The sequence below is a fragment of the Melanerpes formicivorus genome, unplaced genomic scaffold (genome assembly GCF_026170545.1).
Source record: "Melanerpes formicivorus ecotype bairdi unplaced genomic scaffold, bMelFor1.0.p_v2 SCAF_7, whole genome shotgun sequence".
NCBI classification, from domain to species: Eukaryota; Metazoa; Chordata; class Aves; order Piciformes; family Picidae; genus Melanerpes; species Melanerpes formicivorus.
Genome location: NW_027142359.1, coordinates 14,015,670 through 14,087,758, shown reverse-complemented (window position 1 = coordinate 14,087,758; position 72,089 = coordinate 14,015,670). Strand labels below are relative to the sequence as shown.

At 37.8% G+C, this 72,089-nt stretch overlaps 1 long non-coding RNA gene across 1 annotated transcript; it reads right to left on the bottom strand.

Annotated features, from left to right (window-relative positions):
• Positions 1-16,552: 16,552 nt before the first annotated feature.
• Positions 16,553-61,647, bottom strand: LOC137442163 (uncharacterized). Its single transcript, XR_010987596.1, has 3 exons — positions 61,545-61,647; positions 19,718-19,754; positions 16,553-16,640 (listed from the first exon to the last, which is right to left on the bottom strand). It is a non-coding gene; the product is annotated as an uncharacterized lncRNA (long non-coding RNA).
• Between the last annotated feature and the right edge of the window lie 10,442 nt (positions 61,648-72,089).

Genomic DNA, 72,089 nt, shown 5'->3' with positions numbered 1-72,089 from the left:
TAACATAGATGTACGTTACATAAAACTAGGACAATTGCTGAACACCAAGTCACTTCCACTTGTATGAAATCCCGTCTGGCAAGACTGCAGCTATGAGCTTTGGAGAAGACTCATGTTTTTCTCAATAAAGACTATCACATATGAATCTTGGTGAGACTCTTAGCTAGAACTGAAGGTATGTCTAGGAATGCAGACATATATAAATCTGAGGATGCTCTAGATGGGGCTGACATCTCTTTCCTTGGTCCACACAAGGTGAGGCTGTAATTATACTCGAGTGCATGGCTCTTAAAATATTTACCTTTCAGATGGTCATATTTTCTCTTTTACTACTTCTGCAAACTACCAGTTACTTGCTTTTGAAATACACTTTCTTGCCTTATTTATTCTCCCTCCTTGCTCCTTTAGAAACTCAGCAAGGATCAGTTTCATTAGGGTATACATATCTTAGAAACTTGAATCATTGATTGTGCAACATGGGTATTATATCAAATCACTGCTGTGAGAACAGATCACAATGCCGTAGATATCCTCAGAAATGTAAGCAACAGAATGAGTCTGTGTAAGGGAATAGAGGAATCCAACCCTTTTACAAGACCTGTACAACTCACTGTGTGCTGCCTCAAGTGATGGTTATATTCTCACTCCCCATAGAATCTTTCTGCCAAATAAGCATTCATTAACATGGAGAGAGTAATTCTATTCACTTTTCTATATTGTCTCCAGAGTTCTGTAATTAGCAATAAGGATTATTTGTCTGGAGACTAAATATATAAAATGTATAAAATACCATTATTTTGAAAAATATCTTTCCCAGGAAGCATATTAAGCTTTATCTCATATTCCCTTTCTATCAGCTTCCCAAAGTTTGGGTCTGAGACTGGAATCTTGGGGGTGAAATTCATGCTCATGTAGGAAAAAAAAAAAAAAAAAAGAACAAACAAAAGAGATACAATAAAAGAATCTCAGTTCTTGCTTTGAAAAAATGAACCATCCACTGATCCTGCTTTAGAAGATTTGCTGCACCATAACTCTGCACTTGTCACTGCATGATCAAAGTGCATGCAAGCAAATTGGAGACTGACTGCTTTGAATGCACTTCAGATCAGGCCATTAGTTTGTCTCCAGTATGACTACTCTCTGCATTAGCAAAAGCAGAGTGTAAGGTGGGCATTATCTGACATTTATCATTCCCTGTGTTGACAGGAAATTGCCAGTCAAGGATCTCTGTTCATTGCATATTCTGTGTCAAATATTCTAGTAGATTTTGGGAAGACAGATAAACTGAACACATGTGATGTAGGTTTACATGCATTCCTCTCTCCCCCCCCCCCCCAAATAAAATTTATAAAACATTCTGTAATTCTGAATGGGAAAATGTTATAGAATAATGAAGTAGAATACTATGTTTTGCTTAGGTGGGGTTTGTGAGCTTGTGCACTTACAGTTAAGGTGTCAGCAGTTCATTTCTTCTCTGTGAAGACAACATTCTAAGAAGTTTTGATATGCAGGTGTTTGACATTCAGTGTACATTTCTTCTTTGTTCAGAGAAGAATCTCTCTTAGTTTCCCACTTCAGCCTTTCTAAAAGTTTAGGTTACTACAATATCTCCAATGTCCCTCTAAAGGAGATAAAGAAGTATCTGTCTCCAGGGTAGCCTCATGGTCATCTGAAAATATAACTGACTGTTGGTTTAGTCTAAGTTTTATATATATATAAAAACCCTTATCTCCAAAGAGTTTTTAATTTAAGCATAAAATATAATTTACAGTATCAATAAATACAGGAGAATAAGATGCCATACTATAAATTGGAGATACATGGATTTGACAGAGGGACCATTCAGTAAATAAGGACTTAGTTGGAGGGTTGCATCCACATACTTGTAGTCAACATTTTGATATGCATATGGAGAACAGTGACAAGTGTCATTCCTCAGGGGTCAGTATTGGAATCAGAACTGTTTAACACATTTGTCAAGAACATCATCAATGTGATTTGCTGCATCCTCAGCAAGTTTGCTGAAGATACCAAGCTATGTGATGCAGTTGATGTGCTGGAGAGAAGGGATGTCATTGCGAGAGACCTTGGCAGGTTTGAGAATTGGGTCCAGGCAAACCTCAGAAAGGTCAACAAAGCCAAGTGCAAGGTCCTGCTCATGGGTCAAGACAACATCAAGCTAGGCAATGAGTGGATTAAGAGCAGTCCTGAGAAGGAGGGCTTGGGAGTATTAGTGGATGAAAAAAATTAGTATAAGAGAGAACTGTGTGCTTCTAAGCCAGAAAACTCATTGCATCCTGGGCTTCACCAAATGAAATGTGTCTAGCAGGTCCAAGATGGTGGTTCTCAACCTCAACTCCACTCTTGTGACTTCCCATCCAGAGTACTGCATTCAGCTCTGAGGTCCCCAACATAAGAACATGAACCTCTTGGATTAGGTCCAGAGGAGGGACATGAAGATGATCAGAAGGTTGTAACACCTCTCTTAAGAGATCAGGCTGAGAGAATTGAAGTTCTTCAGCATGGAAAGAAGGAGACACCAGGGAGATCCTATATATGCCTTGCAGTAATTAAAAGGGAAAGGAAAGATGAAGGGGGACTCTATCAAGGAGCATAGTGATAGAACAAGGAGTAATGGTTTCAAACTGAAAGAGGGTACATTTAGATTAGGAATAAGGAAGAAATTTCTTACTCTAGGATGGGCAAGACACTGAAACTTGTTGCCAAGAGAAGTGGACCCCCTCCCAGGATGCCACCTCACTGGAAGTATTCAAGGCCAGGTTAGGTGAGGCTTTGAGCAACTTGGTCTATTAGAAACTGGTTTTGCCTATAACAGTGGGGCTGGAATAAGATGATCTTTAAGGTTCCTTCCAATCAAAACCATTCCATGACTGCCATAAGATCTACACTAGCTTGAGGATTAAGCTAGTTCTAGTGAAGTAGAAGCCACTAGAACCCACTGCAAGCGTTAGTTTGCAGATATTTCCAAAGATTTCTTGATTTTCAAAGATTTCTTGATTTTCAAAGATTTTGTCATTTTGTTGGTTGGTTAGTTTTTTGGTTTTGTTGGGTTTTTGCTTGTGCTTGGTGGTGGTTTTGTGGGTTTTTGTTTCTTTCTTTTTGTTTTGCCCCCCCCCCCCTTTTTTTTTTTTTAATTAGAAATTGATATCTTACAGATCTGAATCTCATAAAACAACCTCAGATTATTCTGCTGTGGTTTATTTCCAAGAGTTTCTACCATGGCATACAACCAGGATACATTTACTTTGGCACAAACAGGCAAGAAGTAAAAGTATGGTATCTGAGATGGAATACAAAATTGCATTCTTAAAATGTCAGCAAACTAGATTTATACTGTGATATTTAGTAGTGTCATAATAATATTGGCACTTCATTATAATTAATAGTTATAATAACGGTGCACTTCATTGTTCTCCTTATGACTTTAATCTTCAGAATGAGACACCACAGTTAGAGCTGGAAATTGTGAACAGTGCAGCCCCAAGCAACAGTATTAATTTTGAGCATACAAAGTAGGCCTAAAAGGTCCCCCCCCAACACTTCTTTTTTTTTTTTGCCTTTTTTTTTTTTTTTTTTAATTTAAAAATTATAACTGTCCATTGATTACCTTACAGGTTATAAGGGTTACATAAACATGAAATATTGAGTGGAGTCATAGATAGGGAATGACTTAGCTCGAAGAGGTTTCTGGAAGTCAGAGCAGTAGCTGACCATCTCAAGGACACTCATTTCCTGAAGGGTATGAGTGCCAGTATAGCTTGCTGTTATTTTCCTCAGAATACTTGATGCATAAAAATTCTCATATTGGTTTTCACCAAAAAATAGATAAATATAGATAAATAGTGTCATTGTCATATGAGTAAAGGTCCCAAATACTTGGACTTATTAATTACTGTAACAGTAATATGTGATCCAACAATGCAATCTCATATGCTGAGAAGTGAAATGAAGCAGTGATCACTAAACCCAAGCAGGCTAGGTGTTTGGGGTTTTTTTTGAAAGAGAGCACTTTGAAAGTCAAAAGTCAGCACAACTTATGGTCATATAGCATTTTTCACTTAGATAAATTGAAATGGAGACTCCTTATGATCAGGTATAGCTTTCTAAGAAGTAGGACCTATAATTCAATATGTTTATTTAACATAAAATGTAATGTTAGAACCGATTATATATGTGCAAGAAAATTTACTACTAAAAGTACCTCAGCCAACATTGCTTTCAGATATTACTTTTTCAAATCTTCCTGGTGCTGCAGATTTCAGGCTCGTCACAGTTACCAAGGATGCTTTTCAGAACACGAAGGAAGTTAAAACCTTTTCAAATTCTATATTCACAAAGGGTTTATTGTATTACTGTAATTTTAGTGAAAAAGTTAAAAATGCAGATCTTTATAGACCCTTTTTGCCTCTTCCTCATCTGGAAGCATTTAAGTTCTGTAGGCTGAACCTTACATGGGAAAGCTGGGTCTGTTTAGCCTGAAGAAGTGGAGACTGAGAGGGGATATCATTAATGCTTATAAATATCTAAAGGGCAAGTGTCACGAGGATGCAGCCAAACTCTTCTCAGTGCTGCCCAGAGACAAGGGGCAATGGACACAAACTGGAATAGGGGAGGTTCCAAGTTAACATAATGAGAAAATTCACTTTGAGGGTGACAGAGCACTAGAACAGGCTGCTCCGAGAAGTTGTGGAGTGTCTGTCTCTGGAGGCATCCAAAGCCCACATGGATGTGTCCTTGGGCGATTTACTCAGATGATCCTACTCTGACAGGATGGTTGAATTAGATGCTCTTCAGAGGTCCCTTCCAACCCCTACCATTCCATGATTCTGTGAAGTGCTCTAACAAATCTAACTTAGAAATTTATGCATAATTTATAAAGTGTTGTGGTGGTTTTAGGCTATGCCTTTAAAATTTAGTTACAGATTTTGAGCAGAAAAGTAGAGAAATATAAATAAATCACTATTGGGTGTAAAAAGGGAAACAAAAGATTATTCTAAACAAATTCATTGGATAAATATCTGCCATAAAACAGGCTGTACCTAAACAATTCTTCTTTTCTGATCTCTCTGCTTGCTTTGCTCAGGAGAGACTAATCTTCTTCTGGCTGACCTTGTTTTGGCTGCGTTGTTTAGTTAAGTCTAACCCATTCCTTTTTCTCTCTGCTCTTCTTCTCTCTTGGGACAGGGGAGTGGGGGGGTGGAGGGGTGGGGTGGGAGGGCAGTGGAACAGCTTCCCTGGTCTTTGACCAGGGGGGATATTTGTGTTGCTTGCTAATTGCAAATATCTGTATAATATTGTAAATGCTGTAGATCTTGTACATATTCTTTGCATTCCTTTGTAGAGTTTAGTTTTTGCTTGTAAATACAGCTTCCATTTTGCTTCTAATTGAGTTGGTCTGGCAAGTTTAATGCTGGGGGGGAAATTTCAACCCACCACAAATGTGTGGAAAGCAAACTTTCTGCTTGTCAGGCTGTCATTAGTTAAACTCACTCAAGCATGTTTGCTCTTTCAATGCATTCTGGTCAAAGTACCACATAATCACTAAAATCCTGATGGTGAGAAAACGTTCTATACCACAACTACAGTGAAAGCAAACAAGAAACAAAACATATTGCACACCACACCCCCCATTCCCCCTCACCACCACCCTTCCCCCAACATAAGCATTTCTTTGGTTATCTTAGCTACAGGAACATCTTCCAACATAACTCAATAATAATCTTAAAGTACAGCTGCTACCAAATAAAAAAGTAGAAAAGCCCTTCACTCCAATATCTTAATAGATGTTAAGAGTAGGTAGCTTCTGTGTACTGAGTTCGTAAGACCCCCTGCTTCAGTCTGACAAAGGGATTTAAGTCCAGTCTGTCACCCTCCTGAGAGCCTTCTGTAACCATTAGGCTATAGCACAGTCCAAGGTAAATCTTTCACTCCCTCCAGCTGACACTATTCCATTTGGTATAAATAATTAAATGAAGAAGAATGCAAATATGACTTTCCCACAAGATTGCCCTAACCACCAGGCTATAGAGTCAATCTCTTTTCCCTTCTTTTTCTCCCAGCTTAATTAATATTTAATTGTTTACACAAAGTGAAACAGTTTTAATAGGAGATAAATTCTGAGGCAGAATTCCCAGTAAGCCAATCCTTGGGACACTTTCCTGAGAAACAGGAGATACAGCGCCCAGTTTTGAATTAGGGAATCAAGCCTTCCTTGGGGGGTGGGGGGTTGAAAAGTGAGACACTACTCCTAAATACTAAATACTCCTAAATTTTTTTTGAGAGAAACCTATAGTGTGGTTTAGGCACTAGACTGCAGGAGGTGACCCTCAGTTGCAAATTCTAGATGGAAGAGAGGGGGTTGCAGGTTCATGGCTGAGCATCCTGTATATTTTTAACACTTCCTGTCACTTACCATTCCTGGTTTGCCATTCCTCTCTTTGTCTTCTTAAGGTACTCAATGCAGCACGTGCTCACACAGCATTTAGACACCGAAGCCAGCATCCAACAGTGTAAGATGGGGCAATGTTTGTGAGGCACAGAAACAAGTCAGCTAAAACCATATGTGATTTATAAATCAGTCTTCAATATATTTGCACTGAAAACTCCTATGAATTTTCATTCCTCAGAGTGTTCCTCAAATTAGGTTTGAATTCTGGGGCAAATGGCAATACTATTGGGAGTAAAGCTGTTTTAGGGGATATTTTACAATTCAGATTGATTGTTCTGTGGGACGCTTAAGTAGAGCGGCTACTGTCAGCTGTTCAGGAGTGAATGTTTTTAATATGTGGAAAACAAACCCCTGCAAGCTTGCAAACACTTTGTTGTTTGCCCCTTAGGCACATCTGGCAGAGAGACTGCTGTCGCTGACATGAACTCTCAGGTCTGATCTCACTGCTCCCAGGATGAAACAGTTAGGTAAATCTGATGTGAGGGATCAGGAGTCAGCTTGAAGCACAAGGAGAAATTGTCTTTTTCTGTGAAATATTTCTATGAAGTGAGACCAGAAAAAGTAACCACAGAAGGACTGGATGTGTTTTGTTTTGCCTTTTTTTTTTTTTTTACAGTAGGGACCAGTGAGCTGTCTTCCACCTTCCACTACTTTCATCCTTTCTTTTCCTCTTTGACAAGGTCAGTAAATATGTCAACTAATTTCAGGAAGTAGTGAACAGAAGATTAATTCAAAAAAGTCAAAAGGTCCACATAAGTCTTTTGCTTTAGTATTACTCTTAGGTTTAATTTTCTTCAAACTATTTCCAAAATCCTGCTTTGAATGTTCCCATTTCTCTCTCTTTTTATTTTTTTCCCCTAAGCCAAAAGGTACACAATAACTCAGGTTTTTAAAATACATGAAAAAAATTGCATATATAATTTGCACAATTTGGAAGGACTAGTGGCCCTGTGAAGAGACTTACAATGTAGTGAGTGCTGGAAAAAAGAAAGAAAAGAGGACCTAGATTGCAAGACTTAATGTAATTGATACTTTTTTCTTTAGTTCATGTTTGGTAATTAATTAGTTCATAGATACACATGCTCTGCAGTGAATGACCTTAGTTGAGTTTCACACAGTCTCCCTTGAATTTTCATATATTTTTGACCCTGCAAAAAAACCAACTCAAACTCAAATTCCTCCCCCCCCCCACAATAACCCAACATAAAAGAGAATATTCCTTCTATATAAAGCATTCCTGCTCAATCCTTTCAGGCTTTCTCTACTGAAAGAGCCCAGTCCACTTTTCACTTAATTCCATCAGACTGTGGCAATAAAACGTCATTATCTTCTTGCAAGGTCTTCCTCTAAACTCAGATCACTCTGTCCTTGTCCAATAAACCATTCTCCATTTCAGATGTTTTGAGGCCATATCCCCAAAATTGGCCTCAACCTATTCTGTAATTTTGCCTACAAATACCAGCCAGAACTACCTTGCTCAAATCTTTGACTCTCATGAACAAGATAGTCAGGAATTATTTTAAATTAAGCTGTGTATGAATAATTTTCTGACAGCTCCTTAATTTTCTAGAGACTTCCACTCAATAAAAAACATCCCATTAATTTCATTTTCAAAGAACCTTACTGGCAAACAAGGGAGCAGGAGGCCCAAATTTTCTTCTTTAGCAAATGCCCAATGTCTCAGTGCATTTTTTTTTCCTAAAAACTCACGTTTAAGAAGAGAATTTGGCCTCCATTGAAGCAGAATGATGCATCAATTGACATGTCCACTGACCCAAAAACTGGAGGAAGATTCCTGCATCTCTTGTAGATTTGCCAGATTTAGCTGTATGTTTTCTGTACAAGCCTGTTTCACCTCAGTTACTTTGTTTTCTCTACAAAACAGAGGACTTTAGGAAGAACATATAAAAATCTATAAGCCATACTTCTTGTATCTCTTTCTTAAATACCACCTTACTTTCTGTCTCCCTTTTTTAACTGTGAGTGAGATGGCAGAAGTGTCCCTGCACATTTTCATCATATCTGTTTGCTTCTGGCACAACACCACAAGGCCGCTGGTGGTAGGTCTAAAATACAGCCAGTACTAAATTAGCTGTTTATAATGCTTTTAGATAGCTTTCTCCCTGATCTTTTCCAGGATCAGCCTCTCTACAGGAATGTTTGACTAAGACCTCAATTTCTTTGTTTAGTTTAGTTACCTTCAGGAAGAAGACCTGACTTACTCCTCTAAACAGTACTAGTCTGCTGAACAATACTTTCTACATTTACCTCAATGGTATGCAATGTTTCAACAATCACAGGTAAGGCTAATTGTACCTACTCAGCCTATGCTACATAGCCTATGCCTACACAGCTATAAGTAATTTTTCCTACATAACCCATCAGATCTTCCCTGATAGATTGCATAGATACAGAAATTATTGCATACAATTGCAGAAATATTGGATTAAAATATTGTTTAAGAAACTTCATCAAATTTAGAAAAATAAAAGCATTTAATTATATGGTTTCTGAATAAAAATTAAAGGAAAAAAAGACAAATGATGGAGTTAGCAACAGGGGGGAAAAGAGGTAAAAAAAAAGGTAAATAACTAGTAATCCTCCACCAGCATAGAGGAAACAAGAAATAACCGATTTTACAGTGTGTCTTCCCTCTCACACTTTCCTGTATCTTCCTCTTCTCACCTCAGCCCTCACATCAATCTCTTGCCTTTGAGCACTCCACACACACACGCACGCACACTATACATTCCTTCAGGGCAGCACACAATTCCCTTACCTGTTTTGACAAGAAATGCACGTTGAGTCACATGCCAGAGGCCATGGTTACACGAAAGTCACAGGTCAATAAAGATCACTTACATTTCCTATGAGTTTTTTCATCCTCTTTTCCCCCTCCGGGAGCCAGGGCCTCAGAAAGGAAAGAAAGAAATGTCAAGGGCCCCTTTGTCGAGTGTTTAAAAAAAAATAATTCCCAAAACTCACCACTGGATGCCCCCTTCAACCTCTTGTTACCTTGCCTTAAGGAAAGTGTCCTTTTTCTCTTGGCCTCCCTCACCTTGAAAGGGTTCTTCATCCCTTCAAGAAGTTGGCCACTGACTTATCTCTCTCCCTTGATGATGTACAAGAAAGTAGAAGGGATTAGTCAGTATTCTTTTAAAACTGTCTTTTACAAGGAAGCCAATAAAATGATCTTCATTGTATCACAGTTCAACATAGCTGACATCTGTTCTGTAATAAAATTCACTTCATACATATGCTTCTTCAAGCTCATACATATGCTCCCCACAAGCAACCCCCAGCTGCTCTTCTGAGACATTTTGGTAACATATCTATGGTATTATAGTAGAGGTATTTAAGCAGGTATTCTACATTTTCTGTTTAGTCTGGTAGATACTTAGGGGAACTCTGCTTGGTAAAGATCATACTGTAAACTATGCTTGCTTGACTATCTCAAGAATTTGCTCATTTTCTCTAGTAGTGAATCTCCGAGACTGTGTTCATTGTTTCATTCCAGAGTTGGTTTTCTCAAACTTGTAAGAAATTGTTTTATGATTTCTCAAGGCTCATATAAGAGGAATTACTGCTTAACACACTGAGTGTATGATTCACAGAGTCTTTAATAGAATAAAACAACACTAAAAACTGAAATGAGTGAAAAATGACAGTTTCACCAAACCTTTCACTGTGAGGGCCTTACATTCTGAGTCACAGATATCAGGAATGAAAATAACCAGAAAACATGGGCAGCACACTATGCATCCTAACATCCATTTTGTGAACACAAAAGGTGCATTCTTATTTTTGTCTTGAACTGGATTAGCAGTAAATTTTTGAGGCAATCTTTCTAGGTTTCTCCAGCTTGTGTTGCTGTTTGCTCTTCTGAAGGCATTTCAGAGAACATGACCTGGATTTCTCCAAGAAACTGCATTAGAAGATTCACTGCAGTAATATTCCCAATGTATTCCAGCTGTTAATGAACATAGACAAAGTCCAATGTAAAGATACTGAAGTGCATATAGTGCAAATGCCCACATTAGCAGTTTTGGTCTATAGATCTGCTATTAGTTTATGATATCTGTTAACAGAAACATTATTTTCATTTGCTTTTATATATACCTTTTGGTCTCATTCTCTTGCCAGCACAGAACATACATGCAAATACATCTGTGACAGCTCAGTTGAACCAGGCATATGAATGATTTCCCCAATATTTTTAGAGTAAATTATTACTTTGTTCATTAGACCTTAATTTCATTGTTCCTTAGTTTCATAACTATAATAGCAAAGATGCTAGTGTGTTTCACAGAAATATTTTCATTTTTATGTTAATCTACCGGAAGCACAGTCTGCATAAGTATCTCTCAGAAGCAAAGTACACCCTGGACTGGAAGCCTGAATTTCTGTACTGCTTTTTCTACAGCTTCATTACATTTGTTTTATGAAAGAAAATTAACCTCACAAAATAAATGCCCTTTCTGTTGTTCGGGTTTTTTTTTTTCTCTCTTTATTCTGATATTTAATATTCAGCAGTCCTTGTTGATGATTTTTAAAAACCCACCAAAACAAACCCACAACAAAGTCCAAACTATTATATGGCAATTTTGGTAGGCATATTAGGTGCCCAAAATCAGTACTGCCAGCAGAGTAGCTATGTATCACCCATATGAATAGTTGGAGAATAAAGATAGCAAGGACCAACATAGACTGCTTATCCCCATACACACATCAAACCCTCAGTATGAAATAAAACCACTAAAAAAGTAAACTTGATTTTTTTCACAGTGTATTGCAGCATAAAACATTTAACATAGCTGCTGCATAAAAGAATTTTCCTAGAGTTTGGCAGTGATATTTTAGATCAGACTTTCCATCTCCATGAGAATAGAAATATGTGATACAATTATGCTATACCTGTCAGCATGCGTCTCTTTATTAGCTGCCAACTTTTCAGGGCAATTCACAAGAATTTAATTTTTTCAATACCTGAATTAATCCACATTAAATATCAAACAATTGTCTGAGTCTAGAAGAACAGTCTTCTCCTGTTGGGAGTCTGAATAACATGAAGACAAAGAAATCTATGATACTTCACAATGGGTCTTGACAGGTTCAGTAGTGCTAGCAGGCAACAGTTGCCTGAGGAGACCCCACTTGAGAAGCCTGCTGAAGCATTCATCCAGAAAAATATTCATTCTAGGAAAAATATATTTTATTTTGACTATGTGTATTTTATTGTCACTTCAGCCGTTGGTCTGATAATTCAACTAAACCAGTGAACAATATACCATTCTTTTATAAAGGAGTATTCAAAATGAAAAAAAGAAAAAAACAAAAACAAGAGCATGAAACTGCTATCCAGCATTGCTGTGTACCATCAGCATAGTCAGAAATAAATAAGTTTCAGTAAGTCAGAACATATATCTTGAGCACACTGGATATTTTATACTGGCCCAGGAGAACATCCGTAAGAGAGAAAGATTATTTTAATTTAATCAGTCATAATCACTCTTTGGAAAGCTGCCTTGACTTATGGGTCCTATGATAGTTTACCGAATACAATACCATCTCCTAAATACTGAAATGCATTGTTATCCCATGTCTCTTAACTGCATTGCAAATTTCCTTAGGTACATGGAGTCTTGATTATGCAGAAGACAGACTGTCCTATCAATTTTTGGCTCTGTTACAGATACTAAGACTTGAACAAAGAAAAGAAAACTGATTGTGCTTTGGGAAAGGTTCGAATTAAGATTTCTCTTGATTAGAAGCCAGTGTCTCTCTATTAAGACTGGGTTCAGCAGGGAAGTATATCCAAGACTCCATCACATCCAGCTCTGCAAACTGCTGTCTTCAATATTATGCATAGACACAGAACAAGATGAGAACAGGAGCATGTACTATAAAGGTACAAGGTCAAAACAGTATGGAAATATTTACACACCTTACTTTCACTAGCTTTGTGGATTTATTAAAGACTACTGTAATTCTCCCTCATTTAAGATGCTTATGTCATTATTTTAAAGGAAAAGAAAAAATGAACAGAAAAAAAAAAATAGAGACACTGAAGATGTTTTCTTCAAGGCTGTAGGAGCAGGCAGTTAAAAGCTAGGCTCTAATTTCAAGGACCTAGGCAACTATGTCTGTTTCTCTAAATATATTCCCTCTTGTTCTACAATAAATCCAGAGTAACACAATCAATTGCAGTTGTAAACTAATGTAAGTGAGATCAGATGTGTGACCAATAGGTCTCTAAACAATCCTTCACTTGGAAGGTAATGAAGCAATTTCATCAATTGTTCCCATTCAATTCTGGATCAATTGAACAAAACCACTTAAGCATTGTTTATGAATTTTTTGATCAGGGAAGAGGAAACTGAAATAAGATAAACTGTTTGGAGGTTGCTGTTCCTAAATAATTTTGTAAGCATCATCCTTATTAATCCCCATACAATAAAAATCTCTGGAGTCAGTCTTCACACAAACTCAGTTTTGATTTATTGTACTATGATAATTATACCTTGTTAGAAGGATCTTTATAAGGAAAATATTTTCAAGACCTCCTATCATTGACCAATAAGCCACATTAGCTCACAAAGTTTGTGATTAGTCTGTTTCAAGAGATATATGACGGGTTCCAAGGAAGCTGAGAGTGGTACAGGGTATTTTTATTTACTTATTTATTATTTAAGAGTTGCCATTGACGGACTACCATATTAAATATCATTCTTAAAGATACAGGTTACATAGTTAAAGCTGTAAGCAGTAGTTGCTATGTCTTTTAATTCATGTGGCATAAACTTTAATGGAAATACTTAGCTGTGCATATACTTTATCAGGATCTAGATATGGAACTGAATTACATAAAATTGACCAGTCTAATTGCCCTTGAGAGATTCACCTTAGAAGTTGCTCAGTAGTAAGTAATTACTGCGATTAGTGTTGTCTTCAAGGGCTTTTGATTTTAGACTGATTGGAATAGACAAAAATGCATTTAAGAACCCAAAAGTGTGATTTAAATCAGAAATGTGTCCAACACTTGCAAACCCTTGATCCTATCATTTTGTACTTCATAAGGGATTCCTTTTGAGGAGGAGTTACATGTCCCAGCATATTTGGAAACATTCATTGACAGAACAAATTCTGAGGACATAAATCAAAACGATATCTGCTCCCCTAAAATCTGTCAGAAAATGAATTAAATACGTCCTGTTGAGAGACTGTGTGCCCACTTTTACATTCAAAACACAAACAAATTATCAGACAAACCTTTATTCCAAGAGTGCCAAACAGACAACAGGAAAGTTTAACAACACTTCTCAGCATACTACCCAGCTCAGGAGCTTTCCAGAGCAGAACTCCTCTTGCTTTGTGTAGACCTGACAGTGCTGCTTTGAATAATGTAAGCATATTTTTCTAAGGATAGGACAAACATACTCATCTGCTCCAAACCCAGTAATCTGTGATAAGGCCACAAAAGAGAAAGAATTTTACACAAAAGTGTAACTTTTACACAAGATATGTAACTTGAAATTTCCAGGTGACAGCTTGTTTTGACTCCCTCCTAGTGTATGGTTTGGCCTGGGTTTTTGCTTTTCAGAAAAGGATTGAAAGGTTGTGGCAGTGTTTTACATTTCTTTACATTGAAGCCTAAACAGACAATGCTAAACTAAGGCTAAATTTATTCTCCTCAATTTCACAGTAAAGCTCACTACTACCTTAGTTTCAGTATGAATTAATTTTTCAGCTATTTCTCATTACTGCTGTCAACTATGCCACCACTACCATAGTGGTGTTACACCAACATACACTTGGCCATTATCCAGAAGTTTCATTTTCCTTTTAACTTTGTATGAGCCTATTTAAATGAGAAGCAAATGGGTTTTGAGAAATAATTCTGCTCTGATTTACATGAATATGGGATATCATGAGGAGCTTATTTATACCATAGGGGAATGTAGCAATACATATTTCTATTTACTTTGCCAGAGTATTATAGACATAATGGACAATTAAATAGATTATTATCATGAACATTTTAGCAGGCAAAAAAACTGACTGTCAACCATAGCTAAGCAATACAGGACCTGTGATATCTGTGCTGTGCTTATGACAAGTAGGTTCATAGGATATGCTTGGTTTTCTGCTCACACAGCACCCTAAGAAGAGTTGGATGTGCTGCACATGGATCAAGCAGCTGATTTAAATCTGTATCTAAAGTGCAAAGTGAATTTTCTCCATGTCCCTACAATGATTGGCCTCAATATGCCACATTGCTGTTATTACGGAGCTCCATTGTGAGAGCGCTGTATGAATGAGGCAGCTAAGCTCTTTAGTCACCTCTCTATCACTATCCCCTTCAGTTAGCAGTGGGTAGCAAAATACCCATATCCACATCACTCACTAGAGCAGCTGCTACAGCCCTTTCTCCCATCCTCTCCTCTCACAGCAGAAAGCTGCTGGGAAGTATTCATACCTAAGGCTGATTGCCTTTGCACTAGAAGTAGTTTTGCTCCTTTTAAAGAACCTGCTTTACTTTTCTAAGATAAAAAGCAAGCATGGAACATACATTTGCAGAAAACATCCATGATCTGTATAATATTTATAGCACAAACAACTTAGTTGTAAATTTCAGGATTAACAAAATAAATAAATAAAATTTACAGATAAAAGTATCCTTTACAACTTTATTTGTTTAATATTTATCAGAATATATGAAACCAGGAGGATGAAACAGATTGTTATCCTTAGCTATGATGTTTGCTGTAGGCTTAGAATTGGCAAGTTGATAAAACAGTTATTTTTGAATGCACAGACTGTTTGAATTCTACCTCATATCTTCAGGGTCACAAACTAAATGTTCATTTGTTACCCAAATGGAGATTCATTATGCTGACTGAATCAAATAGGATTACTTGTTTATCAGTTCAAAAGTAATTTTTTTTTTTAATATATCTACCGCTATATTACACTGCTAAACAAAGAATTATCTTCCCATTGCATGTATGACTCACCATTTAAGAGGATAATTATTGTAGAATAATCATCTTGCTTTAATTACCAAGTGGAGAACCACATGATTTTATTAATTTTAGGATTTATGCCAAGTTGGAAACAGAATGGAGAACCCTGATTCAGTCAGTAGTTGACAGCATCTTTGTTAACACTTCTAAAAAGTCTTTATTGGGGAAAACCCACCAACCAAACAAAAAGAACCACCAAACTAGGGGCAGACGCTAAGTACATACAGATATAGATGCCTATTCTTTTAAAAACACTAACTCAAGGAGTCTCAGCAAGCAATACAAACACATACTCTTGTACTGTACCTACCTGAAGCACACAATACATACACATCTCTCTTGATTATTAAGAAACCAAAATGACAAAATATTTCAAAGAATAAGTGACAAGGGGTAGTGCTGCCGACTGCATTGCCCAGAGCAGAAGGCATGAGCACAGCCAGCCCACCCACAGTGATTGAGTCAATCTTTGGCAGTGTCAGACTCCAAAAGGCACAAACCACCTTCAGCAGCCCTCAAGAAAAAAAAAAAAAAAAAAAAAAAAAAAGAAAAGAAAAAGAATTATGAAGTTAATGCCGATTGTGAGCACCTGCCAAAGCAGCTAAGCAAGTAGTCTTGTTTTACTAATCTCCAACTTGTTTTTGTCAGGTAGTAGTGGTTGTGGTAGCTTGGAAATGTGGGTATGCTCATCCTGCTCCTGATTCAGATCAAGAGACCACCTTCTCCTAAGGTGCGTTCAAATCAGTGTGGTGCTCTGTTTGATACATCTGTTTCCCTAGTTACAGGATCAACAGTGACCAAAAGCAAACTCTAAACATCAGGGACTACAGTTAATATGCATATTTATTCAACTATTAACCAATAAGACTCTATTATTACTGCTTTTAAAAGGAATGAATAGTACTATCTGTAAGCAGAAATCAGGATCCTAACTCAAATGACAGCATCTTATTATAACTGCTTAAAAAATATAAAATGTAGTGGGCATAAAAACTCAGAACTTTGAACAAAAAATTCCCCCCCCCCCCCATTATTCTTTCTTGATCTGGTTGTTTTATCTGTCTTCCTCAATCATCGGGAGTTTGAAAAGGCATGTAGAATTCAGGGCTGATGTTTGTACTTCTCTTTCATAAAATATTGTAGACAACCTGCAAAAGACAGCATTTTAGTGGTTTACTACATCCTAGCATCTTCATATCTGCTGGCTGACTCTGAGGAACTGATGCAAGTGCATCTAGCTTCCAAACGAAAGGCAATTAAAAATGGTAATTTTTAATGCCTCTTTAGAGTCACTGTCTGAATATTTTCTCCTGTTTTATTATATACACATAGAAAGGATCTTTTAAGATATACTTTTCTTTTTATTTTTTTTAATGTTTGGATTCAACTCAAACCCTATCAGCCTCAAGAAGTCCATCCAGCAGGGCCATTAAAAGGCAAAGACTTCAAAGAGATGGGCAGGCCTTCCTTTTAAAGCTATTTACACCCTTCCTAAAACTGCAATTCTCTTTCAACATTCACAAAACATTAATTCAATTACACAGTCAAATTCCATAACAATTTCCAAAACACTGAGTCTTCTGTTTCTTTTTCTGAAGCTACACAACGTGTGCTGTAGTATTTGAAAATGCTATTGAAATTTTTACCTTACACTCAGAAAATTTATAATTAAAAAGGATTTTTATTTAACCATATTAGAAGGTTTCTAATTCCCTGCTACTGTTTACTGTCATTAACTAAAAGTTAAAACTGAAGTTTTTTTTATTGAGACATTTTCAACTATTGTTTGCAGTCATTAGTTTGTTACTTATAGTGTTGTCTGATTGCTGACTCCTGACAATGATTTACATATGTGATATGCTAAGAGAAAGAAAAAATAAACATCTTTTTCTGATTAAAAATAGAAATGTAGTATATGATCTTTGCAAAGAGGTAGAGGATAAGAATTCTAAATTGGTTTGCATAAGAGATTACCTTTTTAGTCAGTTCTTGAAAGCATCATGTTTTTGGGAAAGTCTCTGTAGTATCAATCAAGTAAACCATGGGTATAATGAAGAGAGCTGAACAAATAATTCATATAAATAACTTACTCAACCCACTTTTTGAATTCTGGAGTGTCAGTGAGTGTATTCCCTGAATTTTATTAATTTAGAAAATACTCAGCACATATTGTTTCTAAATTGTATACATCAAGATTTTACTAAATGTGCCTGGTTTTAAAAATTAAAGTAATAAACTACAGTTAATTGCATAAACTCTGTGTATTTGTTTCTGATTCTCCAATAAATCAAGAAGACAGTGGATCATCCATCATCAAAAGCAGAGTTAAAAAGTTGTGCAAGATATTGAACCTTCTATCTAGTATGTAAAAGCTAGAAGTTTGAAAAAACCTGAGTGTTGTCTATTTTTCAGCCAATGCTACCCTTAGTTGAGAAAATCATCCTTGAAGAAACAGGAACAGGCAGGTACAACTTACAAGCTTTTAATTAGCTCCTCTCCTGCCACAGCTCACATTGTGCAGGTGTCCATTTACTTTCTGCAAAAGGTGTATTTGCATTTTCCTTTGAATTACTTAGAATAGAATATTTAGAATAGAGTAGAATATTTCAATTTGAAAGAGACATTCAGTGTTCGTCTAGTCCATTTGTACTTAAAAACACTTCTTCTATAACAGGAACAGAGTTCTCCTGCCATGTACAAGGCAGCTAGTATTGCAGCTCTTTAAAGTAAATATGTCCTTTTACAAGCTTCACTGATATGGTTTTGACTGGAAGTTTTATTGTGATACACAGTTGCGTAGTGTACAATAATCAGTTGCTTATTTGATTGTGTAGCATCTAAGACCAAGGTTTTTTTAATAAAAAGGTCTTACAGCTAAATCCATCAAGACACCATAACATTTTTCTCCTACAGAAAATTTTATGGGTCATTTAACTCCACAGAGAGGCAACACTGTGTTAAAATTGATTCATCTTTCCTATATGTGTCAAACTGATATCCTATGACAAGATATTAAGCTATGAATCAAAATTTAACATTCATTGTCCAAAATTCTACAGGTAAGGCCCAAATTTCCTTATGGTTAAAGGCAACCCTCTTCGTCCCCTCCTTCTGCTTATTAAATTATAAATAAATGGTTTCACTAGAGAAGTATTAAATGAAAATACCAACAAATTAGGTGGCACCAATACACATTTCTAAACACATGAAAATGGAGTCTGTTTTAAGATGACTGTCCTGTTAAATTTACAAAATGATGAAACAAATGGATATTAGCATTCAACTGTTCAAAATATTGGTCTCTACTCAGTACAGAAACCCAAAAGTTAAAGGTTTCCATAGTCCACACTAAGGCTTTAAAACCCTAGCAGGATGTCCTAAGTAATGCAGAAATACTACCAGGTAGAGAAAACTTTACAGTCATAATGGATTGTATTTAGGTTAATAATTTATGTCTTTAGCCTTTTTTTATGCTTGGAAATACAGAAATTAAAATTTCATAGTGAAAAAAAATCCATACATTGTATCCTTTTGTTTTCCCCATTTTTTCTTTTCTGTGCTTTTTTCAAACCTGCATATGTTTTGTTTGGTTTAGCATTATTGGACTCATTATCTAAGTAGACAAGCAGATTAATTCTTAAAAATAAGTTTTAAATTTCTCTTTGGAGATAAGATTGAATTCTGCTCTGAAAATTCACCTTATGATATTTCACCTTAGTTCTGTTGTCTCTGTTGAAAGACTAGTTTTATTTAAAAGTACAGGACTAATAATTGTGTGATCTGGGACCTATTTCCCATCCTGTCTCAGATTTTCTGGACACTCTTCTGTATCCAGTCATGTTCAATCTGATGAAAGAAGATATTGAACACTTCCTGTGGGACCCAATCAGCACAGCATTTTACTGGCAGATATAAAATGGGCAAAACAAGCACTACCTCTCAGGTAAGTTACAAGCATTCATTAAATATTTTAAATTGTTCCAAGATTCTCAAAACATGAAATATTATAGGTTTGATTTTAATATTTAATGTGCAACATAGTTTTGGGGCTGTTTTCCTCTTTCTCAATCACTTAATGGATAAAAAATCCCTTCAGCTATTTGTGAAGGGGATTGTAAAGCCACATGACAAAAATAAATAGTTGAATTTGTGGTGAAAGTTGAAAACATTACTGGTGCTGCCTTCTCTATAATCCTTTTCTCTAATACAAGAAAAATGTACAAACCTCGTTAAGCCTGCAGGGACAGTATGTCTCATCTTTTCTAGAGAAGCAAGAAAAATAATAATTACTCATGCAATGGTTTCTAAGGAAAGGTTTTATTTCTTTTAATTCAGAGAAAAAATATTTCTGTTTCATAAAAATCAGTATTTTTTTAAATTAAAAATATTTTTATCCCACTATATGCACAGCTCTATTTGCCAAAGTCATCATGGAAAAGAATGGTTTTCAACTGGTTTGTCTACCAAGACACAGCATGATTTTCCCTTGAGTAAAGAGTGGCAGTGAAAAATAAGAAACTTTATGCAACAAACACACATTTTCCTCTTTTTTTTTCCATATTCAGCTTTGAAAACCAAACTAGCCAGAAATACATTTGATGATGACAAACTTTATCACATATAATTCATCTATCTCCCAAAGAATTAGGCTACCAATAAAAAGACACAGAAATGTACTGTAATGAGATTTTAAGATGTTTTTAATATTCAGACTACAAGGTGGTCATAAAATGAGCCACAGTGTTATGGGAAATTTTGCAGTCCTTTAATTTTTGTCTTTACTTTTGTTCATCCCATATTTGCTCAATTCTGCATGCTTTTGAAAGGTATTTCTACTGAGCTAATTTTGGTTTGGGAGGTAAAGTAGTAGCTGGTTTGTTTTGGTTTATATTGTTTTTTCTTTCTTTGTTAAATAAAGCTGACAGGTCTCTAGGCAAAGCAGTTTGAGGCTGATTTCTGCACTACAGTACTGTAACTTCTCAAGGGTTACTAAGGCTTGCACTGTATTCATGCATCCATGGAAAAGCTGACCTAAACAAAACATCGCTTTAGGTTGTATAAAACCAAAAAGTGTTGCCTGAAATTTCATTGCTGCAATATGCTCCATGAGAAATACTTAGAAAATACTACAGTGCTTTGCCAGATTAGCTTTAGTGAGTGCAAACAATTGAGATGTGGGCCACAGTGACTGCACTATGTAGGGGAAAAGACGTTTTAGCAGTTCAAAATCTGAAAATTAGTTCTTGGAAATTCAGGGAACTACCCTCTGCTCTGTTGGTTTGCTCTTGTGCTAGTGTAACTGCAGGGAAGTCAAAAGATCCACATAAAATAGATAGTGTGGAAATCACCGCATTGTCAAAGACCTTTGCAACTTGATGTCAATTGTGGTTTCCTCATTACTTGAACCTGCAGCCATCAAAGTCAGTTCAGCCATGTTTTTAATTCCCAGAAGTGAGGGAGAAAACATTGTCTGACCCGGTACTGAGTTGCTGCATTTGATGTTTGGCACTGTTAATGATGGTCATGGTAATGAGACAAAAGAATAAAGCCTCCCATTCTGAGAGAAACATTTGCGGTGCTTGTCTGATCAATGCCTCGACTGATTCTGCTAAAAGAGCCGAAGCCCTCTGAGAAGACTCAGATGTGGTGTGATATCATTGTGCTTGAGAAATTAAGGAGGCGTCTTCTGTTTTCATTACAGAACACAAGAAAAGGAATTTGAAGAAGCGCTCTAACAATAGTATGCGTGTTGCTTTTCCATCATAAAAATTTGTTTTTATCATTTTGTTTTCAGATAGCAGAGAAAAGCCCAGCTAGAAGATAGACAAGGAGTCAAACAGAGGAAAAGGGATCCCTGGGGAGTTAGTGATGTTCAAGCAGATGGGGGAGGAGGGAAGAGAGCAGGAGCAGATGGGAGGGGTAAAGAGACCAGAAGCAGAGCAGATGTGAAGGTGGGAGGGGGCTAATTTTGGTTAGAGACAAAGGAGGAAAATATGAATTAAAATTGAAATTTACATTTAGAATTTTCTTTTCCCATAATTACTTTTTATGCCTTACACTAGGGGAAAGTTTGAATACCCTGCAAAACATAAAAGGTAAAGTAAAATAACTTCAATGTCACTTGAGCAAGCCCTAGAAAGCTAAAGGATCTGGAAAAGCTTCTCAACCCTGAGGATTTTGTCTCTAAAAAACTATCAACTGAAGGTTTCCACCTGTGCTGTATTCCACTGCATGAAGTGCATGTTCAGAAAAATATGCGGTAGCAAAACAATAAAGAGGAGACTTTCGTATGTAGATAATGAACGGATGTTGGAATTTCCTGAATTAAAGAAGACTAACAAAAAAATTTGAGTTAGCAAGAGAATTACACACTAGTCTTTCCAAAATAAATAATGAAAAGCTTTAACTCATGTTCACATGCAGATCATTTTCATTTCCTATGGAACCACCTTCTATATTCCTTTTAGTTCTGTATTTTAAAACTGCATTTCATTGATGTGCTTCCTGGCAGGGTGTACAGGTTGTGAGTGAAGTCTGACTGAGAATGCTGCAGCTGAAAGTTAATTAGCGTGTTGGCAAGCTGTCAGCTAGACTTTTGTCTGTTTGCTTTTCGTTCAGAAATGAATGAGAGTGGATTCCAGAGGTGTCTGAGTACAATTAAGTATCTCACTCTCTAAAATAAATATTTTATATTACTGCATGCTTTTAGGAATCAGCCAGAGCTTATCTGTTGACATTGTTTTCCACTGATATCCTTAAGTGTAAATATATGTAAGTAGGTAGTAAAGATGTACTGTGATTGCATCTGTTTGGTGGAGTACAAAGGGCCAGATTCTGAGTTTCATTTAAACACAGAGCAATTCTGTGTAATCCTCAAACCTGCTCCAGGTTTGTAGAGGAAAACTGGAGATCACATAGTAGGCCAGATTTATTTGGCCTGATTCTGTTGCTGGCTATACAGCAGCCACGGCTGTGTAAGTTGTTATAAGAAAAACTGGTAGAAATCTTGGGATATGAAGCTATCTATACCCAGCAATAAACCTTAATACACAGTAATTACTAGGTATGTGAGAATATGTTGGCTAGATTTCACAACCCTAAATTAAAGTAAGCCCATAGTGGATGCAGCAGGGGAAAAGGCAGGGTAAAAGGGTAGCAGAGAATGCCAACTTTTATTTAGACTGGAAGCCACTTCCACAGAGCCCATGCCTAGATGTAAGTTTCATCTGACCATGGACAAAGACCAATTTCTTCATTTGCACAAAATAAGGTGTTCCATATAGCTCAGTTCTCCTGAAAGGATGGCAGACACCAGCCCAAGACAATACAAAGTCAGTGTGCTTCAAGTCTCTTCCCTGATCCTGACTCCTTCATAGACTTTTTGCTCTTCTATAATAACTTTTCTTTACTAAAAAGTCTTTGCAGCTCCCCACAGGTTCCTGACAGAGCACAAACTTCATCTTATGGCTGCAGCAATTCCTGTGGACAGCAGCGTCACAGGGTCAGCAGTGAATATATTATTTCCTAGTGCTTTCACAGACCCTGGCCACTTATACTGGTGGACCCTCACAGGTGTCGGGATGTTTCCTTGAGCTTTCTATGGAAGCTGCCTTTGTGGTCCAGACTCTCTATGGATGACTACAGAAAGATCTCAGGGTAGATTTTAGGTTTTTCTTTGTAGTGTATATTATTTCTTTTTGCATATTTTCACATATTTTCCAGGCTGCAGAGTTACACTTCCAGGACTACTGTTCATATCCTCCAACTGGGCTCTGCGTGGCTCTTTTTTCATAATTAGCTCATTCTGAGGGAAATGATCTGATTCTTCCCTCTCCCTTGTTGCTGCAGCAGCCATACCGAGGACATGATTATATCCAAACACTCATGTCAGCTTCCATGTCCATGGGCTTCCTATAGGAATCATCGTCAGCTCCAGAAATCACAAAACAAAATCATTTCTGTCTTTCATTGTCTCTGAGAATATATTCAGTTTGTCTGTTCAGTTATGTTTCAAGTATGCCACAAGAGTGAACAAACAACCCCTGTTGAATGGGAATTTACTTCATATCACAATCTAGGGCTCCATAATCTAATGTGTCACATCTGAGGCCCTAGAAATCCATGTGTTCCTACTGCTGAACCACGAAGAGAGGCTGGCCTCCAAAGATCAGGCTGAGTATCACAGAATCATAGAATTGTTAGGGTTGGAAGGGACCTCAAGGATCATCTAGTTCCAACCCCCCTGCCATGGGTAGGGACACCTCACACTAGATCAAGTTGCCCAGATCCACATCCAGCCTGGCCTTCAAAACCTCCAGGGATGGGGCTTCTATCACCTCCCCAGGGAACTTGTTCCAGTGTCTCACCTCCCTCACAGGGAAGAATTTCTTCCTAACATCCAATCTGAATCTACCCATTTCTAGTTTTGTACCATTTTCCCTAGTCCTATCACTATCTGACACCCTAAAAAGTCCCTCACCAGCTTTCTTATAGACCCCCTTAAGATACTGGAAGGTGACAATTAGGTCTCTTTGGAGCCTTCTCCAGACTGAACAGCCTCAACACCCTCAGTCTGTCCTCATAGGAGAAGTGCTCCAGATCTCTGACATTCCTCGTGGTCCTTCTCTGGACATGTTCCAGCACCTCTAGATCCTTCCTGTAATAGGGGCTCCACAACTGGACGCAGTACTCCAGATGGCGTCTCACCAGAGCAGAGCACCTCCCTCAACCTGCTGGCTATGCGTCTCTTGATGCAGCCCAGGGTGTGATAGGCTTTCTGGGCTGCAAGTGCACATTGTTGGCTCAAGTTGAGCTTCTCATCCACCAAGTAGCATCAGAGTATCTCTGTGAGTAGAATTTGATTGTCCTGAACTAGTTTCATAGCCCCCTGGAGGAGCAAGCTGAGATGATAGAGGTGAGGAAAATCTGCTGCAGAGTGGAAGATAATAGGAAAGCATCACAGGATACATTTCCTAACAAATTTGAGTATCCGTTGTACACATTTGCATTGCAAGGGGCCCGGCTGCTGCAAGGCAGACTAGAGAGGTGATTGTCCCGCTTTTCTCAGCATTGGTGAGACCACACCTTAAATGCTATGTTCAGTTTTGGGCCCCTCATGACAAGAAAGACATTGAGGTGCTGGAAGGGGTCCAGAGAAGCACAAAAAAAGGCTGGTAAAGGGTCTAGAGAAGTCCAGCCTGGAAGAAAAGGGAGGCTGAGGGGATACCTTATTGCTCTCTACAACTACCTGAAGGAAGAGATTGTAGACAGGTGGGTATTGCTCTGTTCTCCTTAGTAGGATAAAAGGAAATGGCCTGAAGTAGAAGTAGGGGAGGTTTAGGTTGGACATTAGAAAAATTTCTTCACTGAAAGGTTTATCAAGCACTGGAACAAGCTGCCCAAAGGAGTAGCTGAATCATCATACCTAGAGGTAATTCTACACATAGGACCTCAAAACAGGAACTTACAAAATCTTTTAAATGACCAGTAGTATTCGTTGGGTTTTGGTTGGTTGGTTGGTTTTGGTTTTGGCTTTTTTGGCTGTTTTTTTAATGTTGTAAGTTAATTTTATATGATAAAATTGGCAAACATTTTGAAATTTTGCAGCAGAGAAAATCACTGAAACACTGAGGTACAAGGAACTCAGATTAGTTTTGGGTACAGATGTGTTCTGTTACTGTATGTTTAGCTGTTTTGCACACTAATACAGTGACCAGGCTTGATGCCTTTTTGCATCCCATTTTATCCTATGTTTTGAAGTTCAGTGAGAAAGTGACAGCTCAGAGCCATCCCAGGTTGTTTCTAACTTTTACCTGAAGAAGGAAGGCTCCCTTGTGCCCTCCTCAGTATACACATGTGTGAAGTTTATAATATTAGTTTATATATTTTAGAAAGGATATAAACTATTTGGAATAGAAATGATTCCTGAGAGTTTACATATAACCCCCTCAAGGATTCATATTCTTCCCTAAATCACTAATCCTGCTGTTTTGATGGCTTAAAAATCTACTGCTTTAGAATTCTTTGCGTCTGTATCCCCAGCTGGTCCCTAATTGTTTCTCTTCTACATTTATGCATACGCCAGATCATGTGTTGATATACAACATCTTTATCACAAATTGATTTAAATCTGTCTGGCTCCATTTCTCAGAATCCATCAGCATAAAGCAAAGCATTTATTTCCTGTCCATCACAAGATAGTCTGAAGTAGTCATGACTTCCAAACTCCAAAACACAATAGCACATAAATTAGTAAATGCAATTTATGAGAACAGATTTATAACAAGTACATTTCTAGCAGCATTGTATTAAACAGGAATGTTTAAGTCAGGGCAGCTTGTCCCTCCAGATTGCCAGTCATTTTCAATCACTGTAAGAAGTGAAAGCAATTTAAGTAAATATAGGAATTTCTTTGAGCTTTTGTTTTAACAAACTTTGCCAAGGTAGAATTTATGTCAGCTGAGAACTGGTTGGGGTTTGCCAGTTTGCCTCAGCTGACCCCAAGCCCCAAGCTTCTGAGAACATGGAAATAAAGAACAAAACTGTTGTTAACATTGCTGAGCTTTCCAGGAGATCCTAAAGAGACCTCTGTTATCTTTTATAAACACCAGGAAGATCTAATCCAAGGCAGGCTTTCTTCGTTGCAGGGATGAAGAAGTGCACATGTAATAACCTATAGGATTAATACTGCTCCAGGTAAAAATTACAGCATACCTTTTGGTATAATCACCCTGTTAGAACATGTTTTGCCTCAAGTTTAAAGACTATTAATCTTGTGAAGAGCAGGAAATCTGCAATCCATGTCATCTAGTTGGCATGAAGCACAAACCGCTCAGCAAAGCTGCTGAAATTCTGGTCTAGAATAAACTTGTGAATGAGACATGAACAACCTTATCAGCTTGTTGCTTCTGGTAGCTGCCATCACCAACTACTCTCCCCTTTTTTCTTCCCTAGTCATTGATTTGGCAGCATGCAGTGTATTTTTCCTCTATTTGCAAAGGTAGAGATGTCACATGAAATAGTATAGCACAAGCTAAATACAAGGTGTTTGCCCTCTAAGAAAGAAACCCTACCAAATAATCAAGCTACTTCATCAACATGCAGGCTTGGAGGCAGCTAAAATCCACTCTTCAGGGCTTTTTTGATCTTATCCCTGGCTGTGCATTCCAGTTTGCTAGTACCTGGGAGATGCAACCTGAAGCTGTTGTGGGCAGCTTACACCCTGGGATCCCTACTCTCAATCATGTTGAATACCACGTTCAGAACATTTCACATGCAAGAAAAATAAGAAAGGTCAGAAAGTATCTGATGCACAAAGGCACACAAATATCTTTCAAATCTCTATCAGTCTTCAGGTGAGGCCAGCTCAGCTCTTGTATATGATTCCTGCTATGTCCATGTGCCAGAATCATTTCTACCTCTCCCTACCTGCCCCTAGGGCCAATGATTTCTGTTCTATCTGGAGAAATCTCTAGACACCCTCATCCACAGCCCCAAATAGAACAGCAAATATGGCAGAGGCTACTTACCAGCCTGACCAGGCTCTCACCTAAAATTCAGTAACGCATTGAACCCAGGTCCAAACAAGAACACTGGCAACTTGACAGGAAGGGTTAGAAAGGATCAAATACTAGCCTTTCTAGGACTAACTATTTAATGTCCCCTCTATGCAGGAACACTTCTTCCAGAGACTGATGTGCTGTGCAAAGGGAAGTCAAGTACAACAACAGCTCAATTCACCCCATTTCTACTTGAAACACTTCTCTGCTCTCAGTTTCCTGGGGTGGTTAGCTACACTTTGAGAATGATGATGAGAACAAGGTGCATATTAAAAGTTTGACTTTTAATATATTATTGCTCAGATAGTCTTAAAATAATTTAGATGGTAGATAGCTTACTATATCTAGAAAATACATTAGCATGCCAGTTTTCTCATATCCTTAGTAAGCTCCTACTTGTCAGAATTTGTTTGCATGTTGCTATAGGCCATGAACAGCACACATTGCTGTGTTTTGAGCTCTGGAAAATGAGACAACTTGAAGTGCAGCCTTCCAGACACTCTGAGAAAAGCAAACAAAACAATTCACATCAAGACAAACTCAAAAAAAGGAAGACAGAAAAGGAGGTGGAAAACAGTAAATGCTCCTAAAACTCACAAATAAAATGTGCAATAGCTTCACCCAGGTGACCAGGTAGACTGTTTTAACAACTTTTTTCCCTTCTCCAGTCACCTTTACACAGATTATGTAGGAAGAGAAAGGACCATGGGTAGATTATGACAAGTTATTTAATTTCATGCATGTAGTCACAAATCACCATATACAATCTCTTTATTTCTTGGTTTTGGTAAAATCTCTATATTTTAAGAATATAGTGAGTTTGATTTTTGGTATTTTCCCTTATGTTGTTATTCTAATGCCAAGGACCACTGTTTTTAGACCACTCCTTTCTATCAATTACAGGTGAAACCACAGCTTGAGTTAGAAAAGGCCAAACCACTAGATTATCAAAAGGTAAATGTTCTCTACCACAAGAATGTATTACCTAGCACATCTAGCTTTCAGAAAATCCATTTATGCATGCTGTTTGCAGGAGCTTACCTTCCTGTTAGAAAAAAATCAATAGCTTCAATCTCAAAAACTCAACCCTAATAAGTGAAAAAAAAAAAAAAAAAAAGAAGTGGTAGAGGCCATTTTTCAAAGAGCCTTTGTCCTGCAGTAACAGGTGAGGACTGTTGGTTTTACTGTGCTGTTCACAAATAAGATATGATTGAGCATTTAAAAGAAATATATTCACATTTTCAAATGCAAAGATTTATTGAAGTAAGATGTATTGAGACATTGCCAAGTAGATGACTGCTTGCTCAGGTTCATATTTCAGCTTGTGAATGCTCATGAATGAACCTTAGTTGTTTCTCATAAAGATAATTACATTCCCTTTTTCTGGAAATATCTCTCAAACTTTATATGTTATGGTTCTACGCAAAAGCTTGAGTTAACTGAAAACAACTTGAACTCAGAATCTAGGTATTTGCAAGGAGGTAAACATAATATTGAATCTGATATTTGAGGTAAAATTTTGAAAAGTCTCTGAAATTCTTATGTACATATCACATTTCCAGATTTTTTCTCCTATGCATTTGCTCTTCTGAGCTCTGTTGCTCAGAGCCACATCCAGCCTGGCCTTCAAAACCTCTAGGGATGGGGCTTCTATCACTTCCCTGGGGAACTTGTTCCAGTGTCTCACCACCCTCATGGGGAAGAATTTCTTTCTAACATCCAATCTGAATCTACCCATTTCTGGTTTTGCTCTATCCCCCTAGTCCTATCACTACCTGACACCCTAAAAAGTCCCTTACCAGCTTTCTTGAAGGCCCCTTTCAGATACTGGAAGGCCACAATAAGGTCTCCTCGGAGCCCTCTCTTCTCCAGACTGAACAGCCCTAACTCTCTCAGTCTGATTCCATCAGAGAGAAGCTCCAGCCCTCTGATCATCCTTGTGGCCCTTCTCTGGATGCATTCCAGCACCTCCAAATCATTCTAGTAATAGGGGCACCTCCCTTGACCTGCTGGCCACACTTCTCTTGATGTGATTTATTACCAAGAAAAACACATGCATACACTCTCAAACCAGAAAAATAGGGCCGGCAGTGCATCAGACACTCAGGAAAGATAAACTGTCTCAATTTTTTCTGAATGGGATGGTCACATGAGGGAAGAGAGGATTGCATGTGGAAGGGTGAAGGGGAATTGGGTGAGCTTGTGGAAGATTTAAAAGGTTTGGTCATTAGCTCCGTAATCCTTTTGGTTTCGCTGCAGAAAAATGTGTTAACACCTTGTCAGAATTGTTCTGTCATGCCTCCTGCTCTTTCAGGATGTGCACTTCAGTAACACTTTGATCTCTGAAAGACAGAATGAGGAAGCAAAGTTCATGCTAATGCAACCTTAGCTCTTCCTCCTAGGATGGGCTGTAATAATAGGATGCTAGGGATTGGAAGGGACCCTCGAAGATCATCGAATCCACTGCACCTTCAGAGCAGGACCACAGAATATAGCACAGGCCACACAAGAATGCATCCAGATGGGCCCTGAAAGTCTCCAGAGGGGAAGACTCCACAACCTCTCGGGGCAGCCTGCTCCAGCGCTCCATGACCCCACAGTGAAGAAGTTCCTCCTCATGATGAGGTGGAACCTCCTGTGCTGTAGTTTATATCCATTTCCCCTTGTCCTATCACAGGGTGCAACTGAGCAGAGCCTGTCCCCTCCCTCTTGACATCCAGCCCTCAGATATTTATAAACATATGCTAAAGCCCCTCTTAGGTTTCTCTTCTCCAGACTAAAATGCCCCAGTGCTCTCAGACTCTCCTCACAGGGCAGATGCTTCAGTCCCTTCATTATCCTGGTGTTTTCTGCTAGTATCCAGGGACAAAATTCACTCTTGGCAAACCTTTTTTTTTTGCTTGTTAAAACTTGTTATTTTGATGGGAAAAGCACAGATTTTCCCGCCAAGCAAAATTATAATTACGGAAATATTTCATTGTAATAACTACCATTGTGCTGTTTTATGAAGTATTGATGGCTTTGCTGTTTTTGCATGGACCAAAGCAATACATGAACTGCAGTTGTGCATTATGGAAGATTTATGAAAAATGAAGTTATTTTAAAATCCCCTTCTTTCACCACCTCCCTTTCCCACCACATCTGTCCTTTCTCCACCCCACCCACCCCATTTTCCCCCTCAAATCCCAGAGCACCTGGGCTCTGTTGGAGTCTTCTCCCACCCCGAGTCATGGTCACTTTGCCCTCCCTGCCCACTCCCCTTTTTTTTCCTCCCCAGGAAAGGCAGAAGCCCTAAGATGCCCCTGTCTGGGCTGAAGGATCCTCTTCCCATTGCTGGTGAGTCCACACAGTTTATGCTGTGGGGTATGGGCAGGGAACAAAGGCTGGTAGGAATAGGGTAGTCAGGTAGGAATAGGGTGGTTGGCAACTCAAATATCATCCATGGGTGCTGGCTGGGCCTCCTTTCTGTGGCTGAGCTCCTCTGGGTGGTCTCTTGGCTTGTTGAGAATCTTGCCCCTGGCTCTTGGATGGGTACAAAAATGGTGGTCGTGGAGCAGAAGCTGTTTAAGCAAGGTGAAGGATTGTGTAGGGGGAGCAGGAGATGCTTTGGGAAAATGAAGGCTGGTGGGGTGGGGGCAGGGGTGTTAAACTAGATGATCTGTAGAGACCACTTCCATCTCTGGTAATTCTATGATCTAGTTGCAACCCCCTTGCCTCCATCAGGGACACCTTCCACTAGACCATTTCAGCATCTTTAAGGGCCTTTGTTTTTTTTATTTTTAATTTACTAAACATAGAAATTAAAACATAATATGGTAGCTCTGATGACGTGATGGATTTTTGGATTTGAAGCTAACTTATTTTGAAAATAAGGTCTTCTGTGTATCGACATAAGAAATAAAATGATTACATGAAATTCAGGAGTGAATATAAATTATTGGCATGAGAACCATTTAAAATCCCACCAAATTTGTGGGAAGGGTTTGGTTATTGCAGTGGAAAAAAAATTCAACTCCTCAACTTTTTGCCTCAAGCCCATACATTTTTAGCTTTACTTGGTTTCAATTTCTAAAATTCTTAGAAGTTGAAGATTATTTTTTCCTCCCAGTCTCCTAATCACTAAAACAACATTCTGAAAGAAACTCCAAAATGAATATGATGCTTAAAAGTTTTACACCCGTATTTACAACTAGTTACTGCTAAACTAAATAGCTTGTGATGCAGTATGCCAGAAACCATGCATATCTTTTGTGGGTATTCAATATGAGCCACATATGAACGCTTTTTATTCGAGTTCCCTTCTGTCTAGTCAAATTATCAGATCATTATGGCTCGCTTGCCTCTTCGGGCTCCCTTCCAATGTATTCCACATTTGTACCCATTTCTCCCTTACTAGTCACTTACTATGCTTGAAGCTGTTTTTCTTATTCTTAACTCCTCTCATTTAACACTCTTCAAGTATGCAAAACTCCCCTGCGAAGAGCAAGGGAATAATCTCTTCCCCATATCCATGGTGAACAGGACAGAAAATAATGAGCTTAAGCTCTAGCAATGAAGATTTAAATTAGTTGTTATTTGGCTTTACTTTTTTTTTTTTCCTATAGTAACAACAACAACTTGAATCCTATCTAACAAAAAGAAAGGTTAAGCATTTGGATAGATTGCTTGGGGAGGATGTGAGATCTCTTGTCACAGAAGGTTTTAAAAAACAGGTTAGACAAACATCTGTCAGGAATGGTTTAGGTATAGCTGATGCTGCCTGGGGGCAGAGGGAATGGATGAGGTGACCTCTTGAGGTCCCTTCCAGATGTATTTTCTATTTATTTCCGTTTTTTTCAGTCTGGATTTCACAAGGCTCTTCAATGCATTTTCTCTCTGTGATTATCAGATTTATGTTTGTAAAATACATACAGGGTGTTTCTGTGAAGAAAAAAGAAACCTTCAAATAGAAATTATACTTAGGAAAACGTTGATTTAAAATATTATTTAAATGCAAAACTATTTTTAGCAAAGGCAATAAAACTAGCAAGAAAAAACACAGAAGGCAACACTTGAAACCATTAATTACATAGGGGGTTTCAAACATTCATTAGACCGTACAACTTGTCCTTGTTGTAAGTGGTATTGACCCTTTAGAAATTAAGTTGATCCAATATTTCCTACTATAACTTCTCTTAGGGATTAGGACATTTTAAGAATTTTCTCTTGTGATATTTGGTCTTTGATAGCTTAGAGGCAAAGTGAATTAATTCTTCCCATAGAAAGAAACTATCAAATTCCAAAGAACACAGTTGCGTATATATAGTACATGTCTAGAATAGAATTAACCAGCTTGGAAAAGACTTCAGAGATCATCAAGTCCAGCCCATCACCCAACACCCTCTAATCAACTAAACCATGGCACCAAGTGCCACCTCCAGTCTCTTAAACACCTCCAGTGATGGTGACTCCACCACCTCCCTGGGTGGCCCATTGCAATGGCCAATCACTCTTTCTGTGAAGATCTTTCTGTGAAAATCTTAGAGTCAGTTGGAATCAGCTGGAGTCATGTAATTCTTTAGCTCCCAGGGCATCACTTCAAAAAGAATTTCTTTTCATTCCTCAAGTACTGATAATGGAAATATAAAGCAAAGTGATGGGAACCTGTTACATCCTGTGGTTCCTGTCAGGATCTGTGGTGAATGCTGGCCAAAGTGAGACTGAAAGTTCACAACGGTGTTGTGAAGAACAGTTCTTCCCACACAATGTTTGCTAGGAACTTCCCATTTGTATAAAATAAGCTGTTCTTCTACCTCAGAAACCCAGAAGGTGCTCCCCATGGTCAGGAACAACAAAAATTCAGTTGTAGCTGGATCTGCTAACTTTATTTCAATTTCTTTTGATATACTGTAAGTATAATTCATTCAGTTCAGATAGATATTTTAAAGATATTTAAAATATATATTAGATTGTGTGGAAAGTAGTTTAAATGTTTTATAAATATTTATCATTGTAACATGTTTCAGAGTAAGAATTTAAAAAGCTCAACTTTTTTTAATCTCAATCAGTTAGTGAGTCATCAGATTAACTTGTTATTTATTTATAAAGGTTTGTAATTGAACCACAGCTTCATGCAGGGGATTGGTAAGCTAGCAAGTGACACTGTGACACTGCAGCAGAAAAATGTGCAGGTATCACATGAAGTTCCCTGCAATGCGCTGTCAGTTTTATTAGCAAGCACAGAGCTGTTTTGTACATAGATATGTTTCTGCTAACAACACAGTAGTTCTGCCTCTTCATTTAATACAGTCTCAATGATGAGAAGAACATACAGTTTCTCTGAATGCTTTGGCTCAGCCCAGATGTTAGGATTTTTTCTGCATATCTAGTTAAGGCAGATTGCAATATTTTGTAGCTCCAAATTTCTTCAGATCGTTTTACTGGTCTGAAAGCCCAAAGTGACTCTTGCCAGACCCTAAAACCTTAACGTCATTTGTCACTAAAAGTCCCTGAAAAACTTCAAAATAAATGTATGGAATGTTTCAGGAATTTTTTTTTTATTGATCATTTAAAGTTTGGGATCTACTTTCCACTTCTTTTCCTATATCTTCCTTGAAACACAATTCAAAGTTGCATTGCAAGATTTTACGATACTAGGAGCCACTGGTTTCACTGGTGTAGCAGGTGTTCCTAGCAAATCTTATACCAAGCATTGCACAGGTAGAGTATGACATTAAAAATACTTCTATCAGATTTTAGAAGATATGGGAAATATTCTGTGATGCTCACATAGTAACTCCTTCTCAGTTTCACTGGATTTTCTGTACCTAATTACAGCCATATTCTCCTTCATTCCAGGATGGCCTGAGAGCCAGAATTCCAAACACTAATTGATAGTTTATTATTTTGATTTTTTTTTTTTTTTTTTTTTTATATCAGACATGCATAATATAATGCCCTCTATTCCACTGTATGCCAACATAGGACTCTGTGGTTCATGAACTCTTGATGCCTCTTAGTGAGAGGAGCAATGCAGGACATAGACAAAAATCCCAAACAAATAACTCAGACACAACTGAAAAGGTTGCAAAAGAAATATTTCAATTTTTGGACTGTTGAACAGTAAACTACTAAGCCAACACACATCCTTTCCCACATTATTCAGTATATGAATAGTTGGTTCATACTTGCTTTCTGACTGTTTTATTACCACTAAATGAAAGCATTCTCTGCTCACCTATGGTGATGGACCAGACAGCATGAGCCAGCTGTGTAACTAGACTACAAGCCCACCATTTCAATTGACTCACGCAGTTACATAACAGAAGTGTCATTAGCATGCTTAGATAGATAAATCTTACTTAGCTTCTCAATCTGTTTATGCAAATGTTAGTCAGCCATGTTGGGAAAGAATTGAAACCCATGTTTTCAAAACTCTGTAGCCAAGATTTATATGGCATCTTTCCTAGCATGTCACCACCCCTCTGCAAATTAAGTACTTAAAAAACAAACAAACAAACAAACAAAAAAACCCCACAAACTTAATATGATTGTGAAATAGAAGAAAATAGCAATTAGTTTCATTAAGGAGCTGTTAAAAAGAACATTTATGTTTCTTTTTTCCTATTCATGATTCTTTGAACATGGGAAACAATGTAATCTTGCTCTGGAGATCATATTTCCACGCATAGTATCAGATATATACATATATTTTCTTCTATATGTAGGATATACTTCTATAGAAGATCTACTAGATCTGTTTGGTTTAACATCTAGATGAGTGATAACTGAGAAATTATTTTAGTAGCCTTTTTAAAAATTTCTACTAACAGACAAATGCAGCACATTAGAGAAGTAAATGCTTTGCTTTAGTCTAGATTTATTGTCCATTGTATATGATCTTTTTTTTTTAAATTTAAAGGGCTTAAGGAGACTGATAGGGCATTGGTGTAGAAGCAAAAGTAACTTCATGCTGCAAATGTTATTTGGCAAACATGGCCCACATTCTTAATGATTATAACCCTTCTTGCAGTATATGCTTTGCCTGAAACAATCTACCAAAACTTTGCCCTGAAGCACAATAAGCAACACAACTGGCAACTCCCAACCTTGTTAATAGTATTTAATATTACTTTGTTATTCTGTCCCTGGTATTAAAAAATAGGCATACTTAAGTTTAGTAGGGCAGAAAAAGAGGTAAATGTAGGTCTTATGACCATACTCATGTATACCAGACATTGGTCTGATTTGTTCCTTTGCTTTCACATCCTGAGAAGCAATACACTTTAGGAAATTGCATGACTCTTCAGTAAGTAAGTTTTATTCCTAAACATTCCAAAACCCAACCAAACAAAAAAGCTGTGTTAGGAAAAACAGTCTACATGATTTGTAAATCACATATAAACTGTAACAGATTCCCTTTGCTATGTAGCAACAACAAAACAAAACAAAAAAATTATATATTTCTTACTATCAAAACATTGCAGTCACTGGAGTAAATCAGCATTTTATAATAATTTGCTTCGTTGCTATGTAAAAGTGAGGGGCTGAGATGGTTTCTCTTTCTTTTACCTCTAGACGTGTCTCATCCAACAAAACTGCAGGGTCTCGAGGATTTTTAAACTATATATGTTTATCTAATGTTTCTAAGGTCTCTTCTCCCAGGCAACCAGTACCAGAACAAGAGGACACAGTCTCAGGCTGCTCCAGGGGAGGTTTAGGCTGGAGGTTAGGAGGAAGTTTTACACAGAGAGAGTGATTGCCCATTGGAATGGGCTGCCCAGGGAGGTGGTGGAGTCACCATCACTGGAGGTGTTCAGGACGAGACTTGATAGGGTGCTTGGTTGCATGGTTTAGTTGGTTGGGTGGTGTTGGATGATGGCTTGGACGTGATGATCTTGAACATCTCTTCCAACCTGGTCTGGTCTGGTCTGGTCTGGTCTGGTCTGGTCTATTCTATTCTATTCTATTCTATTCTATTCTATTCTATTCTATTCTATTCTATTCTATTCTATTCTATTCTATTCTACAGCTATCTGCTAGTTTGACATACCATAACATAAATAGTACATCACAAAGTTCTGAGATTTCCCATAGTTTTCTGGTAGTCCAGAAGAGCTTTGCAGACCATTAATGAAATTGAAGGTGGAGTTACTGACGTATTGTGCCCAAATCACTTGCATCCATCAAAATTGGTTTGAAGTTTTGTAGGGTTTATTTCTATGCTTCACAGAAAAGCAATTGGAAATGCTATAAACATTTGATACATGATTCAAGTAATTCTCATATGTTATCTGTCAACAAGACACCCAGGAAAATAATATTGTTTGACTAGAGCAAACTGAAGCTTGCACATGTGTTCCGAGAACAGTTGAGGATTTTAAGGCCATACAAAACCAGAGAGTAAATAGCTCCCAAGCATTAAATTTCTTTCTGAAATTAGCTCCAGTGTTGAATTTTGGGTTTATACACAGCATCTCAAGCTATCAGAATTAGTCATTATAGCTAAACTTGATAAAGCATATTGGATCTTTTCTGTGCTACCAAGATTTACATTTATGCTGTAGTTTGACTGCAGTTGGCTTGCCACAGTATTACATTAACAGTGATTATAGCACCTAAATGTCCTGTTAGAGATTTCAGGAGAGGAAATCATATTTTAAGAATTATTCTAGTTCTAACAACACAGAGCAAGCAGGTGAAAATATTGCAGAAGTGAAGTCAATATGTAGAATGAATGGTTTTTCTAACCTACCATATCTGAAGAACTGAGTTTGTCTCCATTTTAAAACAAACAAACAACAACAACAACAAAACCACAAACAAAAACAATTCTGTATTTTAAACATGAGGAAACAGGCAAACTTTGTCCTGCCTGAGAAGACACTGCATTTAGTGACCATGTGACAGAGGAAGGATAATTATGCATGAGTAAAAGCACTGATATGTAGACATTCCTTGAAAGCCAACATTTCTACTCCATTATCGCATCATTAGTTCAAGTAGGGTCAAATCTTACACCAAAAGAATTTTATAATTGCTTAAACAGGGTTTGATATATCCTTTATAATCCACTCTTAAGTGATATTTACCGACTTTTCTATGCTACTGGACAAGTTTTTAAGAAGGATTTGAATTCACAGATGATGGCGGTTTGGCAAATAGGTACTGTGTAAATGTTCATATTCTTTTCAGTAGGGAATATTAACAAAAGAAGCCATTTTAAGAATGTTTTATCCTAAAAGGAATAAATCACTTGAAAGGTCAGAGACTAGCACCACCATTAACTGCAGAATAGATTTTTCTCAAGCAAAACTGAAAAACAGCTTGCTTTGGGGAAGTAAAAAGCAATATTAACATTATAATAACTTGGGGAGTAAATTAAAAATTGTAAATATTTTTAAATTAATAACAAGTAAAATTTATTACATGGCAAGAAAAAAATATACATTTTGAATGTAACATGAAATCTGATTAAGTTGTAGCTGGTTTGGTCTTATTTTGATATCAGTCTAAGGCATTTGAGTAAAAGTTAGGCAAGAAAGGAAACACATAGGACTTCAGAATCTTGAGCTCACTTATCACAATTTATCACCTGTATGTAATGAATTCCAATTAAGCTGTTTCTGAGTCATCTAAGAAAGGATAAGGAAACAAATTATTTTTATATCACCTACACAATTCATTTTTCCAGTTGAGCTGGAAGATGGACAGATAGATACAGTGAAATGGAGAAACAGCAAGATCACAAGTCACAAATCATTTTGAAGGCCTAAGGGTTTAAAAAAGACATTACTTTCTCAGAAGCCCTCCTAGATCTGAAATGTTCATGAACATTTAAGTAAAAAGAAAGCTGTCAGAACTCCTGTTTGTTTTATTTTTCTTCAGAAAGAAGCTCAAAGCATTGTTAAGGATTTTCTAATTCCTGCTGATTTTATTTTTCTAAAACTGTGTATGGATTTCTTCTACCTCAGAGATTCATAAATGTTATAAGTGAATAGCAAGCCTGACATAAATTGAACTGTCAGACGGTTGGTTTCCTACTAGTTAAAAAGTAATGACACCTGCATACAAAGTACATTACATTAAAAAAAATGTTTGGGGATAAATATTATATGAATAACAAACTATAAGAATTGAAATTACATTATGCATAGAAAGCATGTATTTATACACACATATGGGTTTAATAGCCTAATTCTATGAAGAGCCAGGTTGACTAATTCTGCAGCTGGTTTTGTTCATTAATCATACAATATCTCTTGCTTTGTTGCTCCTATTCCAACATCACACCTCAGAGGGGAAGTATGTTAATTATACCAGCTCTGCTGTGACTGCTCAAGTCACTTAACACGCTGTGGGGGTAGCAAGCGCTCCCTTAAGATGCTGCTTTTTTTTCTCACTGCTTCTGATAAGGGCAGGAATTGGACTTCACAACATCAGATTTCTTTGGGCAGGAAGGGCCAATGTGAAGAGACCTTAAGGGCAGAACAGAATTCCTCTGTATCTAGCTACCTTCACACTTTGAATATTTCTGCTAAAGGAACTGAGTTTCCTGTGTCCCCCTGCATCTGACTTTTCCATTTTAATAAACTGATAGGATCAGCTATACTAATATGTCCTATGGATGAATTCAGAGCAGCTTGAATCTTTAAAATTTTGGGGCCAACTTTATTGTTTTTAAAATTAGAACTGTCACTGCTGCAAAGCCTTCTTTCAGAAGCAAAGCCACCTCTGTGTACAGTGATTTAAAAACAAAATCCTCAATGTATCCACTCCCCACAATCTAATAACCCAAGGGACCCTGTACACCTTCCTCAATGGTAGATCTCATGAAAGACTCTAGGAGTCCTTTCTGAACAGAGGCCATTGGCAGGAAAAAATACTCCAGTACCTAAAAGGGTACAGCTTGGAGTATGAGAGGTGATTCTACCACTTTGCTCTGGTGAGACCTCACCTGGAGTACTGTGTGCAGGTCTGGAACCCTCAATATAGGAAGGACTTGAACCTGATGGAGAGGATCCAGAGGAGTGCCACGAAAATCATCAGGGTGTTGGAGTATCTCTGCTATAAGGCCAGGCTGAGGGAGCTGGGGTTGTTCAGCTTGGAGAAGAGGAAACTCCAGAGAGGTCTGATAGCAGCCTTCCAGTACCTGAGGGGGACCTACAGGAATGATGGGGAGGGACTGTTTACAAGGGCCTGAGTTGACAGAACGGGGGTCAATGGCTTCAAACTAGAGAAAAGCAGATTTAGATTAGATATCAGGAAGAAGCTCTTTACTATGAGAGTGGTGGAACACTGGAACAGGTTGCCCAGGGAGGTGGTTGAGGCCCTTTCCCTGGAGATATTCCAAGTGGAGCTTGACGAGGCCCTGGGCAGCCTGGTCTAGTTGGGGATGTCCCTGCTGACTGCAGGGAGGTCAGACTGGATGACCTTTGGAGGTCCCTTCCAGCCGGGACCATTCTATGATTCTATATTGCAGAAATTCATACCATTAGTATTCACCAGGCTTCCAGGTATTTAAGGTCTAGGAAGACACCGTGAAACGTTATGTCCTCTGACCATTTTTTCCCTTGTGCAAGAGAAATGATGCTGCATACTCCAAAGACCTTCAATGACAGATCAATTTCCTCAACCTGCCATTTTCAAGTATTTTACACTTATCTCACCAGTAATACATAATTTATGCACCTTTAAAAAAACCCTGCATGTCACTGATTAGGTGACAGACAAAAGTGACAAACACATACACTTATGGTAAGCAGAGTACAAAGAGTCGAGTTTATTTCTGCAAGCAACACATGTTTATATGCATGTTATGTCAGTGTGGCTACGTCTGATTGGTTAACAAGCTATTCACAAGATTCTTATTGGTTACTGATACACTGCTACAGTTACTTGCTCAGGTAAATCCAGGTTGTTTCTTCTGCTATTCTTCTATCTCAGTCTTGCAGTTTCTCTGCTTCAAGCATATTCAGCTCAAGGACTTTCCAAATATTCAAGAGTACATGCTGTGTATCCGTGAGAAAACATTGGCAATATTCTCAGGTCAATCTCTTCTTGGCCCATCAAAGTATCCACAGATTCATCACAGTTTGCCACAACTGCAAATAAGTTTTCAATTATAAATATTACACAAACATAAAGAATATATCCTACTGCTTGGTGAAGCATATAGCAAGAATATCCTTAAATAATGCCTGCACTGCAGGAAATGGTTTTCTACACAGATGCCAAATAACACCTTTATGAATTTAACTATCTATTTCAGTTTTTATGTAGAAGAGAGCAGTATTAAAAAACTTGGACTTAGGTGACAGCTGCTGAATGCTGACTTTTAATAAAAACTACTTAATATTCTGCTGGATCTTGTTACAATTGTTGTTTATACATTATGTGTCACTATCTTCAGAAAAAAAAAAATAAATCCCATTTCCTAGAAGTTTCAATAAAAGTATGAAAACATTCCTTTCCATTGAAAGGGTGGCACTAAGACTTAGAGAGCAAAACTCTGAATGATTCTTAGATTTGTAGAATGGTTTGGATTGGAAGCCACCTTAAAGAGCACCTAGTTCCAAACCCTCTGCCATAGGCTGCGACATTTTCCACCAGACCAGGTTGCTCAAGGCCTTATCCAACCTGGCCTTGAACACCTTCAGCTAGGGTGCATCCACAACCTTCCTGGGCAATGTGTTCCAGTGTCCCACCACTCTCACTGTAAATAATTTCTTCCTAATTTCCAGTCTAAATCTACCCTCTTTCAGCTTAAAACTATTGTCCCATGTCCTATCACTACAAGCCCTTGTATAAAATCCCACCCTGCTTTCTTGTATTCTCCCTTCTGGTACTAAAAGGCTGCTATAAGGTCTCCCTGGAGCCTTTGTTTCCCATTTTAAACCAAAGCAACTCTGCCTTGCTGAGCTCAGTTTCATGAAGTATCCTGTTGAGACTAATTGGGATGGAGTAGATGTGAGATTAAAAAATAAAAATCATTAAAAAAATATCTAATTTCAGGTACTTATGGGAAAGGGAGTGGTTGGGATTTGGTTAGCCAGTCTATTATTTATCCTTTTACGTTAGGAGATTTGTGGTTTCTCTACTTCCTATTATTTATGAAAAAAAATTTACAATTGTATACCAGTTTTGCAGAATTCTAGGGTTTATTCCTCTATAGCATAGTCTATAGGCTGGTGACTGCTGAAAATGAAAACCTATATTGTAGTGATTATATTCTTTCTATTCTCTATCATGAGTTATAAATCACTAATTCTTCTGTTTTTCTTGTGAGGCTTATGAGGTGAAAGACCATCTCCCTAGGTGATCATGTTAGACTTTTCATGTTTCCTTGTGAGGAATACAGCTACTTTAAAAAGGCTCAGGTCTTCTTTCTGATTTTTTTCTAGGTATAAATAACACCTTTTTATTCTTGAGGTTTGACTTTACAATTTTTGTCATAGGATGAGTAGCTTAGATCCAGATAAAATCTAAGAAGAAAAGAGATCTTGTATAACCTATTAGAAGTTCCATGAAAGATTGTTTTTTTCCTCTTTGTCTCCCTTTTCTTAAACATTTTGCTGTCAAGAAAACTAAGATCTTATGAGTACTTGGCTGAAAATGGGCCTGTCTTTCTGAAGCCCCACTGCTTCAATGGGCTTTCATTATTGTACTATGCTGTCAGGTTTTCATAGAGTTGCATGACAAACTGATATCTAATATGAGATATCTTTGTGGTAAACATGCTGGCAAATAATGCTGCAAATCTCCTTCTCCTGAATAGAAGTATTGGTTAAATTATCAAGACAGTATAAACCTAAGTCACACTGTAGACCACACCTGATCAGTAACTCGCCACTGCAGGCAGGACAAAATGTAATGGAGGGTAATATGACATCAAGAAAATACATTAAAATTAACCAGAGATTTAAATCAGAACTGATAGACCTTGTCTTAGTCATTTCTAGTCTTTAGTCAGTCATAGTCTGGATTATGAGCATAGAAAAATGGAGTTGTCCCTGTATTTCACAATCCAGAGAGGAAAAAAGGGCAAAAGAGACAGAGTAGAAAAAGTTATGTATTCTAAAGCCTCCTACAGTGTAACTGTTCAATATATTGTATTGTATGAAGATATTCTGAAAGAAGTAAGCAAATAGAGTTAAAATTGCTTATGAATATAATGCAGGTTTGTGGTATTTCAGGCCTGTTATTTGCTGATGTGGATTTGTTTCACAGAACTGCATATTCAGGTATATAACAGTAGTGACACTTCAACTGCATTCAAGTTACATCAGCATATCTAGTGAAAAAGTATTTTAAGGGAAGAAATATATTATTTCACAGTAAAGGATATAAATCTGCTTCTTGATACATAAATATTAATTTAGGATTGTGAACTTCCACTCTCTTCAAGGCCCAAGGTGGATAGCAGACTGTGTAGTGGAACAAATTCTGTAATACCTTCACAGGGCTCCTATCCCTGAGGAGCATTGATAACAGGGAGATATATACCTTGTTTTTCAATTAATGGAGCTGAAACAGAGCCTTTAGAAAGTGGTGAACAAAAAAACCTTAGCAAGCAGGACTGAATAGGAAATCATAACTGACCTAGCTGTGCAGCAGACTCAACTCTTAATTGCTTGCCTTTATCACTCCAATGATTGGAAATTAAGCTGAACGTTTATCTTTATTCAACAGGGCACTACATACATGTATCAATATCCAGAGAGTTTCACTGTGCATATTACTGACATTCTTTAAGGGACGAGAATATCTTTTTATCTAATCAGTTCAGAGTGACTCCTGTTTACTGTATTTGGGGGAGTTTGCAGATGGAGGGAAAAAAAAAAAAAAAGTCAGGAAAACACAACTTCACTGAATCCTTTTACAAGAAGCTGTATCTGTACTCAGAAAAAGGCTCTAAACAGCATTGTCAGATTTTTCTGCCTTGGTCATTCTCTAATAATTTCTTGGAGCTTTACCATCTGTGGCTGGTTGACGTTGCCCCCTTAAGAAAGGGAACATGGTGGACGGAAGTTGGTAAACGGAAGGAATAGTCTAAACTAATTTCATTGGACGAGTGGGAGGAAGCACCTTCTGAAGTGGGAGTGAAGTGGACATTTCCAGCACTTCTCAGTCAGTCTTGCTTCCGTCTTTGCTTCGTGCAGCAGCTTTGCCTGTGCTGGGCTTTCTGCCAAGGCCTCGGCCTTGAAAACCAGATAACAGGCCTGTATACTAACTCCCTTCCAATTAACACGAACTGCTTCTAACTTTTTTTTCCTCTCTTTCCTTTCTCTTTCTATCCCATTCTGGGGAAAAGGGGGGAGAGAGGGGAGAGCGGAGGTGGGGGACCCCTCTCTGCCGAGAGGGGTTACTCTCATTTCTGTGTTACTCTGTTGTATATCTTTGTATATATTGTAGATATTGTAAATTTGTAAATAATCCCCTGCATTCTCTACATTGCTTTGTAAATATAGCTCCACTGCTTTGCTAATTCAGCTTGTGAGGTTTTTTTTTTCCTTTCCCTTCAATTTTCTTTTCCCTTTACCTTACAAGGGGGAAGGGAGGAGGCTTCTCGGCCTTACCTTCCATCCCACGACATTTTTTATTGGCGTGCCCAACGTGCGGCAGATAATTAGTTTAATTTATTATTTGATTGATTTAGTGTTTTCTAGCTGAATTAGCAAACATGAAGGTATTGTGGTTTGTGGAGCGATTGTTCTTTTCAATTTTTGGGGCTCTGGTTTACAGGTATTGTTTGGGTTTGATTTTGGATTACCTGGGTAAATATTTGGTGCGGACAATTTATATGTGGGTTATGTATAGAGTTAAATTATGGTATGGAAAATGTATTAATTTGTTATGGCCAGTGAGATACAGGAATGTTACCTCCACCACTCTCCCAATTGAGATAAAGGGTTTTAAGATTCCGCCTGAGGAGACAGTAACTTTAGGTGATGCCTGGGATCCAAAGGTGATTTATTTGGTGTCTATAATTCTGCTGATGGTGATAATTAACGTGTATCTCCTGATTTCTTTACGGCGAGAGAGAAAGGTGTCCAGAGCTTGTTTTGTTATTAAAACTAGATCAAAAAGAAAACGCCGTGGCTCTCGATCAGTCCCAGAGTCATCTAGTGACGAGGACTGTGCAGAACCCGTGTCAGTCAAAAAGAAGGCTAAAAAGTTAATTGGTAAAGCAGCTCTAAATGACTTTGCTGATTCTAGCAAGCAGCCAAGGGCATCGGATGGTATCAACATGGCGCCTACTCCTTCTCCCACTCCTTCTCCTTCTTCTTCTGCTCCGTCGGCCAGTAATGGAGCAACGTCACTTCCACCCACTCCCTCGGTGGGGCCGGAAGTCACTGCCCCAGCAGCTGATTTATCTCAGGACCTGTCAGCTTCCATTAAGGTGGCTGTAAATTCAAACACAGCTCCAGTCAAGATGGCTCCTTTAAAGACTAGAAGTGGAAAGGCCCAAGATGGAGAAGAAGAGGTGGAGACTGATCCTGGTGAGGGGCCCTCTACTCTAAAAGATCCTGCTCAGGAGGAAGAGAAGGTTTGTTTTAAAGATCTAGCTAACCTAGTGAGATCAAAGCAGGATAGAGATGAAGCTAGGAAGGCAGCTGGCAAAGGTGGTTCTCAGCTTAAAGAGATCCTTAGGAGAATGACAGCAGGATTTTACGGGCAAAGAATTCAGGGAGATGAAGATCAAGATGATATTACAGACTGTTCGTCACCACGGGAGGAATTGCGAAATGTCCGTAAAGATTTCACCAGGGCAGATAAGGAGCCAGTTCTAGCTTGGCTTAGTAGGTGTTATGATACAGGTGCTTCAGCTCTAACAGTTGGAGACAAGTCAGCAGCTCAGTTAGGAACTCTCTCAAGGGACAATGGAATAGATAGACATCTAGGCGAAGCTCTCGGTAAGGTTAATCTGTGGATACGCCTTTTAATAGCGGTTGCCCTGAGATACCCTTCCCGAGATGATCTTCCATGGAATCCTAAACCCTGGACTACCATAGATGAGGGAATTAAGCGCTTGAGAGAATTTGCTGTTAGAGAGCTACTCTATGGTGAACATGAAACTCTGAATCCTGATGACGTTCCTGTGGGTATTGGTCTTGCTAAAAAGATCATCAAACTTGCTCCTTCTAATTATGCAAACATTCTGGCAAGCAGAATTGTGTCAAGAAGTTATGGTGGAGCTTCTCCTACGGTTGGCCAATTCAGTGATCAAATGAGACAATTGGAGGATAGCATGACACGTGGTTCTTTGGTTTCGGCCATCAAAACAATGTCTGGTGATATTCAGAATTGCATAAGAGAGTTAAAAGATGAATTTAGAAATTCCATATCCCAATTGGCACAAAGGGATAATTTCAATTCTTCCTCCAGGTGGGTACAAGTCTCATCTGTGAGGAATACACGTCCTCCAAGGAGGTCATTCCAAAACAGGACATTCCAAAACAGGTCATTCCAAAACAGACCGCCAAGGCAATCACGTAGAACTATTTGGATAACTCTGCGTGATCAGTTTGGTGAGAACATGAACCGCTGGGATGGCCAACCAACTTCTAATCTTTTCAGGAGACTGAGGGAATTGCAAAGTGGCAGAACCCGAGGTAGCAATACCAGAAGGGTAGCTGTTACTTCCACAGTTCCCCAGAACGACTCTTATGGCTCCAACAGTGGCTCCAGTTATAACATGCAAAGTTATAACCCTGCACAATATGTGCAATGCACATGTGCGCATGTTCCCCATAACTAGGGGTGCCCTGCCTCCCGCCAGGGGGAGGAGAGGGATAACAGAGATAACAGAATCTATTGGGATGTGTACATCCAGTGGCCTGGCACTTCACAATTTCGGAAGTACAGGGCCTTGGTTGACACAGGAGCTCAGTGCACCATAATACCATCAAATTATCAGGGATCAGAGTCTATAACTATTCTGGGAGTCACTGGTGGATCTCAAGAGTTAAGTAAGGTAGAGGTTAATATAAGTTTAACTGGTAAACAATGGAGGAAGCATACAGTTGTGACCGGACCTGACGCACCTTGTATTTTGGGAATTGATTTTCTGAGAGAAGGGCGTTTCAAAGACCCTAGAGGTTACAAATGGGCTTTTGGAGTAGCTTCAATAGAAATTGATGGACAGAAATTGAAGCTGTCTGCCAGACCTGAGCTTTCTGATGAATCTGCAGTTGTGGGACAACATAAGATACAGGACATTAAATTGCCGGTTGCTTCTCAGACTGTGCATCACAGACAATACAGAACCAACCGTGACTCTTTGTTGCCCATTCAGAATCTGATTCGTCAGTTGGAAAGTCAGAAAGTCATCAGCAAAACTCATTCACCTTTCAACAGTCCAGTGTGGCCTGTGCGGAAGCAGAATGGAGACTGGCGTCTGACAGTAGACTACAAGGCCCTAAATGAAGTGACACCACCTATGAGTGCAGCAGTGCCAGACATGATGGAGCTACAGTATGAGCTGGAATCCAAAGAGGCCAAATGGTATGCTACCATAGACATTGCTAATGCATTTTTCTCTATTCCCATAGTAGAGGAATGCAGGCCTCAGTTTGCTTTCACCTGGAGAGGAATCCAGTACACTTTCAACAGGCTGCCAATGGGCTGGATCCACAGCTCAAGCATCTGTCATGCAGTGATCCACGATGCTCTGGAGAAAGGCGGTGCTCCAGAATACATCCAGTTCATCGATGATATCATCGTCTGGGGTAAAACTGCTGAGGAAGTCTTCGAGAAAGGTAACAAAATCATTGACATTCTTCTGAATGCAGGTTTTGCCATCAAACGAGACAAGGTGAAAGGACCTACCACAGAGATTCAGTTTCTAGGAGTGCGGTGGCAGGATGGACGCCGACACATTCCAGTGGATGTGGTAAATAGAGTCTCTACCATGGCAAGTCCCACAAACAAGCAAGAGACCCTACGTTTCTTGGGGATAGTGGGATTTTGGAGACTGCACATTCCTGGATACAGTCAGATTGTGAAACCTCTGTATGATGTGACTCGAAAGAGAAACCATTTCCACTGGGGACCTGAACAACAAGCAGCCTTTGACCAGATAAAGCAAGAGGTAATTCAAGCAATGGGTCTGGGACCAGTCCAAGATGGTCCAGACATTAAGAACATTTTGTACACGGCTGCAAGTGACAATGGTCCAACCTGGTGCTTGTGGCAAAAAGCTCCAGGTGAGACACGTGGACGACCTCTTGGTTTCTGGAGTCGAGGTTACAGAGGTTCAGAGGCTAACTATACTCCAACAGAGAAAGAAATTTTAGCTGCCTATGAAGGAGTAAAAGCATCTTCTGAAGTGATTGGAACTGAATCACAACTTCTTCTAGCTCCCAGATTACCAGTTTTGAATTGGATGTTCAAAGGCAAAGGATCCACACCACATCATGCCACAGACTCAACATGGTCCAAGTGGATGGCTCTGATAACACAGAGAGCTCGAATGGGAAATCTTGAAAGACCTGGTCTAGTGGAGGTGATCTCAAGTTGGCCTGAAGGCATCAACTGTGCTAAACCTCCAGAGGAGAAAGTAACTCGTGCTGAGGAAGCTCCTCCTTACAATGACCTTTCTGATGATGAAAAGAAATATGCTTTGTTCACAGACGGTTCCTGTCGTCTTGTTGGAAACAAGCGAAGGTGGAAGTCTGCAGTGTGGAGTCCAACACGCCGAGTTGCAGAGGCGAAAGATGGAGAAGGAGAATCCAGTCAGTTCGCAGAGGTAAAAGCTGTCCAGCTAGCTCTCGACGTGGCTGAACGTGAGAGATGGCCAAAGCTTTATCTCTACACCGACTCATGGATGGTAGCCAATGCTCTATGGGGTTGGCTAAAGAACTGGAAGAAGAGTGGTTGGCAGAGGAAAGGAAAACCCATTTGGGCAGCCAACCTGTGGCAGGACATTGCTGATCGAATCGAGAGAATTCCAGTGAAAGTGAGACACATCGATGCTCGCATTCCTAAGAGCAAAGCTACTGAGGAACAGCAACACAACCATCAGGCAGATCTAGCTGCCAGAGTTTCTCAAGTAGACATGGACTCTAATCTTGATCTCGACTGGAAACACCGAGGTGAGATATTCTTAGCTCGGTGGGCTCACGATTCGTCAGGACATCAAGGCAGAGATGCAACATACCAATGGGCTCGTGACAGATCCATAGACATTTCCATGGATGCTATCACACAAGTCATCCATGACTGTGACATTTGTGCTGCTATTAAGCAGGCAAAACGACTTAAGCCCTTGTGGTATGGTGACAGATGGTCCAAGTACAAGTATGGTGAAGCTTGGCAGATTGACTACATCACTCTACCGCGTTCTCGTTCTAGTAAGCAATACATGCTTACTATGGTAGAGGCAAACACTGGATGGTTGGAAACTTATCCAGTTCCACATGCAACTGCACGCAACACCATTCTCGGTCTGGAGAGACAGATCCTGTGGAGACACGGAACTCCAGAGAGGATTGAGTCAGACAACGGAACTCATTTCAAGAACAACCTTGTAAAGAGCTGGGCAAAAGAGCACGGTATTGAGTGGATATTCCACATTCCCTACTATGCACCAGCTTCAGGGAAGATTGAACGCTACAACGGTTTGTTGAAGACCACTCTTAAAGCCATGGGAGGTGGATCTTTGAAAAACTGGGAAAAACATTTAGCACAAGCAACCTGGCTGGTAAATAGTAGAGGTTCAGTGAACCGAGCTGGACCTGCACATTCAGATTTGCTACGGAAAGTAGAAGGTGATAGAGTTCCTGTTGTTAGAGAAAAGAATCTGTTAGGTAAAACTGTTTGGGTATTTTCACCCTCAGGAGAGGCTAAACCTGTCCGAGGGGTGGTTTCAGCTGAAGGTCCGGGTCACACTTATTGGGTAATGCAAGAGAATGGTGAAATTCAATGTATTCCACAAAGAAATTTAACTTTAGCTGAAAGAGGTTAATTTCAAACTGTTGTACAGCTACATCGCGTCCAAAGCAAGAATCAACGAGACATCTACGGTGCACGAACCCGGAGATCCCTGAGAGCCCTGAGTCAACTAAGAGACCCTGAGAATCCCTGTTTCCCTTTTCTTCGCTTCGTTGGTGAAGAAATGAACTGTTTTCCATTTTTCTCATTTTCTGATTTTCTTGGACTTTTGAATCATCTACATCTGAGCATAGCCGGAATGGACTATGAACTTTACTCATGAACTGTAAAAATCGTTTTGGATTGGATGGACAGTGTGAACAGCCAATGAAATTGTTTAGAAGGGGTGGACTGTGGCCGGTTGACGTTGCCCCCTTAAGAAAGGGAACATGGTGGACGGAAGTTGGTAAACGGAAGGAATAGTCTAAACTAATTTCATTGGACGAGTGGGAGGAAGCACCTTCTGAAGTGGGAGTGAAGTGGACATTTCCAGCACTTCTCAGTCAGTCTTGCTTCCGTCTTTGCTTCGTGCAGCAGCTTTGCCTGTGCTGGGCTTTCTGCCAAGGCTTCGGCCTTGAAAACCAGATAACAGGCCTGTATACTAACTCCCTTCCAATTAACACGAACTGCTTCTAACTTTTTTTTCCTCTCTTTCCTTTCTCTTTCTATCCCATTCTGGGGAAAGGGGGGGAGAGAGGGGAGAGCGGAGGTGGGGGACCCCTCTCTGCCGAGAGGGGTTACTCTCATTTCTGTGTTACTCTGTTGTATATCTTTGTATATATTGTAGATATTGTAAATTTGTAAATAATCCCCTGCATTCTCTACATTGCTTTGTAAATATAGCTCCACTGCTTTGCTAATTCAGCTTGTGAGGTTTTTTTTTTCCTTTCCCTTCAATTTTCTTTTCCCTTTACCTTACAAGGGGGAAGGGAGGAGGCTTCTCGGCCTTACCTTCCATCCCACGACACCATCCTTGCTGCTTAGATCTAGTTAGCATTCTGTGTTTGTTTGGAATATATATATCAAGAATCCTACTTAAACACTTATTTTCCTCTTGAAAGGAAACAGTCATAACCTTTTTAACTGTTCCTTTATGCATCAAGGCAACCTTTATCTCCTCACATTCTTGGAAGGGAAATTGACAGCAGCACTGACTTCCCCTAGCTTATATGATCAGGTGGTAGTTTTGTCCTTTTAGTTTTTAATTATTATTTCCAACCTTGTGACTGTATGATGTCTCTATCAATTATGAATTTGATGATCCAGTCAGCAGCCCTAGATGATGATGCAGGGCTGGTTCTCCAAATGTAACAGAGGCCTAAAATTATGACTCTGACATATCAGTTCTAGTAAGCTCAGGGAGATTAGGCCAGCATTCTAAAGATAACAAAACTAATAAAATTGTCAAGATTACCACCCCGGTGAACTAGTCTGCCTTACCATACATCTGCTTAAACAAGAAACGGTGTTTCTTGTTCCAGAATCCCAAGCTAATAGCATCAATCTTAGAGAAGGTGCTTTTGGGTAAATTTCTATGTCACCACTGAAACATTGTCAACATTCAGATCTTTGCATGGAAAATTGTTAATATATGATGGAAAGAATGTGACTGACTAAATGTTTTCTTGCTTTTTGTCCTCTCCTCCCCACCCATCCTCCATTGTAAAGGCTAGTTCAACCAGTTCATCAGCTCCTACATCAATGATAGCTTTTATTCTGTGTCTTGGGCACATATATGTCTGCAGTCCTTCAAAACTTTCATCCATATTCTGTGATGAGATCAAAGGTATAATGAGCAGCAAATCAAGATGCTTAAATGCACATTCAGATTTGACTGAAATACACAGTAAAAGTGAGATCCAACTTTTAAAAATAGTCCTACAAGGGTACATACAGTAATCATACACTACTTTATGATTAGAACTCTAGTAGTTATAGACAAATTTAACTAGATGTAAAATATTTTTCCTTTCAACTTAAAACTCCCAGGTTTGGCACGTGAAGTCTGATTCATTCACAGTGCTTTCATCCTGTCACAGCTTTTGGAGTGTCTAGTTAGGATACTAAAAATGTAGTTTAATTTTTTCTGCCCTTTTTTTTTTTAAATTGGTGTGGTTATACTGGCCACAACCTAAATAAGAAAACAGGATTTGCATTTAAAATCCTATAAAAAACTGTTCCTTTTGGTATATTTACAAAGGTACCATATACCCATTCATACAAAGCAACATATGAAAGCAGAGCAACTTGATATATACTAAATTCAAAATGTTACAAGAATGTGGTCTAACAGCCACTAGGAACTTAAGTGAGAGTACTTATAGGGCATTGACTAGAGTGGAAAATTGAAATGACAGGTTTAAGAGATAGAAACAGTCTTGTTCTTCAGCTTCAGGGTTCCTGCCAGTTTCTTTCTTATAAGGTGTAATGTAATACTACACATCTACTATAAACAGTGAGACTTCTATAGATTTGTCAAAATGATATTATTTGATGTGAAATAAATGAACTTATAACTTTGTAAAAGTTCTATAGTTTGCTCTTATAGACATTTCCCTCTGAGAGACATAGAACAAAAAGTAAAGCATGTATATTTCACCTAGTGTATAATCAAGGTAATAAACTATAGTTTTCAATTATGTGAGATAAAAATTCTGCCCTTAGCTAAACTAATAAACTATCATTAAAGCTTATGTAATTTTCATTCATTAATATCTGAAGTTTTAAAAGCATTTAATTTCTTGTTAGTAGGTCTCAGTGACATATACACTAGTATGCAGCTCTCTTCTTCCTCTTTTCCTTCAAGTTATTTAAACCTTCTTTGGATCTCAAAGTTGTAAAATGCTACGCTTTTTCTTCCTTGTTCTTTCTCATCTGACTCAATCATTACTTGCTTTTCTTACAATTATAAAGAAATTCAACTTGAGGCTACAATAGATGTTTGCAGGGTTCCTCTAAAACAACGCCTCCTCTTCCCATCTTCTGATAATGAAACGAATAAAAAAAACCACTTAGGGTTTGGAGATACTTGGCAAGTAGCTTCATTCTTTTCCTATCAAGTTTTATGGCTTTTATACAACCAGCATAGCTCATTTAATCTCATACTTGTTCTATACATACTTTTTTTACTGGTATTTTCCAGCATACCCCCTTATAATTAGGAACTAGGCCCCTGAGGGCCCAATTAGCCAACATGTGAATGTAATTATAACCCTTGAAATGTTTTTTCTATGTGGGCTTGTGATATGACTTTGACCATGCATAATGTGAATGTACTCACAAGGAAAGTTAATCCCCTAATCATTTGTAGAGAGTTTTTTTTGGTGATTTTTCCCCCCTCAGATTCATAGGAAGAATACAAATGGTTATAGAATATTCAAATTCTGCATAATCTAGTAAATAAGTATCGCTCCTGTGGCAGTATTAAAGAAATGATCCAAGTTTCAGAGTTTCATAGTTTCATAGTTTCATTCAGGGTTGGAAGGGACCACAAGGATCATCTAGTTCCAACCCCCCTGCCATGGGCAGGGACACCCCACACTAGACCAGGCTGGACAGAGCCTCATCCAGCCTGCTCTTAAACACCCCCACCTGATCTGCACTTACAATGGGCAGTTCTTCCTCCCCGTCCCTGGCTTTGTCTTCCATAACATCAGGAGTGTGGCTAGAGGCCCTTGCAGTTCTTTAGTGCCTCTGTACTTCTATTGAATTTTAAGTTTTGTGGCTCTGCTAATGTGCCAGCAATACCTGGATTTACTTTGTTTCTGGAATGCTAGAACATTATTTAATTATTTTACATTTAACCTACACATTAGCTCAATACTTCTGAGAGGCAAGGAGTTCCAGAAAGCTCCCTTCTTGGTCTCTAGAATGTGGGGAATGTAAAACTCAAATTTTTAAATTTCTGTTCCAAATGTTTTCTAAAGTTTGTTTTCTTACTATTACTTTTTTAATACTCTCTGAATTAATGATGACAAATATCCCAAGCATATGGATATTTTTATTTTACTTCCCATGACTAGGAAAACTTCAACATTTTTAAGCACAGTTACTGAAATAAATAGTAAACATTAACTTGTATGAGTAAATAAGTCTGATACAAAATTAGAAGCCTTTCAGGCTAATAATAGGGCTTTTATGTTAGCTTCCTTAGCGCATGTCTACAGGATACAAAAGCACACAAGAAAATAAATCTCTTCAACATTAATATCTAGACCTATGTTGTTAATGTTCTTATTAGATTTGACTTTAGGAAAAAAAAGGCAAGTGCCAGCTGAAAAGATAAATGATATTTTTTCTTTGAGAAGTTGTTTCCTTCTGAATACAAAACTTGTACCAAAAAAAAAAAAAAAAAAAAAGAAATAAAATTAATTGTATAGAGAACCAAATACATTAAATTAATGAGAATATAGCAAGGCTAACCGTCATCAATTGTTTAATTGTCAAAATGGCCTATTATTGGATCTTTCTTTTCTTTAGGGTTTGGGAGGGGTTTACTTCATCTCTAAGGACATTTGATTACAAACAAGTCCTAGAAATATGTGGCTGTTTAAATTGACTCCTCTGAGACATAAGAGGCTGGCATTATGGGAGATACTTGGTGTATCAAAGCTACTTATGGCTGGCACCTTCCATTTTCATTAAAAATGAAGCACTACAGCAGATGGGCTTCAAAGATTTTTTTAAGATTTACTTGGTAGCCCATGGGAGGTCTCCCGTGCAAACAGTTCCTTTACAGAAAGTCAGAGCATGCTAAGTCAGGGGAGGGGACCAGGCAGCCTGCTTATCACATGTTAGTATCCTTAGATGCATTTTATGTTGTTAAATTTCATTCTGTCTGTACAAACAAATCATTTTAATAGGGAATGCTTATATCTCTCAAGTACTTGTCCTGTACCAAATACTGAGTTTAAAGGCAAAATGAAACAAACTGAAATAAACAACACTCTACAAATAAGGAGGCTTTGTCATGTCACATCCTGGCTGAAAATAGCATGTTTAGTCTCAGAATTAATTTCTTCATTTGGCTTTATTCTGAAGCCACTGAACAGGATGGGAATATTGCTGCTGACTTCATTTGGTTTTAGAAAATTAGGCCCCTCAGAGAAAACTTATTTTCAAGGTGATACAGTTTTTGATCAAATTGATAAGGTGGAAATACGATATATTATGGAATATAATTTATTAAACATTTTAGAAAAAAAAAAATTCTAAGACAATTTGATCCAGGTTCATTTGTCCAGTCAATGATAGGCTAATTACACACAACAGGATGCTAATAAGCAGTGGAATAACAGTCTAGGAAAATCAGAACTTGGAATACAGAGGAACAAACTAGAAAACTCTTATATGTGCGAGAACAAACAGCAATGCCGCCCTGGGTGGCAAGATGGAGCTCCTCAGGCTCACAATGGAGCTAACCAACAGGTAAACAAACTATAAACCTTAGAAACAACCAGGTGAATTAGCATAAGTTACTGATGAACAGCCAAGCTGTTAACTACCAAAACCTTTGCTGAATGAAGCAATGCTCTTAGTTCGTACTGTAATCCAAAAGGTAGTATCCAAAATTAGAAGGAGAGGGTGAGGGAGAGCACACTGCTGTGGTGGAGATCTATGAGTCAAACAGTATGCTGCTAGGACAAAAGAAGCTAATTGCCCTGAAGACAGGAGCATGAAGTAAGTGCTTGTTGCACCTTGAATCCCATTAACAAACAGGGGGGGAGAAGAAGAGAAGAGAGATAAGATGTGAGCTCTGAAATCTTCCCTTATAAATTCCCTTTTTGAGAACAGCCCAATGGCGCATTAGCTATTCAAATCCCTCCAATCAGTTCAAAAAGTTGTCTGGCAGGCAAAACTGCACACACCTTATCAAAGAGCCTCTGACACATGCAGTTGCCTCTCTGAAACGTGAGTCTCAGGGTCCAGCTTCCACCCCCTCCAAGCAGTCTCAAAGGAGCCTGCCTATTTCCCATCCTGCTTCAGCAGGCTGAATCTACTTGCTGTCTTTGAGGTCTGACCAACAATCCCAGTTGCACACCAGTGGGTCTCCAAACATTCTCTTTGCTCACCTCTGATGATATAAGCCTTCTGTTTTACCATTTAGACTTCCATGATCAACTGGTCTTTGCATATACTTGCTGAGAAAATCATTAATCTTTGCCATTTAGCTGGATATAGGTCTCAAAAATCCCCCTCCAAATCAGCCATTTTCTGACCAGTCAGGGATATTCTTTGAGATCAGGATGTGATTGGCTTTCTGGGCTGCAAGTGCACACTGGTGGCTCATGTTGAGCTTCTCATCCACCAGCACCTTTTCTTCAGGGCTGCTCTCAAGCCAGTTGCTGCCTAGCATATATCCGTGTTTGGGATTGCCCTGACCCAGATGCAGGACCTTGAATTTGGTCTTGAGGCTGTCATGGGCCCACATCTCCATCCTGTCCAGGTCCCTCTGGATGGCCTCCCTTCCTTCCAATGTGTCTGCTGAGGGTATAAGATCTATGAGGGTTTCTAGTCAAGTCAAGCACCTAGTTGAACTTACTTACAGAAATACTGTAATGTTCTAACTCCCATGTTCATTAGATAATTATTTCTATATAAATTCCCCAAATTAGGATAAATATCAACTCCACTAATGGCAGGGGGATTTTGTGATGCATGACAGGTTTATTATGAAATGAACTGAAGATGGCATTTTACAGTGTTCTGCTAGTCATTAGATCTTTATGATATTGGGCTGTGTATAAATGAGATGCCCTATGTACTAGTTTAAACAGTTGATACCTTTTTAAGCTCCTAAACTGATCAAAAAGAGCATTTATAGCTAGGAAGATTTTTAGCTACGTGGTGTAGATAAAAAATGTTTCCTTTTGTTTGCTGTCCTTTTAAAAATATGTACATCTATCTTACATTTACTTCATTCTCAGAATGTTTCAGGATTACCCAGTTCATTAAACAGACTCATATGATGCCAAGTGGTATAAAACACATTGTAAAAAAAGCTGGAGTATTTACAAAGAGATTCTAATCTAAGTATGTCACTAACTGGAAGATATTAGCAACAGTCATGACACAGTTTAGCTCTGATAGTGATTATTTGTGTTACCAACCTCAATTACATCAGACTCAGTGACACAAATAAAGCAAAGGTCCTGTTCAATTGTGTGGTAGTTTTTTTGGTTGGTTGTTTGTTGTTTGTTTGTTTTGATGCAGGGTTTTTTGTATTTTGTATTGTTGTGGAGGGTTTTTTGTTTGGTTTTTTTGTTTTGTTTTTTTTTTTTGTTGTTGTTGTTTTGTTTTTTTCTTTGTTTGTTTTTTCCCCCATTCTTAATACATAGTCATTTCTGAACCTATGACCCCACATTTCTTTAAGGCAGTATGACGCAGAAACACTTCCAGGTCTGGTCTGTGATTTTCACACAGTGGTCTGCTATGGTATACCTCCTGTGGTATTTGGTGATCACTAGCAATGTTGTTTGCCGTTTGTGAAATTGCAGGTTTCTTCACTTGGCTGCTAAAGAGCCTGTCTGTATCTCCGTGGAGCTGGACCAGCAGCTATAACTGTACCAACAGTATGTCTATCAAGAACCGAAGAATCAGCAGAAAAAGCAACAGCAAAAGCCAGTTATTCATCATAATCATCATCATTAGCAGAAACACATCATTCAGAATGAATTCCTACAGGACTCATTTGTTCTAAATAGCCAGTGTTTTGGATGGGCAGTGTGTTGCTTTTGTAAGGCTTCCTCAGGCACTTAGAGAAAGCAAAATGAATCTGTTTTGGGGAAGTAGGTTATTGAGCTTTTTCTGTGTGTAGCAGCGGTGACTGTTTTAAATTAGAATAGATATTTTTATCCTTTTTATCCAAAAGGTCATTGTTTCTCCATGCAATAAGACAAGGTATAAACTGGTGTTGTATAATAACTGTTTTGTGTAATAAGATGCTAATTTTAGCAAATGGCATGTTAATTTGTTGACACTGAACTTGAAGCTACTGATGTAATGTGTGGAGAAAAGTAGGATCCTGAGTGCCTTGAATCACTGTCTAGGGAAGTTCTTCTATCTCCTTTGGCTATGAAGAGATCTTCACTCTGCTAGATGTTACTAATAATAGCAAATGTCCCCCTTAGCATTAATAAAGTTCTAGCTATGCGTGCAAGGACAAATTTTATGGGTGAAACTGTATCAATATAATGCAAGAATAAGACTCAGCGTACTAAATTCTAGGGCATAGTAAGACAAAACAAAAGAATGAAAATATCAATAGAGCTGAAAAATCTACAACATTTACATTAGATGGGAAAATGGACATCTTAATTGAGGTTTAAACTGCACAAAAATTGGAGTAGTAAGGAGCAAAATGTCTCTGAAGTTTTGCTTCTAATGAGAAAACACTTGTATTGCTAATGTTAAAATGCAGTCATCAAGAAAACAGACTCTTCTGTGTGAATTAAGCAAAGGTTTCTTCCATAGATTGCTGGATGGAAACAGTCCTCAAAACACAGATGAAATAAACAGCAGATACCAGGAAAGAACCCGACTGGGGAAAAAGAAAGCCATGATGAGATTCATGCTGCTGCTGCTACTGGCTCAATTAGCTTTGCACTACATCCGTTGGAGTAGTGCATTCTGTCATGGCATTTCTTTGTTCTTATCTGAAGTAGGAGAGGGTTTTTACGTTTGGATCTGGCATTGACTTAGAACATAGCTGGCAAACTCATTCTTCCCCAATGACTGCATTGCTTGCCTAGAGGTTTTATTTCCAATCTGAATATTCATAGAAACACAAAACCTAAAAATATACTGTGGAGCCTCACAAAGGTCTCTTTGGAGTTTACCATGGATCTGTCTGTGATTAAAATGAAAAAAAATAGTTAACAGGAGAACAAAATTCAAGCCATTGTCCTTTCTACTGCAGAGAAAGGGTTTGTAGTGTATTAATCCCAGGATATGCATGCATAACATTTGAATTTATTAAAGCATTAGCATTAACATTTTAATTACTGATTAATACTTACAATCTATAAATATTAAACTAGGTGCACATGTTTTCAGTGTTCCCTGTTCTCACAGGGCCACAGCTTGACCAAAGTGACCTAGTGAACAACTGTTTCTCAGGTGTGGATACTATTCTTTGTTCAAAAAGTACAGAATATAAAGTGTTGTGTTGCACGCCTAGAGGGTCATGCAACTACATTCTTCCAGAAAAGTTTATTGGACTCAAAGACAAAATTAACCCACAAAGAACATCCTGGAGGAGTAGTTTCTAAGGAAAAGAATCATACCTGGAAAATCCTATCTGCTTCCTTAATATTAGCTGCTCCTATAATTTGAAATAGAACAATTTATCAACCTCCTAATAGTGTGAATCACTAAGTACCTTGTGTGATCTTTAGACACTTTTCAAAGAAAGACAGCTGAAAAAGACTTTCATCGATTCTAACATGTTGTATAAAATTAATAATTTGGGGGAAAAAAATAAAACAAACACAATCAATTAATTATTCTCAAGCTCCAATATCTAAATACTAGAGAGAGACCTCAACTGTTGAAAGTCTGGTGAGTAAGAAGCATGATGAAAGTGTGTCCATAAGTAATGAAAAGCATAGAACACTGATCAGTTGTGCTTTCTTCTCTGGTGAAATATTTTACTAGAGTAGTGAAATAAGTTCACAGCAAGGTTAGAATTGATTTTTTTTTTTTTTTTTTTTTTTTTGTGAAGCATAATCACTGTAGAGATAACATCTTTTGCTTTAGCTAGATTCATAGAATTTAAAAGTGGTTTGATGGCAGCAGGAATTTACATAGTGCAGACAGCTGTACTGAAGCAAGGAAATAATATAAGTGAATGTCAGGAAAAATGAACCACATCTTACAGGATATTTAATTGCCAGATTATACAACTGGACATGAATAATAATTTAAAACAATTATTTTAGTTACCTAACATGGAGAAATATATTCTTTCACTTTACAATATGTTGGCATGTCCCAGACATGGTTTCACACAGTACAGCTCTAGAAATAGCCTTTACTCTCAGGTTTTTGATGTATTCCCTTTCATTTCATGTGTTTGAACTTGTTATCAGCATTCTGTCTTTAGTAATGTAAAGGTACATTTCTGTATACACATGGGCAAAAAGTGAGGTGAAAAAAATTACTGTCACTTTAATGTGGATTTAATATTCAAATGTTCTTTGATATATTTCATTAAATATGTTTTAAAATGCTAAAAATTCTAGGTTTGCTGTGAAATTCATCCTTAATAAATGCAAAATTAAGCAGGACTTGAGAACTGCAATTCTAGTAAGATTCCAACTATGAGCCTATACAGTGATAAGGGATATAAATCACTTTTAGTATCAGCAATTTCTCTTCTGCTTACTTTCTTTTCATTTAGCTCTCTCATAAAATAGTACCAAATGCTACAATCCATACACCATTGAGAACAAATACTCCTTTTTTCACCTCTGTATGCCAAAAAATCTGAAACATGCATCTTAAACACAGGGGGAATGTATTCCTTAAAAGCTTCTGTTTGCCCTAAATAGTTCTTGAATTATTCCTAGGAGACATGAGTGGGTTCAGTGAAATGAATTTAATTATTACCATCAATCATGTTTCATATGATAGTGAACAAGTAGCAACCATTATGGTTGATGAGTTATATAGAGGTGGAGGAGCGAATGTTCTTCCTAAACTGTTTATAATCCAAATGGATGAGATGGAAAATATGGGTGAAAGAAAAGATATAACACAAACAAGTGGATATAGAGATAGTAGGAAGAGAATACAATTTGCTAAATGATTTTATATGAAAATAAATTAAGGATTTATCAGGATAGGATCAACTAACAAGAGCATGCAAGTTACCAGGCTCTGTAAGGGTCACTTAGGAGTAGGGAAAATGAAAGATGGAGAAGCATAGTAGGGAAAGGCTGAAAGGAAGATCCAGGGAACTATAAACCTTTCAGTCTGAACTCAGTGCCACGGAAGGTCATAGAACAGATCATCTTGAGTGCCATTATGCACCATATATAGGACAATCAGTAGTCCAGGCCTAGTTAACCATGAGTTTGTGAAAGACAAGCCCTTCTTGAAGAATCTGATCTGGTTCTATGACAAGATGACCCACTTAATGGATGAGGGAAAGGCTGTGGGTGTTGTCTACCTGGAGTTCCCTAAAGCCTTTGACACTGTTTCTGATGGAATTCTCATTTAAAAAAATGGTCACTCATGGCTTGGATGGGCACATTCTTTGTTGCATAAAACAGTAGCTGGATGGCCAGGCCCAAAGAATTATGTCAATGGAGTTAAATCCAGCTGGGGGCTGATCACAAGTGGTGTTCCTCAGGGCTCAGTATTGGGACCACTTCTTGATAGAGTGCACCATTAGTAAATTTGCAAATGACACCAAGTTAGGTGGGAGGGTTCATTTGCTTGAGGTTAGGGAGGCCCTACAGAGAGACTGGATAAATAGGACAAGGTCAGTAGCATGTGCTTCAACAAGGCCAAGTGCTGGGTCCTGCACCTGGGCTACAACAAACCCACACAATGCTAATGGCTTGGGGATGTGTGGCTGGAAAGTTGTGCAGCAAAAAGGAACCCGGGGATTGTAATGGAAAAGCAGCTGAATGTAAACCAGCAGTGTGACTAGGTGGCAAAGAAAGCCAATGGCATTCTGACTTGTATCAAAAATAGTGTGACCAGCAGGAGCTGGGAGGTGATTGTCCTCTTGCACTCAGCATTGGTGAGGCCACACCTCAAATACTGTGTTCAGTTTTGGGCTTTTCAATAAAGACATTGAGGCACTGGAACAGGGGTAAAGAAGAGCAACAAAGCTGGTGAAGAGCCTAGAGAGTAAGTCTTATGAAGAGTGGCTGAGGGAACTGTTTAGTTTGAGGAAGATGAGGGTGAGTGGATCTTATTGCCCTCTACAACTACCTGAAAGGACAATATAGAGAAGTAGGTGCTGGTCTCTTCTAACAGGTATTGCTGATAGAAAAAGAGGGAACAGACTGAAGCTGCACCAGGTTAAGTTGAGACATTAGGAAAAAAAAAAAAAATATCACTGAAAAGGTAGTAAAGCATTAGAACAAGCTGCCCAGGGAGGAGGTTGGGTCATCAGCCCTGCATATATGTTCAAAGATTGTTTAGATGTAGCACTTAGTGACATAGTTTAGTGGTGAACTTGGCAGGGTTAGAGATTGGACCTGATGATCTCAAGGGTCTTTTCCAGCTGAATGATTCTATGATCTGAAGGAAAGGTACCGTAAGGAAACTTTTTACAGTTATCCTGAGACAATCTGTTGAAGGAATGTATTTTTCCCTTTATTTATAAACTGTATGGCAATATTAATCAAAATATTAATAACCTTTATTAATATGAAAATTGACAAACAAATCAAAAGGTTTGGTGTACAGTTAGAATATATTTACAATGGGATGTACAGTATTTGGGCAACTATAACAATTTAACTATTTTTTGCAAACTGGGAGGAATATAACAGAAAGAGAATACACAATGAGGGAGAGACTTGACAAGAACCATTATACCAAAGAGGCAATGAATTAACTACTCACAGCTGGTTGTACCCAGGTAGGGAGTGCTGCTGCTGTGTATTAGAGGCTTTGGGGTGCTCATGTGCCAGGCACAGCAGGTTGATGGCAGGAATGCGATGCGGTCTTCGATGGCTGGTCCAGCTGCAGCAGGCGGCAGGCTGTTAATGATGCTATTGTGACAGGCGCTTGCTTTGTCCTGAGTGAGTTGAGGCACAGCAAAATCCTGGTCATAAGGGGAAGCAGGCTTGGCTCTGACTCCTAAGCTCGTGACTTCTCTTGTGGTTTGTGGTGTGTATGCTCATGGCTTTATCCCAGGCGCTGGACCAGGCAACTTGAGGCTGTGCAACTTGAGGCAGTTTCAAGCTGACAAGGTCCAAATGGGTTCAAGCATGAAAGGTTTCAGCAAGGCTGAGCAAGGCTTCAGCAAGGCTGAGCAAGGCTTGAGCAAGGCAAGAGCAAGGTACAGGCAACTAGAAATCAGCCTGTATATAAATCTTGCCCGAGACTGATTGGACCAATAGGGCATTGAAACTGGCACATAGTTACCCAATGGGAAGGGGTTCTGCCAGGCTGTGGCCAGAACACATGCCCTTACCAGAGAGACAGTGTTGTTTACCGGACATGCATGGTCCTGTCCCCTTTGTTCCTTTTCCCGTGTTACCCTGGCTTTCTGCAGGAAGGAGGGGGAGGAAGGGGACCATGTCTAGACATCTTAGTATCTGTCTGGGTTTGTGCTGGGGCCGTTTGCCCCTACCATGACACAATCCATCTACTTTTCCTTATTTAGTTTTTTTTGTTTTGTTTTGGTTTGGTTTTTTTGTAAGTTGTAGGGAGAAAGTGTTAAAAGATGCAGTGAATGAGGAAGACATCACCCAATTTCTAGTCAAAAAGGGATTCTTTGGCATGTTTTCAGCCCAAGATGGGGACAGGGGTTGGAGTTAAAAAAAGAGTCTGATGGAAACATTGTTGAAACATTGCTATACATCCAATTTTTACATTTTTTAAGGATACCTATTCATTAAGTAGTGTACATATACAATATGTAACTGTGGCTCAGCTGTCTCTTCAGGATAGCATACACCATTTTCATTGGGAAAGCTTAAATGGTTTCAAAATATATGCCTCAGAAATTTTGGACATGTCTTGGCTAAAGCCCAATAAAGTTTTAGTTCAAAGGCTGGAAAAGAAACATAAATAATAAAGCAGTCTATCTGTGAGTATTTGAATAGAAAGTAGATTAAAATCTTAAAACACTCTGAAGTTATCAGGACAGAAAAAACCCAGTCAAATGTAAGGGCTGAAAACAGTCAAAGCTTTCAGTGTCAGTTGGCAATATATTCTCTGGAGCTAATCTGTGCACCTTGCATTTATCATCTAAACAGCTCTACAACCAGTGATGATATTACATCACCAAAAGAAAGGGGGGTGAAATCTTAGAGATTATAATTTATCTGCCTTATTCTTCCTTTTCTTCTTGGAATTCCATTTACATTTAGTTCACACTTTAAAAGAAAGTGAAAGCAAAATGGGGACAAGGTTCCAAATCTGACAGCAATCTTTCTATCTTTTTTTTTTTTTCTCTTTTATTATTTTTTTATTTTGTTTTCTGCAACACTGTTAATTTTAGAAAGAAATTCTAAATCTACATTTAAACAGTGGCAGGGCAATTCTCATTCTCAGCCTTGTGAAATAGTGTCTGAAATGTACAATTATGCTGTCATCTTTAGCACTCCACATTGGACAGAGTTTAATTATTAATGTGTTTCCCTCAGAGAATGACTCGATCATGTCACAACTCTAGACAAATACAGCTAATGCAAAATCATAAAATATTCACTTGAATACTGCTGAACTGACAGGAAATTAATTCTATGAACACTTTTGATATTACCAGAAAATTAGTTTCAAATGCATAAGACTGAAATAAATGTGTTCATAATTTGCTCAAGGGTAACACTCATCTTGCAATCAGTTGGTGTCTTTTTATAAATGTAACAAGTATTCAACATGGCTTTATGACAAAGAGGACAGCTAATGCAATGTTTTATTTGTAGACAGTATTTCCCTTGTAAACAGCAGGGAGTGAAGAATTGCTCTCTCAGAAATATTTAAACTCTAGAAATATTCTGCAATTTATCATTTTGTGGTACCAGAAATATACCTATTTTTGAGTAGTCCCAGGAGGGAGCAGGAGCTCAGGAATTTTGTAATAATGACATGATAGTCTTTCACATCTAAATTATTGGGTTGAGCTTTATTAGCCAGATTGGAAGTGACTGAAAGTCATTACCACTCTGAAAGCTGCAACCTGCATAGTCAGTGGAAAAGGATCAGGCTCTCCTTATAGGCAAAAGACTGTAGTAAATATTGCTATCATAGTGTACTCCCCACTTGGATGAATTAAAATGCAGGTGTATTTGGAGAATTTGCATGAACAGACAGTAAGTTCAGTTGTTGATACTTGTGACATATCACTTACCAGAATTTTGAGAGCCTCAAACCTAAAGAAATCCATTTCTGACAAAAACAATTACTGTCTAAAATACAGATGTGTGTAAGATATATGCTTTCACCATTTCCTATGTGTCTATTTTTAAATGTTTGTTTCTAGTCTGGCTTTCTATCTGATTAATCATCATGACGGCATGTGACAAATCACACACAAGTCTTTGCAGCAGTAGGCAAATGCCTGACTGGGCTTCTTCTCACTAAACCAGGGCCAGAGATTTCATCTTTTAGGATTCTTATCAGATAATCCTGAACAAGGCCTTTCTCAGGAATCATTTTCAACTAGGAAAAAGTATTTGGAATAAATATTATTCACAATGAATAATTTAACAGTTCTTGTGGGCACCTTTGGAAAGTTTCCCCAGAGAGGCCTAGGATTAAATCACCATGGAGACTGAATTGTTTTTCAGGGCTAATCCTGCATTCTTTTTGCAACATTAACCAAGGTTAAGCAAAATGTGGAAGATTAATACAGTGGAGGTATATTAATTGAGAGATCTGGTATTATAAATAACAGCAATGCAAGGACCATACTAGATGCACTCTACTCTTCTTGAAGTACACAGGGTGATGTACCTTACCAAAGTGTTTGAGATGATCACAAGGTTATCAAAGATGGTTGTCAAGTCAGTTGCTTCAGCATTTCATAGACAGAGGTGGAGGATTTGTTTCCATCCACTATTTTGAAGAGCTACAGTGGAGGACACAGGAAGGAGGACTGATTCCCAATGTCAAAATCAGAGAATCATAAAATTGCTTTGGTTGGACAAGACCTTCAATATCATTGAGTCCCACCATTATCTAACTATACCAAGTGCTGAGCCATGTCCCTTAACACCAGATCTCTGCAGTTTTTAAACACTTCCAGGGATGGTGATTCAAACACCTCCCGTTCCAGTGTTTAATAACCCTTTCAGTGAAAAAAAATTTATTCTAATATCCAATCTAAATATGTCACATTCTACCAAAAGAAAGCCTAAATATCTATTTATCCATGTTTATGGAAGATATTTCATTGTGGAGAAAGGTGTGCTTTCAATTTTCCTAAGCATTTAATGTGGAAATTCCCCAAACACTACATCTATGCACAACAAAAAATCTTTTAACAGTTTGGAGGCAGCATTTGAAAAATGAGACTAAAAATTATCCTCAGAACATCTTTTCTGCACTGTCGGCATGGCCACATAATAAATACACCATTAAAATATGCAGTGTCATTAATGAGCACCAGTGGATTGGACAGTTTAACTGCTTAAACTTTTTATTAAAAATTAGAGGAAATGAGTGTATTCATTATACTATAATGATGCTTCTTATCATGACAAATAGGTCTAGTTCTTGGAATTAATATGTCTATATAAAAGGAAAAATATAGTACTATACTGGGTATTTGCATGATGTAGGAAGAAAACTTCATCAGATTAAATGATAAAGAAGAGGAAAAAAATGAACAATAACTATCTCCAGCCATAATTTGGTTTACAAGGTGTTTCAGTTGAAGCTGTCATCAAGTAAAATTTAAAATGCACACATCATGTGAAAACAAGGAGTTTATATTCTAAAACATATAAGGATCAGTCCATGGATGCTAGAGAGGGATTGGCTACATAAGAGCATTGAATATAATTGCACAGAACTACTTCTGTGGAATTTTGAACTGAGGGAGAGAAAAACAAAACAAACCTCTACCATTTATAATTTTTTAAAAAACCTGGAGTGTCTGCTTTGCTCTATGTTTGAAGACAGGCCCTTGTGAAAGGGAAAAAGAGGTGATATCTAAAGTCAAATATATGATCAACAGGCAATAAGGTGCTATACCCTGGACTAGAAAAACAGCCTCCTATTAACTTCAGCCATCCCTGATTCATCTCCCCAATTTCACAGCCAAGTGAGTGTGTTTTTTCTAGGCAAAGGGGTGTACAGATGGAAATGATATCCCACTCTTCACAATCTTGTGGCTCCCTAGTTAATTGTGCTTGTCAATCTACTCATTTTATATCTCCAAAATATTTCTCAAATTTTTAAATGGCTTAATTCTAAGAATGGGTTTCACTAAGTGAGGAATGTTTCCAGTTTATGATTCCATAAAGTTCTGTGTGGAGATTTTTTCCCACCAGACAGTATCTAATTTTCAATGAGTAAACTCAGTATTATAAAACATGTGAGTTCAAGAGATTACATTTGAAAATTATATGTTATATCCATCACACACTCTCAGTAATAGAAATACTTTAAGTAATTTTAAGCTATTCTTTTGTTCCCTTGTCATCTAAGTTTATAAAATTAAATGCATATCACAATTCTGCCTAAAGAAAAAAAAAAAAAAAGAAATTATTCATTTTGAACACTTCCTTCAGATTTGGAACAATGCTATATTGAAAGCAGTTTTTAAAATAATTATATGAAGTGAAAGTATTGAAAAAAAACATAAAAAGGAATCACTGGTTAGGACTGTATTCAGCTGTCTTTAGGAAGATAAAAACCTTGAGTGGGATGAATTGTCATGTTAGCCATCTACTTCAGGCTGGCTGCTCCTGGTATAGAATGTGTTTCTTACTTCATTGTACTTCAAACCTTCTTAGTTCCTGCGACTTTCAAATCCACCAAAATCACTACTAGTCATGTAAAATTCCCCTGTATTTTAATAGGAATGGGTTTATTTACTTAGAAGACAGAATTCTTCCTAGGAAAAATGAGGTTTTGTCTTAGCATTAAAAATAATCTGTATGTAACCTATGCTTCTTACAAACATAAGCCTCAGTACCTTGGTGCTTGTTTTTCATTGCTTTTCTTCCTTCTGTTGCCATTGAGTGCCCATCCACTCCACACATGCCCCCAGCATTTTTCAGGTCTTTTCTTTGCATTTCACTTAGAATAAACTTACTGTAACATATGAAAGGAAGCTGTGAATCACTCTGCCAACCAGGAAAGAAAATAACAAACAAACAATAATAAATACAAAAATTAATAATCAGTCCACTTCGAGTTGCATTGGCATTTTCAGATCTGTATTATGGAAGGCTGTGGATGTTTTGACCTGGTCTTCAGCAACATCTCACTAGTTTGCCCTGCTAAGGGGGTTCAAAAATCATCAGCTGGAAACTAGCTAGGAAAGTAGCATTTTGGACAAATCATTTACAATGGTATATTTCAAAAGTACTAAACAGTCAAACCAGCATATTATTAGTTCAATTGGGAACATCAGACAACCCCTTTCAATGACTTAGACAAAAGAGTAAGCCCGTTTATGAGTTTTCAAACAAATTCGTTTAGCAGATTTTTAGTATATATGCTTCCTTACTTAATTTTTCATTGATAAAATCTGCATAGACCATCCTTCCAAACTAAGTTTTTCATTACTTTTATTTGTTGACTGTCTGCATGTTACAAAATCAGTGCTGAGTGCTTTGTATTAATGGCTCATGTGGCACTGAGGATGAGTCTGAATTGCAGAAATTACTTCCTCCTTCCATGATTTGTCTGGGGTAAAATACTGCATAGTTAAAGATAAAGGACTATGCAGCTGTTCATTGTACTGCAAAACCTCAGAAATGCCAAACTTTCTAACCATCATTTTCTCAATAAATCCAAGCCAAGATGAAGCCTAAATTGGTTGCTACAATCAGTATTGCATTAAGACTTTTAAAGTGAAAAAAAAAAAAAAAAAAGGAAAAGAGAGAGAGGGGGGAAAAAAGAGATAAAAGGGAGGGGGGAAATGATATTTTATGGAAAAATACTTTAATTCCTTATCCTTTTTCTGTTTTTTTTTTAATTTTCCTACTGTCTTCTGTCATCTTTTGGCAATTTTCTCTCTTAGAGTAGCATGGCTTTATGGTCTGCTCATCAATTTCACTGCACAGTCTAAAAATTCATGAAGCAAAAGTAAAATCTTTACTGGGGAAAAAAAGCCACTCTCTGATGCAGTCTTCTGACATCAGAACCAGATGGGACTTCAGCGTAATGGTTTTAGCAGAGGACCAGGGAAGACCTGACATGGAAAGCATTAGTGGAACAGTCATTAAAGGGTCTGCTTCTGTGTAAGTGATATGCCATAATTTTAAAATATCACCAAAATGTGTGACTTTTATAGACCAATGGAAGTTTTTCATTCAGGAAAAAGAAAAAAAAAAAAAAGTGGGTTTGTTGGTTTTTTGTTTGTTTGTTTTAAATATAGAATTTTCACTTACACAAGCCTGACTGAATTTGTGTATTGCTTTGCTCATAACAGTAAAATATGTTATTAATGTATTTAAGTTACAACACTTTCCCATTATTTATGGCCCGTGATTTCATAATGTGCACTGTTTTTAGGAGAATGAAAAACACAAAAATGTCCTCCAGAATGGCTGATACATAACAGTTGGATATGCTTCCTCTAATACAGTTTGTTGCTGCTTTTAATTTTTTTTTCCTAGTGTTTATAGAATGTAAATTAAATTGAGTGCTTTTAAATATGAGGAGAACATTCCCATCCTAATCTTTCATTTTTGATACAGAAGAAAACTATATGAAAGAATAACAAAACCAAGAGTCTATGTAGAAAATTGTGGTTATATATGTACATATTTCTCGTAATAATGTTTCTATCTGAACAAAAAAGTTTCTTCAACTGGTAGAAATCTCTACTGCCTTATTGTACTCCCAGCTGGGAATACTTTGACAGAACATTTTTTCAGAGATTATAAAATGCCAGTGTGTCCAAGATTACAAAATGCCAGTGTATCCAACCAAAATGTTTTACAGAAACCTGACAAATTTGAGAATTTTATTTCAGGAATAAAAAGATGTTCTGTTAAGGTCAGAAAATTTTTTATGATTTTCATTTGGAAATTTGTGTTGTATTGAATCTCAGGCTTCAAATCAGAGTGAAAATAGAACAAAATATAAAAGGAAAGTCCTAAAATAATCATCATTATTCTCAGTATGATACATGATGGAAAAAAGTAAACTTGCTGATAGATATTTGCTTCTTGGAGAACTATGTATCACCTTCAAAGTACCTGGATTAGTATAACTGAAGATTTAATTCTCAGAAGGCTTCTTTTATACCAAAGAAAGAGAATTTTCTATATCACTAGGGAGGAGTAGACAGGTAATAGCCAGAAAAGATGCTAATCATGACTGCTACATAAAAGAGGTGTACCTGTGAACCCATGTGTGTGTGAATATAATTCTGCAGCTGATAATACTTTCTGTTGAATTTTAAGAGCAAAAATAGCCTTTAAATGAGTTAATATAGGGAAATTTTGAAGAGATTGATACTAAGGACCCTCTTTTGGCTAGGACTTAAAACTTCTAATGGGAAGAAATATTTGAGTTCACTTGTTTGTTCAAGCTTCTTTTATAAGAGGTTGAAATGTTATACCAAAGTCTTGATTTTAATGGATTATTAATATTACCAATTATGTCTCATTTAGAGAGTAAAATGATAGAACTGTTCTGTCCAATAAGAGCATTGCAGTTAACTCTGTTCCAGAAATCTACAGCAAAAGTTATTTGGAAAGATGTTCTACAACTTTCCGAGCTGTACTAGACACTAACATTGCATGTATTTAAAATATGTCACTCTCTACTTTTCATGTCCATAAAGCCTTTGCATTGAATGTGTTGAGAGGGAAATGAACTTAATATCACAACAAATGCAGGATGGAACTGATAAAAGCAGAAAGCATGTTTTTTTTATTAAAGAATGAACACCAAACATTCCTTCAATGTGTGTTATCTGAAAAGGCAATTTTGCAAGCATTGTAAAATCTAGTATCAGGTATTAAAATATGATTCTGTGATATGATACTACCCTCTCTGTTGCTCCTTAGTTTCTACAATTCCCAATGTCTTTTGGAATCACTGCTTTGCTTGTTTCAGAATGAGTAGCTTTTTCTTTATATAGATTTCCAAACTACTCTCTCTGTGAGCTTTTACCTCAAGCCTCCTTTTCACTTTTTCACCTCAGCTTTGCTTCATGGTTTAGGCCTGTCTCATTTCTTTCACTACCCACAGATCTTTCCTCTTTTTTTCCTGATATTACCACCCCTCCATCTCCTAATGTTTTCCCACCTCTTTTAATGCAAACATGTCTGCTTTTGACTCACTTGATATTTCTCCTATCTTCCACATTGATGATATATGTGTAAAAGACTGTTCTGAATAAATATCATCCATGATAAAAACCTCAGTTATATAATACACTACTTATCTGAAACTCTGTAACAACACTTAAAAATATGTTTCCAGAGTAAATGAGGCAAGGATTGCCCCATTCTTTTTCATAGCTGGCATCAAAACCAGAAAAAAGTATCTAATTTGTTTGGAAAGCAAGGTTTTCACAAGAAACATTTTAAATCTCCTAGATTTTGGTTACTAAATTCTTCAACAAATGTAATTAATCCACACCTACAATCTGGTTTGGAGTTTCATAGTGACTATTCTTTTTCTATTTCCTCCTCAGAAAGGACTGTATCATCAATGTAAGCACTCAGGAGGTCCCTAGAATATTTGTCTTGTAAATAAATGGACCCCACAAGAATTCAAATTTCACTACTTTTGAGTTACAAATGTAGTAGGATTGAAATCATAAGATGTGAAAGTAAATGAGGTAATATTTTACTTTCTAGATATTTTGGACAACACCTGGGTATCATTATAGAACATGAAACCAACTTTGGAAAAGTTTCTTATTTTAGATAAAATTGGGTTCTGTTTTGGCCTGCGAATCCCACAGAATATTGCAGCTAGATCTAGTCAAATACATTGGCAGGAAATATGTTAATTATGATGATTCATGAAATCAGAACGCAGTGGGTTAAATCCTGATTTTTTTTTAGACTTCATTTGTTTTGGTTTATTTGGGGTTTTGTTAACTGGGAAGGAACATGCTTTCTTTATGGTCTGCTCCTCCTTCCTATTCTCTGAAAAAAGCATTTCCTGAATATGCTAATGAACTCATGATATTGTCACTATAACAATATGCACTGTCCCATAAAACTGTTGATCTCCACACATTTCTAAAATGATCAGGACTGCAATGAATAAACTTTTATCCATGGTCTTTGGAGATCTGAGGATGCTACAGTAAATTAAGCTGTTTTCCCTCTTCAAGAATCTGTAGTGAAGTCATTATCTAAAGACTCAAAGTTCCAATGTGTTTTAAATGAAGCAAACTGCAGCTGCTTTATAAATGAAGTTGTGGTAGCTCTTTTGAGGCATGCAGCGTAACACACTGGGACAGCAGATGTGAATGACTGTCTTTATTTTGAACCACTGCTTTAGGCTTCTGCACAGAGCAGTTACTAGCTTCACTACCAGGACATTAGGTCTGAAACACTAAAGTTGTTTCTTGTATAGTAGATTTAATTTTTCTGTACTTGCTATACAGATTATGCAAAACACCAGATGATACCAGGATAGTGCTAGTGTCCACTAAGTGTTGCTATATTTGCATGTTTATGGAACCAAACAGTAAGTAATACTGTGTGTTGGATCAGCTATATTGACATTCATTGCTCTTGCAGATCCTTCATGAAAACACAAATATTCCTAACTTCTGACCTTACAAGATGACCATAGCATGAAGCTCTGTTTGATTATTAATATTAATAAATATTAATGCTTTATTTACAACATAGTTTTAAAAACAGAACTATCTCAAAATGCAATTATTGGAAGACAGTAGTCATTAGAAACACCAGTCTACAGAATGTCAGAAAGTCTCAGCTGATGTTCCAAGTTCCTGTGGAATTTAGGAGAAATTTATTTAGAGCTTCTCTGGCCACCTCAATAAACACTCTAAGTTAATGAAAATATGTACACCATTGAAATAAAATTTTAGTTGAAAAACTGTGTTTGGATTAGTTTCAATAACTATGGCTAGTACTTTTCTAATTAAGAATATCAATTGTTTGAGGACATGACATGTGACAACATAATACAGAGTTGAAAACTTTGGGGACTTAATAATAGAGACTCTGATTTTTAATCTCAGGTGAGTATCAGCTATCATAAATTTGTTATAGATAGCTGATAAAAAAGTAGTTCATAGTTACACTGCAGATTAAGGTA